This window comes from Populus nigra, chromosome 17 (genome assembly GCF_951802175.1).
Source record: "Populus nigra chromosome 17, ddPopNigr1.1, whole genome shotgun sequence".
In the NCBI taxonomy this organism is placed as follows: domain Eukaryota; kingdom Viridiplantae; phylum Streptophyta; class Magnoliopsida; order Malpighiales; family Salicaceae; genus Populus; species Populus nigra.
The window spans coordinates 11,724,591-11,777,560 of NC_084868.1; the positions used below are offsets into that span (position 1 = coordinate 11,724,591).

General features: G+C 33.2%; 6 protein-coding genes, 1 long non-coding RNA gene and 1 other non-coding gene across 9 annotated transcripts; 3 read left to right on the forward strand and 5 right to left on the reverse strand.

Annotated features, from left to right (window-relative positions):
• The first annotated feature begins 6,601 nt into the window (after positions 1-6,601).
• LOC133676837 (BTB/POZ domain and ankyrin repeat-containing protein NOOT1-like) lies at positions 6,602-9,328 on the forward strand. Its single transcript, XM_062098609.1, has 2 exons — positions 6,602-7,360; positions 8,286-9,328. Exons 1-2 carry the CDS (start codon positions 6,896-6,898, stop codon positions 9,150-9,152), a joined length of 1,332 nt encoding a protein of 443 aa, XP_061954593.1. The 5' UTR covers positions 6,602-6,895; the 3' UTR covers positions 9,153-9,328.
• Positions 9,329-18,281: 8,953 nt separating this feature from the next.
• LOC133677470 (uncharacterized) lies at positions 18,282-22,384 on the forward strand. Its single transcript, XR_009835789.1, has 3 exons — positions 18,282-18,470; positions 18,545-18,626; positions 22,225-22,384. It is a non-coding gene; the product is annotated as an uncharacterized LOC133677470 (long non-coding RNA).
• Positions 22,385-23,059: 675 nt separating this feature from the next.
• Positions 23,060-27,129, reverse strand: LOC133677469 (L-galactono-1,4-lactone dehydrogenase, mitochondrial). The gene is made up of 6 exons (XM_062099550.1): positions 26,397-27,129; positions 25,745-25,995; positions 25,018-25,203; positions 24,379-24,793; positions 23,825-23,965; positions 23,060-23,589 (listed from the first exon to the last, which is right to left on the reverse strand). The coding sequence occupies exons 1-6, from the start codon at positions 27,054-27,056 to the stop codon at positions 23,431-23,433; spliced, it is 1,812 nt and encodes a 603-aa protein (XP_061955534.1). The 5' UTR covers positions 27,057-27,129; the 3' UTR covers positions 23,060-23,430.
• Positions 27,130-29,501: 2,372 nt separating this feature from the next.
• On the forward strand, positions 29,502-31,620 carry LOC133677480 (lycopene beta cyclase, chloroplastic/chromoplastic-like). 2 transcript variants are annotated; one of them, XM_062099569.1, is made up of 2 exons: positions 29,502-29,660; positions 29,842-31,620. In XM_062099569.1, the coding sequence occupies exon 2, from the start codon at positions 29,960-29,962 to the stop codon at positions 31,472-31,474; it is 1,515 nt and encodes a 504-aa protein (XP_061955553.1). In that variant the 5' UTR covers positions 29,502-29,660; positions 29,842-29,959; the 3' UTR covers positions 31,475-31,620. The 2 variants fall into 2 exon arrangements, with proteins under 2 accessions (XP_061955553.1, XP_061955554.1); XM_062099570.1 differs by having other exon boundaries at positions 29,508-29,660; positions 29,825-31,620.
• A 1,601-nt stretch (positions 31,621-33,221) lies between these two features.
• LOC133676966 (UPF0481 protein At3g47200-like) lies at positions 33,222-34,595 on the reverse strand. Its single transcript, XM_062098792.1, has one exon. It carries the CDS (start codon positions 34,593-34,595, stop codon positions 33,222-33,224), a length of 1,374 nt encoding a protein of 457 aa, XP_061954776.1.
• Positions 34,596-41,371: 6,776 nt separating this feature from the next.
• On the reverse strand, positions 41,372-42,919 carry LOC133676967 (UPF0481 protein At3g47200-like). The gene has a single exon (XM_062098793.1). The coding sequence runs from the start codon at positions 42,917-42,919 to the stop codon at positions 41,372-41,374; it is 1,548 nt and encodes a 515-aa protein (XP_061954777.1).
• Positions 42,920-46,527: 3,608 nt separating this feature from the next.
• Positions 46,528-47,877, reverse strand: LOC133676968 (UPF0481 protein At3g47200-like). Its single transcript, XM_062098794.1, has one exon. The coding sequence runs from the start codon at positions 47,875-47,877 to the stop codon at positions 46,528-46,530; it is 1,350 nt and encodes a 449-aa protein (XP_061954778.1).
• A 1,728-nt stretch (positions 47,878-49,605) lies between these two features.
• On the reverse strand, positions 49,606-49,740 carry LOC133677738 (small nucleolar RNA snoR74). Its single transcript, XR_009835826.1, has one exon. It is a non-coding gene; the product is annotated as a small nucleolar RNA snoR74 (small nucleolar RNA).
• Positions 49,741-52,970: the final 3,230 nt, after the last annotated feature.

Consider the following 52,970-nt stretch of genomic DNA (forward strand, 5'->3'; position numbering starts at 1 on the left):
ACACGGATCTAGGTCTATGTAAGGTATGGCTGGGAAATTTTATTGGGCATAAGGAGTAATTAGTGGCATTCTATTAATTAAAGGTGTTCATGGATATAGTTGGGTTGAGTTTGGATCCATAATTGTATCTAACTCAACTTTTAATATTTTATAAAATTATAAACCCGACCCATTCAGTTAATCTTGAACTTAAGCATGTTGGGATAAATTTCTTATGAATATTATAGATATTTATGAGTTGGGTTTATAATTTTAATTTTCATGTGTTTGACTTAATTAGAACTAAGATTTGAGCTCAATAAATTAGCATAAAACTTGTTATAATTTGTAACAAATAATTTAGATTTAATATACCAATCGATTAAAATGAAATAATCAAGTGCAAAAAAAGAAGTACATAATATATAACAACAAATCAAGTTGGTTGTTAAGGGGTATATAGGTTGGGTTAAGTTGATCGAGTTTCAAAAATCTTTATCTGTCACCTAACCTATGATATTCATTTCTTAGATTTTTTTACCCAATATTATCTATAATATCTACATTATCAAACTTTGATGGGTCGGGTTAGATTAGATAAATATTACTGATGGACTAGTTTTTTTTTACTATCCCTACTGATAGTTACTCACTGAGATCTACTCTAAAAAAGATATAAAAACAAGGAGAAATTAAAGAGAAATCTTAGATGAATATATTCTTATTACTTTTTGATGCGTCATGAATTTTATTATCTCTTATACATGTATGTGTATCTTTCTTCAAAGTAGATTCCTACGAGTAACTATTAGAATACCACTAGTAATTACTCGTTATACACCATTATTTTTTTTCAGGTATGGCCATGGGAGAAGGTAATTTAAGCTTGATATATAATTATCTAAAATTAGATTTGATGTTTTTTTTATATTTTAATTTAAACCTTTTTTAAAAAAAATATTCAAACACAACGGAAGTCCAATAATAAACACATCATAAAACTAAAACTAAGACTAGCATTTTTTTTCGTTGGGTATTTCGCTACACAATAAGAAATTGTCATTCAATTATTTTATCATCGTTCCATCATTTGTAAGATTAGAACCTGAATTAATACAAGTTTAATTCGATAGGACGTCCACTTGAAAACAAAACAAGCAATTTCATTAGCCATACCGCTACTTAAATCGGTGTGTTTTTGTCAATTGTTGGGGTTACATCAATACACGAGAGCGCATGAATTTAAAATGAAAACCCAAAGAAAAAGACTCGATCGGCCTTGTTTTCTTGATTTATTTAATGCTAGGGAAATGGGAAAAGGTGAGGGAATAAATAAAGAAGAAAAAGAGTAAAAGAGGGGTTGAAAGGACTCCTCAACAAACAAAAAGGACCGAATTGAAATCTCCTTTATGAATGGGCAGGGACAGTTTTGCAGCAACTTGAAAGTGCCTACAGAAAACGTGAATCAACGCACCCTGTGTGTAATTAATAATGCATTTCTGGGTCACGAACGTCTAGATCTAAATAAAGAATTAAAAAAATAATGAAAGTGATGAACAAAGAACTTCATTTTCAATCGATTAAGCCAACACCTTTATACATATAAAAATAAATTCTCAAGGCCAAAAGAAGCAGAAGGGGACCATACACTTGAGAGAGATTTCACACTATATGGCACCAACTTGGTTATATAATATTAATGAAACTATTGTTTTGCGCCTTAGAGATAAGAGTGAATTAAAGCATTAATTTGATCTTAATATTCTTTCCTAATGCGGCATCCTAGAATATTGTTCTTTCACTTAAGAATGCCGCTATCCCTTTAAGGCAATATTTCGATGGAATATTCATGATTATTACCTCTAATATTTTAATGAAAGGGGAACCAATGTTCTCTAATTCGGTCCGACCACATAATTTGGGCAAGCCATGCAAGCTATTGGCCAGATAGCTATGCAATCCAATTTATAAAGAAAAACCATTAATATATATATATATATAAGTGAAAGCAAACAACAAGGCAGGATTTAATAACGTGTGTTGCGCTCGTCACCACAGCCATTAACTTAGGTTTGAACACCGATTGGGAGGTGGGTTGGTTAGGCTCACCTTCCAGTCTGATAAAAAAGATCCGATCTAGAGGCCGATTCGGCTTTAAACTAGGTAGGCGTTAACGTCGGTTAGTGGACCAACTTCAATTTTATTTTTTACTGACTTAGCTCTCGTCAAGCTAGTCTCTTAACACTGTTGAAAACCTTTTGAATCCCCCGTTGAGAAAATAATAATTTTAAATTTGATTAAAACCAATTGTAAAGATGTTTGAGTGAGAGTTTTCTTCCGTGATAAATTAAAAGTATGGTGAGTTAAGATAGGAGCCGCTTTATTAAGGTAAATAAAGGTCTTGATAAAATTATAAACTCAACCTTTTAAAATATTTAAGAAATATTTTTATTATTATTTATATATAATTGATAAGTAAGATCTTAAAATAATCTTCATTTTATATTTAGGGTTCTTTGTTAAGTAAAGGTAATTTTTATTTCATAAAAAATAATTAATAAAATAATTTCGCTGCATTAACTAGAGATGTTTAATTGGAAATATTTTTTCCACGTTAATGTTAATATAAAATTTTTCAAGAACTGCTAAATCCACACCAATATCATATTGCTGGATTAATGTTAGCAATGCAACTTGCATTAAAAAAAATATACTTCAAATATTATGCTAATATAGATTTAATGATGCCAATAAATGCGACAACCAATGGACAAGAAATACATCACTGAAGTTATAATCTTCTGCTATGATGAAAATAGTTAAAAAAACAGAGAAAAGAAATTAAATGAGAAGGACACATCCATCCATTGGGCTCGAGATGGAGTGAAAAAAAATAAAATTCTTGAAAGTATTTATAAACACAAAAACAAATATAATTTTAATAACAGAACCTGTAGGAATAAGATGGTTTTCATTTTTAGATGATTTTAAGAGTATATTTGTATAAAAATATACTAAATTAATGTGCTTTTTAATGTTTTTCATTCATTTTATATATTAAAAAAATATAAAAAATTTAGTGTAGACTACCAGCACGCACTTGATCAGCTGTGCCTGGGGCATGATGGGCAGCTAATGGCTACCTAACTACGAGTACTGAGCTACAGAAAGTGTGGAGATGGTCTTTGGACAGAGGTTGTGTAATGTAAATAAACTCTTGTCATGGAAGGTAGAGAGAGAGAGAGAGAATAAAAGGAAAAGGTGAGGAGTGAAAAGACAAGTCAAACGTCAAATCGAGGGTCTTGAAATCATAAGACAGTCAGTGGATGTGTTGTCAATCAATATGATTTTGTTGCTCAATAATAATAATAATTTTTATATTTATTTTCCTTTTCGAATTTTTATTAATAATAATAATATCAAAGCAAAACAAAAGGGGCAAAACAACAGCTACTTTTCTCCCCTTTGCTTTCCTTTGCCTACCGCACAACACCGAGTCATTAATCATATTATTAAAGAGTTTCTTTTACACTGCGTTTCCAACTGTATTTTTACGTGTTTTAATAATACATCAATTTGATATTAAAAAAATATTAGATTAATGATTTTTCCCCTTAATTTCCTTCATGATTTTGAATTGATAATGTAAAAAATAAAAAAATAATAAAAAACATACACCATGAAAAAGTTTAAAATTCTTTTATTTTTTTCTTTGTTTTATAGTAATTTTTGGTATTTTCAAATCATTATAACACACTAATTTTAAACAAATAAAAATAATATCTTTTCCATATATTTTAAATAAAAAACATTTAAAAAAAATATGTATCAAACAACACGAACAAATAGCATCCAAAACAAACACTCTTTGTGCCTGTGCACGTGCCGGGTCTTGTCTCACGTGCAGGAGGTCGGGCCCCCGCCCCTTCAAAATATTATTAATTAAAATTGATTATGTTGGGCACTAGTCCCAATATTTATGAACATGAACCCTCAAGTCCCGGCCGACACGGTTTCCAAAGAGCCCAATTTCCAGCCCCCCACACCCTCTTAATTCCATGTTTTTGAAGTCCACATTTTACATCTATCTAGCTACAAGGAAGGAGCACATGCCACTTCTTCAATTATTTTCTATCGTTTTCATTTCTTGTCCATCTTTCTTATTTACGAGTCCTTGTCACCCATACGTTCTTGTGTTGAATTTTCTTCTTCTTTTTTATTTTATTTTATTTTTATTTTTATTTTACTCTCTCAGTCGCCTCCATATAGTAGTGGTGGTGACAATGTAATGATGGTGTTTAGAGCATGTGGTTGGTAAATAAATAAAAATTGAGGACAAACTTTTCCCTACTAACTTTGAGGTTACCTTTCTTAGGTATCATTATTAATATTCACTTTCTAGCTTGGTTTGTTTAGTGTTCATTCACCCTTGTCTTCTATAAAATACATTAGAGCTAGTACCTTGTTGGGGCTAGCTTTTGTAAAACTCCTCCTAGTCATTTGTAACAAAAATATTATAATTTAATTACGTATATGTAACAAAAAATCTCACCTCGTAGACAAGATCGATTTGCTATGTATTGAAATCTTAAGTAGTTAATTAAAGAGAAATTATGATACTAAATGTTGTATTAACCATCCTACCTGGCTAAATTGGGTCCTCGATTTGATTAATTAACCGAGTCAAGAGATTCGGGGAAATTAATGGGTTTTGCCTGCCAAAGACCGCCATATCTTCATGCTTAAATGAAGATTAATGACAACAATAATTCATTGGCATACTTCTTAAAATAGGCGAAGAGTGGGTATTTGGAACAGGTAATTGGTTATTATGTAATCTAATTGGGATTGATTTTGGATAATAGATTATTAATGTGGATTCTTGTCATGTCTCTGCTAACATCAACAGACTGCAGGGATCTGTGGTTAATTTCCCGAAGAGTTTTGACAAGAAAAAATTAAAAAAAAATAATAATTAAGTGTTAGTTGGCCCTTAAGAAAATACAGGAACAGATTCTTTTTGAAGTTATAACTTTTGTCTTTTGTGGATAAAAAAAATAAGATATCAAATAATCCAAAAAAATTAAAAATAAATAATAATTAACAATTGAAAATCAACAAATGATTTCTATCTACGTGTTTGTCTATATATTGAGAAATTTAAACTATTTAAATGCATTATGTGCAGAGAACATTTTGTAGCCCTTGATCTGCATTTTCAGTCCAAGATCATACTGCGAAAGTGCACATATTAAGGCCTCGTGTAGTGAAGAATATAGCACAAGCTAGTATTTTTGACGAGCATATATACTCTTTTCTTTCTTTCTTTCTTTTTTCCCTCTTGATAAATATTTTTATTTTACAAGTTGAGTTTATATAATCTAGAAATTGGTCACAAAGGGCAAAAAATACGAAGTCATATATATATATACTGAATGAAGTACGGTTTAAGGCAAATTATACTGTTAAAGAAGAAAATAAAAAGGAATAGGAATAGAAAAGGCCTTGATTCCAGTCAAAATAAAGGGGGGAAACCTCATCGCATCTTGACCACAAAAGTAAGAGTTCAATTTTTCTAATGATACCTTGTCACTCTCTATGTATTATATTAATTAATTCCTAAGTATGTTTAGAGCTTTTACATCTATTTTTTTATATTATAAGGGTAATTTATTTTTGAGGGATATCATATCAATTGAACTTCAAAGTTTTTTTTATCAATAGATTTTATTTATCGTATCAAAGTTATATTATAAGGGTTTATGGTTCGTTCAATAAAAAAAGAAATATTAAATAAAAAATCACTTAAACAAAATAAATATGAAGGTAAGCTATGCTACTATGTCATTCACTCCTATATGTCATTCACTCCTATATATATATATATATATATATATATATATATATATATATATATATTTTTTAATTTTCAATGATAAATGATATTTCTAAATTAATTTATGTGTTAACCAAGACTATATTTTTTTCTGAATAATTTCAAAAATTAATACTTCATTAGCATCTATTCAAAGAAATTTAATAATTTTTTATGATACTTATTAGTTTATTAATTACATTTATAAGAGAATCTAAAATCCTCTAAATGTAATTAAACTAATTTTAAAAAGTGAACAATTCCTCGACGATACAGTACCAGTCTCACGGTTTGAATCCAGAAAATCAAGAAAGAATGCATAGCTACTTTATTAGCAAGGCAATTCCTCGAAGTTACTCTTACATATTTATTTTTTTATGACTTAAGCATGCTTAAAAGAGATTTTAAAAGTCTCTAATTACAATTAAACTAATTGCTGCTCCTTCCTGATCAACCAGATACAAACAAAGTGATATGTTAAAAATAGATGAATGAACATGGTCCCATCACAACAATAGTCAACACCCTTATTTAAGTCATAAGAATAAATATATATCATTTTGCATTTGCGTGTAGTTTTTGCTCAGAAAACTACATGTACTCGTACGTCCACATAATTATTTTAAGTATATATCATAAGCAGTAAATCTCTCTCAATAATTAAATATTAATAATCCTAATAAATCTCATCATTATTATTTATTTTTCACCCCTTTTTTTTTAAAACCTCGGCCGCCCAGAATAGCCATTCATATTGCCCCCCCCCCCCCTCCATCTATCGAGAGAGAAAAGAATCTCTTTCTTTCTCTTTCACAAATATACAGTAACACACTAACCCCATCATCATCCTTAGCAAGAACACAGGAAAAAAAATGAAGTCTTCTTATCTTCTCTTCCTCTTGTTAACTGTCCTTCAGCCTTCACTCTCTTTTCTTTCCTTCCTGCTCTTTATTATATAATTATATATATATATATATAGATAGATAGGACGAGGCAACCCTAGCTAGTAAACAAAACCATATATTTGTTCATTTTGAAGACATGACTCTTGAAGACTCTCTAAGAACTCTGTCTTTAGACTACCTTAATCTTCTAATCAATGGCCAAGCTTTCTCTGATGTAACTTTCAGCGTAGAGGGCCGGTTAGTTCATGCTCACAGGTGTATTTTAGCAGCGAGAAGTTTGTTTTTCAGGAAGTGTTTTTGTGGACCTGACCCACCATCTGGGTTAGACCCATCTGGATCAAGGATAAACCTGGTTGGATCACCAGGTTCAAGGTCTAATGTGATATCAGTTAACTCTGTGGGGTATGAAGTGTTCTTGTTGCTGTTACAGTTCTTGTATAGTGGACAAGTCTCTATTGTGCCACAAAAACATGAGCCAAGGCCTAATTGTGGCGTGAGAGGCTGTTGGCATACACATTGCACCTCAGCCGTTGATCTTGCTCTTGACACTCTTGCTGCCGCTAGATACTTTGGTGTTGAACAGCTTGCAATGCTCACTCAGGTCTTTCTTCCTTGTATAGTCCAGTCATATATAGCAGCTCGTTATGATCATTTCAAGATTTTCTTTCTCTCTTCACTTCTTCTCCCTTTGTCTCCTCTCTTTTCTCTCAAAATCTTGATGAGTGTGTAGAGTAGTACTCTTATGTTTTTTTTTTTTTTTTTTGGTTTTTGGGAAGTGGGAAGGCGTTTTTGTGTTGGGTTTTTTATTTTCTCTTTTATTTTTGTTGTGAGGGAAATTTTACTATCCCATGATCAAGTGGCTGAGGGGTTGTGTCTTGTGTGATATTTCAATTGGTTTCTACCTAGCTTTCATGTTCATCTCAAGCAGTTGCAGTTGAGTTTGATCCCACACTCATTTATAGTGCTTTATATTCAAGCACTAAGTCGCTTGGCATTTTCTTTTGTAGTTGGAGATGGTAATTCAATAATTGTTTCAATTTTCTCTTAACAGTTTTGTGGGCTTTTCTTCTACTTTTCTTCTCATTAACTTCTGTTCTTTCTGCTGTTGATATATAGTTATCAAACACTATAGCACTATTTTCATTTAAGTCAAATGTTCATTTTGTCCATGTTAGATAAGTGTTTTTTCTTGATTTCATGTATCATTTTTGGTTGCTGGAGTTGAGATTTTCAATCTTTGTGCTGTACATATAGCCTAGACTTTCTAAATTTAGTTCTTCATCTCCAGTCTTGTCTTCCACAGTATGCTCACCAAATCTATGCCAAACAAGCACTTTCCCCATTTGGGTATATAAGATTGTGAAAAAGAGATGGACAGGATAAACAAAATTTTTACATGAAACATCCCATCATACACCAAAACAGGATGGACTAAATGCAATTGATCGTAAAGAAATTTTTTCCATTTGCAGCTAAATTCATGTACCAATGCTCTAATTATTATTCCCTTGTTTTCTGTTCCTCAGAAGCAATTGGCTAGCATGGTAGACAACGCCTCAATTGACGATGTGATGAAGGTTCTTATAGCTTCAAGAAAGCAAGATATGCACCAACTTTGGACTACTTGCTCCCATCTTGTGGCCAAATCAGGCCTACCACCAGAAGTCCTAGCTAAACACCTTCCAATTGATGTTGTGGCCAAAATTGAAGAACTACGACTCAAATCATCCATTGCTCGTAGATCATTAATGCCTCACCATCACCACCATCTCCACGATCTTACTGCAGCTGCTGATCTTGAGGACCAAAAAATTCGAAGAATGAAAAGGGCATTAGACTCATCTGATGTTGAACTAGTTAAGCTTATGGTAATGGGAGAAGGCCTCAATCTCAATGAAGCATTGGCTTTGCATTATGCTGTTGAGAACTGTAGCCGAGAAGTGGTCAAAGCCTTGCTTGAACTTGGTGCAGCTGATGTTAACTATCCGGCAGGGCCCGCAGGGAAAACCCCACTTCACATTGCAGCAGAAATGGTGTCACCGGATATGGTCTCAGTACTTCTTGATCACCATGCTGACCCTAATGTTAGAACCGTCGATGGAATCACCCCTCTTGACATTCTTAGAACACTTACCTCAGATTTCTTGTTCAAGGGGGCAGTCCCGGGTCTAGTTCACATTGAGCCCAACAAGCTTAGGCTGTGTCTTGAGCTTGTCCAATCCGCAGCTTCGGTTCTTTCACGTGAAGAAGGGAGTGTGAATGCAACTACTTCAAATCCTATTTATCCACCAATGAGTGATGAACATAATAGTAGCCATAGCAGCCAGAGAGACCATCATGCAATGAGTCGACATGATCCAACAATGTACCGCCATCACTCTCATGACTTCTAGTTCAAGCCTACCTAAGCTCTCTCTTTATAATTATATAGCAATGATGGAGGATCAGGAGAGTAAAATGCTTCATGAAAGTTCATGAAGATTATTATTGGATTATATTTATATAACCCCCCCCCCCCCCCCCCCCCCCTGTCATCAATCTTCAATCACTTCTTTCACTTGTTGCCTTTTGTTTCTTGTTCTCTTTTTCTCTCTGTTCTGTTTGGGGTGTTTCTTTTGGTTTTTGTAGGCTTTCAATGATTCATCATATGAGAATGCAGTTTCATTGGAGATGGGATACATCTTTTCTGATCTCTCATGGGGATGAGAGACAAGGAGAATCTGAGTTTTTGCTCTCTTGAGGAGAAAGAGACGCAGGTCAATCTTTTCAAACCTGGCCTGTCAACTCCTTTGTATTTATTGATAGTATCTAATATCATGGCCTATTTATTGTGCCCTTTTATTTTCTTGTTTCCTCCACCCCCCCATCCCATCACCTAAACATTATATATATATATATATATATATTAAAAGAAAAAATATTAACTGACCCATGCTTAACATTTAATTACACAATAAGAGTCATTTAAAATATAGCTAGGAAACGTAAATTACAAGGGAGATTTTGGTGTCTAATATTGATGGTGGGGTTTCTTTAGTTCATCATAGGCTTTGTTTGGACTTGGATGATATATATTATAATGGGGGAAATGAGCTGTCTCTTTTCTCCTTCACGTTTCTTTTCTAAGCATTCATGGGCTTTTGAGAAAGCTTGATTGGATGCAGTTTTGTCTTAATTAATATTTAGAAGAAAATCATGTGGTCATGTACAATTTGATTGGTTGTCCTCCATGAATGCAGCATCGAGTGTGACTACACAGGACAGCTTAATATATTCGTATTATCTAATTGAGGATTCCCTTCAGGTAATCCTCTTTTTTGTCCCCCTTGCCTTATTTGGTCTCTTGTAGTAACTCCTAGAGACTTACAGCTAAAACCCTAGATGGTTTTAATATACTAGTTTCTAAACTAATGGGTATGTTGTTCCCTTGCTGATCATCCTTGACGTCTACTCTATTTTCTTGCAGTCTTGGGATTCCTTCAGCCCCTCCTTTTTTTTAAGCCAGTTGCATGCTATAAACCTTGTGCTTACTTCATTGCCAGACCTCCCTCTTTTGAATGCTGTCCATTACTTATTTCAAAGTTATTTCTTATATTCAAGTGTTCTTTGATGTGGAATTTGTCATAAAAGTTAAATCAGCACTTGTTAGCCACTCATTATTCTTTGTTAGAATAGTCAAAAATCAAAATGCATGTTTCCCAGCCAATGGAGCTTCATGCCTGTTCTAGCACTTAAGAGTTTTACCCCCCAATTAGGGATTTTCGTACATGAATCGACCATGTGATGGAACATAGTAGAAAAGGAGAGTTTTCTGCAATCTTCTTTCACCTACTTTAAATTTGCCTTTCATAATGTCGATCGTGGCAACATGTGCATGGTATATTCTATCATCTCAGTGGTCTCAAAGGTCAGCTTGATTTTGCTAGTAGATATTGATATTCTGAGGCAACGTCATGAACATTATCTGCTTTCAACTTGCTCATGATGATAAGTTTTTGAGTGGCTCCTCTTTTATTTGTAAAAGACCTGATAACATTATTTTCTTAGTTTAATTGGAGATGACCTAGCTACTACGTGAGTGACTTAATATAATTTTCAGCACTATATCTATACTCCTTAATGACGTTTATATTTAGATAGATAGATAGCCCTAATGAAATTATGTGGAATTGTGAAGAAAATATTTGAGCATCAGGAATGGGGCATGCATGGTGAAACATTTAATGTGAATTTATTCAAAAAGGAAAATAGGCAAAGCAATCTCCTGCCAAAGTTCTTCTGTTTTGCGTGTTTGCTGAAAGTGTCATAACAATTTGTTGACCATATGCAAGTCCCAGTCCCTAGGTTTTTTTTTTTTTTTTAGCATTTGTCAAGAGAAATGTAATTGGATTCAAATGGATAGAAATGTGAGATTTCATGGGTATATAATATTCCTATGTTTGGCATGGAAGGGGTCGTCAGATTTTTATTGAAATCTGAGTCTCAACAAAAGGCATCTTGGGGCAATAGAGATTATCTTCGCCTTCTTGCCTTTCACTCTCACAGCAGAAAATTCGAATGTATAGCCTTTAGCTATTCTATCGCAAGTACACTATCAATTCTCACATTTGTTTATACAGAATTCTAGAATGATTTTTTTGAGCATAGCAATTTGCTATTAGCATCAAAGGGTTGACAATTGAATCTTTCTTCTTATTAGCCGAAAATTAGAGTGTCTTGGTTGCTTCTTGTTTCATTTGAAATCCATCATAGTTAATTTACACTAAGACAACGTATACATCTCTTCCAAGTTCAATCTAGTTTCCCATTATTTTTATGAGGCTGGCTCTAGCTCGGACTTGGATTCATATGATATCGATTATCAAGGCTTATGAAATTAGGTTTTCCTTTTTCTGTAAAAAAAAAGAAAACGAAGAAGAAAGACCCGTAGTCAACATGGCAGATCAAAATCTTGTTGTTCAAATATTTATCTTTACAGACCTGAAGTGTTGCATATATGTTACTACATATATGTTCATGGGAATAAGGAATGATTCACCTTTATATGTCAACTTATTATCTTCATGGATTTAATTAAAATCATCATTGTATTTGTTATTAGGTCGAGCCTGTCTTGAATTCTTGTCTAATTTTATGTAATATTAAGAAGAATATCATGTCTGGTCTTTTGATTGAAGTCTCAGTTAGAAATTTTGGCTAGATAAGCTCGAATTTTTATAGAAATTCGGAATGTAACATGAACTGACTAATTAGATCCCTCATTGCTTTGTTTTTTCTCTTTTCAGGTTGCCCTTGTATTCTTTCTTGTTTTTTAGTTTCATTTACTTAGTGTGAAAAAAAATTAAGAAGAATATCATGCCAAATAGTCTTAGAGAATCTTCATGAGGTTTGAATGCATTGATGATGGCTTACACAAAACATTATTGATATTCTGTCGGGTTTAGCAGGACCCGATTGTAAGGATTGTCGTATGAAACATTGGAGTGGAGTGAGGATCGATGTTTTTCATATTCAAATGTTGATGAACATACGAATGGCAGTAAGGGTCTGCTCTCTCCTTGGTTACTGGGAACTCAAGGCAGAGTTAATTTTCATGAATGGTTCATATATCGATGTAAAAAGTCTGGTTTTGATTGGACTAAAGAGATCCTCACCAAGAAAAGTTGGCCCAGAAAAACTATTTGTTTGTTTAAAAACAAAAACATAAGTCTTATTAAATTGGGAGTAAATGACCGATTAATGGCTACATAACCAAAGCATGAATATTAGAGAGATGAGTTTATAATCATCTAGTGGTTATGGCAGTCGTAGCACTGTGATGTTACTCATCGATAGTAGTTTACTTTTAGCATTTTTTTTTTTATGCAAATGCTATTTATAAACCACGATTTCAAGTTAATTAATCTTTAATTCCACATCTTCAACCATGATTATTCTTAAGAAACAAAAATCCCTATGCGATGGCATGTTAATTAATCTAAATATTCTCTCAGTGGAAGATAAAATAAGAATAAAAAAAAGAAAAAGTTACAATTTACTATTTATCCACCTTCAATACAGACGTGATACACGATTTTAAAAGCGTATTTGAAAGTGTGGTTATTATTACTTTTCAAAGTGTTTTTTACTTAGAAATATATCAAAATAATATATTTTTATTTTTTAAAATTTTTTTGATATCAGCGTATCAAAATGATCCAAGAACACAAAAAAAAATAAATTAATTTGAAGCAAAAAAAAATTAAATTTTTTCAAAAACATTTTTAAAACGCAAAAACACAAATCACATATTTCTTTCTACCAATCTTAACTTTATTTTTAATAGGCTATTACTTCTTATTAACTCTTTGCAGCCGGTTATGTAATTTACTTCACACTCTTTACTCCAATCCAAATAAAAATAAAAATAAAAATAAACTGTTAATTTTCCTCCTCAAAAAAAGAAAACAAAAGGTAAAAATAATTTATTTCGTATGTTTCAAGTCATTGTAGGAATCGAAGCTCAGAGATAGAGAGATATGGAAAGCAGGAGGGTAAAACAATTCAATTCATAGTGGTTTAATTTGATTGATTGATGTTAATAGAAGTCTTTACTTGTACGAGTGAAATTCATTAATTTTGAGAATCAGTGCTCACCAGGACTCTTTCCTTTTCAACTGAAAATGAAATGAATTTTCTGGCTTTGGTTAGTGAAATGAAATTACGTGTTCTTAATTTAGGTACTGTCTGTACTTCTTACTTTGTGAAGACGCACTATTTTTTTTTTTTCTTCATCACGAGAATACATACTATTAATTTTGACTATATTTTCTTAAAGTAAGGAACCCATCATGGATGGATAGGCACTACTTCTATAAGAATGCTATTAAATTACGGTTGGTAGATCATGAGCCAAATTCAATTACAAGTTGTCTCGTGGCGGTGTTTGAAATTATGTTTGGATCATGTTTTTATTTTTTAAAAAATTAAATAAAATATTATTTTATATATTTTTAAATAAAAAATATTTTCAACAACAACCTCTGCAACACTCATTAAATATAAAATTAAAATTGTGTTCCATGATACTTGAATTTAATGGCGCGTGCATTTATTGTATAATATAAACAGTTTTTTTTTGTTTTTTTCAAGGAGAATTCTCTGTTTTCACTTTATTTAACTTTAAAAGTGAATATTTAGCTTGAGAAAATGCAATATTTGGGCGAGAAATTATTACATGAACCTAATTCATTGTCTAAGCTTATGGAACTATCAATAAAATTATTTTATTTTATCGATATCATTGTGCCATTAAATGTGAAAAGATTTGCTTCTACATACAATTCAATAAATTAAATTTAATGATTTATAGAAATTTTATAGATCATAGTAGGTGAACTAGTTTCGCTTAATAATTTCTCAACAAGAAAGATTATTTTCTATGCAAATATTTGAACAAATAATCTTCTTCTCTCCCCTTTTTTTTTTAATAGGTTCCCAGAACCACTCCATTTCAACATGTATATATGTTTTTGTGGTTCAACATGATCACCTCCAACGTAGACATTAACATGAAGCAATAATTGAAAACTGACAAATGTTTGCTCATTATACATGTTAAGTATCGTATATGGATTTGGCATAAGCCATGGTTACTCTCATTGTCAATGAAAACACCTCTCCTTTATGTCAATTCTAATTCTAGCTAGCTAGCTAGCTAGCTAAAATCTTCCTGAATTATTCTCGAATTGATAGAAAAACAAAAAATAATGCTTTACAGGATATCAAGGATTAGAAAGAAAACAATTGGCATAAAACGCAGAGGAATTTATTTAAGGTTTTTAAAAAATAAATAAAAAGAAGAAGAAGAAAAGAATTCCATTTTGTTGAAAAGCAAATGGAGACTTTTCTGTTTCTGTTACCATTCATCTAAATTCTCCTCTCCTTCCTTCTTCCACTCCTCTCTCTGAAGCTCTGTGAGCGAACCACTTGATTTTAAAACCAGCTTTATTGATTGTTTTATGCGCTTAAGTAGATGGATCCAAAGAAAACAATATGATCTAATTAGATGCATGATAAACATCTGATATCAACAGATTTTAAGCACCATCTTGTGCCTACCATGCATCTTAATTAGAGTTCATTAAGGGAAAACAATATAATAGGATCATAAGCAAGTTGGTAAGAAATTATGGGTACGGGTTTATGTACTCAAAGAAAGCAATAATGGTGCATAAAAGTTCAAGAATAAGAAGAACATATACAGTGATTAAACTGTGTATTAAGTTTCCTAAGGTCCCATTTGCTAGCTCAACAATCATGCCAAACAATATTCTGATTCAAGTTATGTGGCAGTATTTTGAGTTCTTTTAAGGGAAATCTCTGCCAAATTATGTCATTCTCTATGTTAAATTGATGAAAAGAATTTAATTGAAAGCAAATGTTGGAGGATTAATGATGACTGAACAAAAGTTTGTCAGTATAGACCAATAAAACAATAGTCAAGCATGTAACATATTGCACTTATTTATAGTGGCCATGAAAAACTTTTAATAGTCGAATTATTTTTTCTTTAGATATCAGTAACTTTCCACACATCAAATCATGGGCAAATACTTTTAAATTTGATTTTAGATATGAATGCGGGTGATCTTAATCACTTAGTCGTGGATCTGATACAGCTAGTTATATAAATAATTTTACAAAAATATTTATAGATAGATGCATGATTAAGTTTAAGAAGAGATTTGGATTTTACATAATGATAGATTTAATGAAATAACTTGTAATTTTTTATATAATTACTAGATCATATTTAAATTTTATCAGGTCCAATTATATAATAATTCAACTAACAGTTGGCGAACATGGATGATTTTCAAATTAGAGAAGATGTTGCTATAATTTTTTTAAAAAAACTTAATTTGTTTTTAAAATCATTATTGTTTTTCTTTTATTCTAGAGATAATTCCAAGTGTGTAAATTGGTTTTTAGATTATTCCAAGGAGTTGCAAACTACTCATATCTAGACCGGTGTATTCATTAAAAAAAATTAAAAAAATTCTTCACATGATTCCTTAAATTCCAACTCAAGATGATAACAAGGAGAAAATAATTTACAACCTACCTAAGTTGTCAACTAAATAATACAATACCCTAATTTATTTCTTAAGAATTTTTTCGAAAGGTTAATGATAGCATGCTGCTTTCTAGCGATTCAGACCCTAACGCTGATGGAACAGCGGACAAGAAAAATAAAGATAACTAAAAAGGCATATCCATTGAAAGAAAGCCAAGATGAGGGGACAATATTTCAGTGAGTACTCCAATCATGTTGAAGAGCACATATTATTTTCCAAAAGCCCCATAAATATTGATTGGGACACATGAACGAACGTTTTCCTGATGGATGTGGAAGTGCAAATCCCTCATTGCTAGCCCAGTCATCATCACAATAATGCAGAACTACTTTGTTTTAGAGCAATATGGAGAGAAAACTATCATGCAGTCCCATTGGAATACAGTGATTAGATTAGATTTTCTTTCATGGAAGATATCCACCATTTCTCAGTTAAATTTCACTTCAATTTCTTATGTAGCCGAAGCCCATGATGCAGTTTGAAGCACGCAAAAATATGCACCAAGCTAGGGTCTTGCATCCCATGTTTACCAGGAACAATAACACTTTGGATCAGTCCATAATTTCAAGTCAAGACCATCGGCATAAGAGTCCAGTTGCCTGTCTCAGTTGCATCCAACCCAACATTTTCAAGGGCTAGGGCCTTGGAATGATGGACCAGGAGACTGATGATGCAAACTCTCATGTGCACAGGAATTGAGAACACTGCGTGTTTCACGATTTATTAATTTGAATAATCAAGGAGATGCTAGCATATATACACGGCGTGTTTCACGATCTATTAATTTGAATAATCAAGGAGATGCTAGCATATATATATGCGATGGAAAGACAACCAATGATTTAGCCATGGCTCTAGTACCCATGCTTGTTTACATTCAAGTGCTATGTTGCGAGTGAGATTCTTTTTTTTATGTCTTTCGAAATGTAACAAAAAAAATATTCAAGCTGGTGAGAGAATTATTTGATATTATTATTATATCTTGTATAGTAAATTAATTTTAAAATTTATTAATTTATCATTTTATCTAATTTAAGTTTAAAATTAAATTGTGAAGGAGTTACTTTAACATAACATAGTCTACTTTGTTGATCCAAAGACAATCTGATTTAGCGGTAAAATATTATGAGGACAAAGTTGAGGAAAAAATAACGAAATTAATATAAAAACACGTTTCAATTCAAATTATTGCCCAATCTAAGTCTAAAATTAAACAATATTAAAGTTGTTTTAACGTGAATCAATCAACTTGTTCACTCTAAAAACAACCTGGTAAATTATTATAAAAAGTTTTAAGAAAAAATAAAAAAAAAACCTCCCAACTTGATTTCTTATTTGGTTTAGGTTTAAAATTAAACAGGGTAAAAATTAATCTAATATAATTAAGTCAACTTGACAATCCAGATTACTATAAAAAAAATATAAGAAAATTAAGGGGAAAAAAAGAAATTTAAAGGAAAAAAAAAGTAAAAAAATGAAAACATACTTTACTGTTTATATATATTATAAACAACAAAGCACGTGTGTTACACTCCCTTTGATTTAGTACAGAGTAGAGTTGCTCCAAGAATGAGTTGGGTTGCGGTTAAAAAAAAAAAAAACACAACCAATCCTATTGGGTAAAGTAAAAGTTGGTCATGGAATCCTTCTCTAAAAAACTCAGTCAATTTTTCATTAGAAGCACATTAGTATTTTAATTTTTTTCAATAAAAAAATATTATATATAAATAGAAAGTTCCAATTTTTCTTTTTGAAACTTTAGTTTTTGAAATATTAGAATATTACTCTGTTTTGTAACAAAAAAAAGAATATTACTCTGTTTCTAACCATTTCTAAGATTTTCAAGTTTTTTTTATAAAAAATTCTTCCCGCACTATCCATATTTTTATATTTTGGTTCTAACCACAACGGTAGCCATAAAAACTACAGCTAACGTCACGGGCTCACAGCCAAAACCCCAGCAAACTTTCTAAGCTAAATGTAAAATCTTTACCTTTTGAATGTCAAAAGAGATGAGCTACGATGAATTAGCACGGTGAAAGAAGCAAGGACAATAGTGATTTACAGCTTTTGATAAGGGTTTCTGCACTGACCTAAGTAGAAATGATCTACTCCTGGTGTAAACAAGCACTTGCTCCTTCGCAAGATTGTCAACACCGTCTTCTTCTGGTGTTGAGTATGAAGAATAGAAAGGACGAATATTTTCTTTGAAGAAAGAATCACAGAATAGAGGTCCTGGTCCTCATTCTCTTAGGATTAGGAGCCAAGTAAAGAGCCCATTATCCATGGCTTTTTGTTGTTCGTATTCTCATGAGCTGGAAAAACGGTGTTCGTCATCAATTTAGATGCTTCGTCTTTTCATTCCAGCATACTTTTCAGGAGAGTAGAAAGTGGGAGCTTACTTGAATACCCTGTTTTATTGCATAAGGCAATGCATGGGCCTATAAATATAACCAGCTGATAAATCTCCATAGAGGATCTTTGCGTGCTCGAGACATCAGTTGCTCAAGGAGACAGAAACAGACTCGAGCTTCCTTTGTTTTTGTTCCAAAATGCCTCTCACGGAGAGTCAAGATAGAAGATCTCCATCAGGTTTTGCCATCTCTATTTCTAGATTTCTTTTCACTAGAAACTCTTGAAAACTAAATTCTCTCTCTTGTTCAAAGGATACCCAGCTGAAACTCCCACCACCGGGAGGAAATGCTGCCCTCGCAAAAAAAAGCAGAAACAAAGCTTCATCAAGAGACTGTAAGTAAAGCAAGCTGATTTGGGAAGTCAAGTATTCATCAATTTGCTTTTGTATAAGCAACATTGCAAAAAATATAGATGCTTAATCGATTCTGACAATGCCTTAAACGAGAGTCAATTATTCTTTACTCCCTAAATTTTCAGCGTAGTTCTTCGTGTTTTAAAAACTTGCAACTCAGTTTCTTGACTCGTGTTGAGCTCTATCTTGTTAAAACATCTTTTGGTTTGTTCTTAATCCCAAATGCACCGTTTGACGATTTAAATTCTTAGATAAAAATCTGCACCAGAAGTTTTTATAGAAAAAACAACTTACTTTTCAGAAAGATAGCGTCAACGAAAGTCAAAGGACTGACTAAGTTATAGATTTTCAAATATCTTTGAAATATAAAGGACTAAGTTACAACCGTGTTCATAACTTGTGGATTAAAGAATAATGTATTTTTTAACTATTAACAAATACTAAAAAATGTGGGTTTTCACTATAGCCCCACACTTTGTAAACCAAGATACAAAACATTGTGAATGGTGATTGTGTTTATATATATATTGTGTTTATATATATATATATATATATATATATATTCAATTTAAGCTTTATAGAACAAAATTAATGGCCAATTGTCTACCATTTGTTGTTCCATGGTACAATTTTTTTATATAAGAAAGAGAATCAAAATGTCAAACGCGATAAAACAACATGGTTGAACTAGAGTTTCCATGAAGAAAATTATTTTTTGTCTCCTCCTTTTCTCATTCTTTTATAATAATCCTTTTAATTTTTGAAAGTTTTGTTTGGGTCAGAAACTTTGTTTGGGTCAGAAACTTTTAATTTTTCAAAGTTTTGTTTGGGTCAACCCTATATTGTAATTTTTTTTTCTAGTCAGTTTTAATCAAATGCTCTCTTCCACATATATATTTTTATTATCATTTAATTAAATAAAAAATTAGTTAATAAAATAATTTTTTTTAAACTATAACAGGATGCATAACTTGTGTTATGAGATCATATATCTTGATTTATATATATCTCTTATCTTTACAATTTGAGTTTTAATTAGCGTTAACAACTCTTTTTTGTATTTATTGATGCATCTGATATTTTATTTATTTAACTATGTATGAATAGGTTTTTCGATTTCCAATTCATTTTTTTTTTAATGTCATAAAATGCATTATAAACACTTGCATATTAATTTATTTATATTTTTGCGTTAACAAGAGATCTAAGCATAAGACAACTAACTAGTATATTAATAAAAACTAAAAGGTAAATTCATTCATTATAACAATGCTTTGTTTTTTTTTTCTATTTAATTTTCATTTTTATTCTTTAATATTGGATTTATCAAGAGTTATGCTTTATAATTTATTTTGATATATTTTCTATAGAATTATCTTGTTCTAAGATCCAGCTTGTGAGTTTGGTAGGTTAACCCGAGTTGACGCGGTCATTTTTTATCATTGATTTTTAAATATTTTAAAAATTTATAACTTAGTGCTTTATAAGGTCTTACTTATAACTTAGTTTTCTGGGTTGATTAGTTTATCCTTCCAAGTTTTTTACAAGGTGATGAATAGTAAAATCACCATCTAAGAAGACAAAGACAGTCTTCCTAACTTGGGACCAAGTCTTCAAAGTGTTTTCAGAAAGTCAGCATCAGCGAAAGTCAAGGGACCAAGTTATTGACTTTCAAATATAAAGGATTAAGTTACAACTGAGTCCAAACCTCAAGGATTAAAAAATAATGTACTTCTTAAATTATATATCACTTGACCGTAGAAAAAACCTCTAACAAGACAAAGACAATCTTCCTAACTTGAAGTCTATTTATTAAGTTCTTTATTTTCTATATATATAAAGACATATATTACTATTTATTTTAATAGTATAATTACTAATTTACCATTAAAAAAGAAAAGACAATGAAATTAGCTTTGGGTGTAACATTATCTTTTCATCATGATATAATTATTTTTGAGATATTATATGAGATTATATTTGTCATTTTTCTTTTCTATACCTACTAAAATTACTACTTTGACCTATGAATGAAAAACTCTTATGCTTTTGCCTCAAGGATGTTTTTATCCTTTCTTTTTTTTTGGGAATAGTTAAATTATTTTCATGCTCTTTCAAACATCTCTCAAAAGGATATTTTAGTTATTTTAAATTGATTTTATTATAAATTTTAAGGTTGCTTCAGAGTATTATTGTAATTGACATATATTAAATATTATTTAAAAAAACATGTTGGCACATGAGGGGCCATCCAGTAGCCAAATACAACTTTTTAGGGCGGTGTTTGTAAGGTCTCAATACTCTCTACATACTGGTGACACGTGTATTAGATACATCTCTAGTTTGGGGTTGAAGAACATTTCTTTTTTTTTCCCCTTCTTCTCTTTCTCCACCTCGAAATTTGCACAACCTATGCAAAATTTTAGATGAGCCCTTTCAATTGTTTTTCCTTCACATATGGTCGTTACAAAAAAAATTTCACCCCCAATCATTTTTAAATATATAAATAATTTATTAAATTACAAATATTTTTCAATTTCACCATTTACTATTTTTTAATCTATAAATAATCTATTAAATTACAAATGTTTTTCAATTTCATCTTCCTATAATTCTTTTATCTTTTAAATTTAGTCTTCATTTTTTTAATTGCTTAATTTTATTTTGTTTGGGATCATTTTTTTAATTTTTTTTTTTACAAATTTTATCCTCCTTGGGTTTTTTTTTTCTATCAAATTTTATCTCCATTGTTTTTGTTGCTTTTTTATTAATATTTTTTTTTTCATGATTTTATCATTCAAAATTAAATTTATTAAGAGTTAAGTTTCTTGATTAAGCATCAATTTAGAATTTCACAAGTTGTAAGTTTTAGATATTAAACCAGGATCCGGAGGTTTACTTGAGTATGTTTGGGTTTTTTTTTTTTAAGCTAATGTTTTGTTATTTTTTATCTTTTTTTTTGGTTCTTTAGTAGTTTGATTCTATTGGATTAGCCCTTTATAGTTTTTTTTTTAATTTCACCCCCTGCTATTTTTTAATATATAAATAATTTATCAAATTAAAAATATTTTTTAATTTCACCCTCTATGATTTTTTAATCTTTTAAATTTTGTTCTTATTCTTTTAATTACTATTTATTTTATTTTGAATCATTCTTAAAATTGCTTCTTTTTCTTTAATTTCATCCTCAATTTTTTTGTTCTATTAAATTTTATCCTCATTTTATTTTGTTATTTTTTTGTGCTTTTACAAGTTTTTTAATTAATATTTTTTAAAGATTTCATCGTTCAAAATTAAATTGATTGAGTTAAACTTCTTGATTAAAACAAGGTCTAGAATTTAACAAATTATAAGTTTTAGAAATTAGACTAAGTTTAAGATATTCACTTGAATTTGCTTGTTTGCTAATATATATATATTTTTTAGATTACCACTTAACCAATAACTCATAGCTTAAAATATTTTTTTACCCTACTATTTTTTTACATAAAAAATTTTGCTCTACCCTCGACGAAGCACAGGTAACAAGTCTAATTTTCTACCAATGCTAATCCATTTTTTTTATTTTTATTTGTGCAGCCTCTGTTGCTGCTGGCGTTATGGAACTTGCTGCTGGCCTTGTGGAACTTGCTGCTAAACTGTGATCCAAATAGCAAAACTTGTGTACCGGATGTGCGGCCTTTGATTTTCCTGCTTTTCTGTGATCATATATTGTAATAAAAGTGACTGGTTTTATTAACATGTCTGCAAACAGCCTCTAAGATTTTTATTTTTTTTGTTTCCTCATACAGTAATATTCTCCTTTTGATCCCCTTCTCTACCAATTTCCATTTATTTCTATGTGCCTTTTTCACCATTTCCAGCTACCCTATGTTTCGAAAACAGTGCCTTTTTCACTTCTTTTTTGAGCATCAAGAGTGAGAAGAGCACCCAAGAAAAGAAGAGTGAGAACTGACTAGTCATGAAGTCCAAAGCCTCCACATGCCAGTCTTTTTTCTTTTCTTTTTTTTTCTTAGGGATCGGTCTCAGAATATAATCTGTAGAGACAAGCGAAAGCTACGAGATTAATACTTAAAACCAGTTTCTGAGAACAGTCCTAGAATTTACTTTTATAATTCTATTTCTCAGCATGTTACAGGGTACTTTCGTCCCAAACATAAGCATAATTGGCTTTTTTTCAGTATGGGGTTGTATGGTAATGTTCAAATATTGTGGTTGAACAGCCTATTCCTTGAAAAACAAGACACTGGAATTCAGTAAGAGTTTGGACCCACATGGTTTTAAGGAAGCAGGAGACCATCTAAATGGCCACCAGGGACGGTAAATAAACCCAAATGGTTGTTTTCATTTGTAATCATCAGAGGTTTGGAAAAACTCAACTTCAATAAATAATCAAGCATCATGAACATGAACATGAAGTAAAAACGAGATACCCTCAATCATGCAATAGAAAACAACAGTTCAAAGTTCAAATTAACAGCTCTTGCTAAGATCGACACAGGATCTTTATTCCAATTCATGAAAGAGAAAATGCATCTTCAATCAGAGGTCATGGTGAACATAATAATACAACGCGGTATTCTATATTTCTGGTTTTCTGAAGTTGATGTACAGCCAGGCATTTATGCTGAAGCTCCAAGCAGATTGACAAAAGGACAACACAAACGATGTATCCAGAATAATGATACGAAGGAATAAAATGACTAACCAACCAATTAAGGATGATGCATCCAGAATAATGATATGAAAGAATAAAATGACTAACCAGCCAACAAACGAAGCCTTTCAATTTGTTTCCGATAATGGGAACAGCTTTTCCAGCATATTGTTAGAAAGGATCTTGTTGGGGTCCAATTCTTTCCTTGCCTTGTTATATGCATCCACAGGAAAACGCCTTCTCAACCTTTCTTTAAGAGCTGCAAGCTCATCCTTGTCCTTTGGAACCTGCACATATTTTTGGGAGTTGTTAAATAAAGAAGCACCAAATTTCAATGGAACATCATTTTGCCCATTTTAAAAATCAGTTTTTTATGGAATCAGAGTGATGGTAGAGAAGAAAATCAATAGGTGAAGAAAGTTTTCATTTCCTTTTGATGCCAACAGTCGAACAAAGCACAAGTTCTGTGCTGGATAATCTAAAACTTGAACAGAAGATGAGATGCAAGATATTTATCAATACCTCGATTTTAGCCCAATGTTCATAAGCAGAATACTTATCCCACAACTCCACCTGAGTCAGATGCCTGTAATGGAAGAACTCTTCTGTGATTTCCTTTCTTTGGCGGGCATCCATTGTAGGAAGATACATGATAATACCAACCTGAGAAACAAGCAAAAAGTGTTTGAGCACAACTACAGTAGCAAACCACCAATTAAGGCTGTACAATACAGCAAACAAAGAAAACACAACATGGAAACTGAGAAAAGATTCATGCATCCCGCCCTTTATCTCAAAAACAAAAGTTGACAATTCTTTAAACTGAGAAAAATTTCAAGTACTCATGGGACAACAGAAATGTTGTCTTATAGAATATATATACCTAAGAGCGATAAGTATCTCAAATCAGATCTAAATGAAATCTCCATATCCCTAGAATTACTTAAACTTACAAGTCTGGAGCATGAGAGGCACACCTGGACTTCCTGATTGAAGATGAGATGGACACAACAAAGTTTTCCCAATACATACTGTATCCAAGGAATTCAATAAAGTGAAAGATTCACTGAGATTACCCATGAGAATATATCATCCTCTGCTGAGCTTGAGGCTGGGCTCATGGGGCTCTGGCTGCGAGCTGTCCATCGCTGCTCTATGGGAGCAGGTGCAGGTATCTCTTCTTTCTCTATGAGCTGCTTCAGCTTCTCTATGAATTCAAGGTCTTTCAAGCTTGGCTTGGCAAGGGTACCAGCAGGGAAACAATTTTCTGAGACCCACTGTTGACCACCGCAATCAAAGCCCAAAATTTCATCACTCCATCCCACCCTATATCCCTCTGACTTCCTCCAGAACTCAGCCTCAGCACGATTGATCTTTACAACATGGTCTTTGTTGAGAGGATCAAGAGCAAGCAGTTTATCTCTTAGCTCTGTGAATGAAAGCTCATTTATGTCTGGTTCATTATCATCTGATGATTTAGCAGCAGCAATTCTGCAAGTGACAGTGTACAATTAACTGACATATATATATGGACAACGCAACATAAATTCTTAATTAGTGGATGGATTGAAAAAATGATGACAGGAAAAAGCATGATTTTAAAGCCTACATATTTCACACCATAAAATTACCTAAGCAAATAAGAGATTATAAACAAACTAGGAAAACATGATGGATATATAATGGTTACAGCAGATTCAGAAAGGGCAGTATACCTGTACTTTTCAAGGGACTCCTTGTAGAGGTCACGGACATGTAGTAGGGCTTCATCTGTAGTATACTTGGGTTTGTATTTGGGTAGACCTTTCCATTTTGAGACAGGGTTGCACGTCACAACCACAACAGCGTCTGTATATGGAATATGCAGGTATTTGACATGCTTATTCTCAGATAGCAATTTCCTAAAAAAAGAAATTTAGACAACCTTTAGCTAATAAGAAACAAATAAAATCTCAATTACTGCTAATTTCATTTCATGATTCAACACAAGAGAGAGACATCTGCATTCCAAACAAGCAACATACAAGCATATTGCATCACAGTCTAACCCCTGTGATATGGGTCATGCAGCTTTAAAACTAAATGACTAATCATTGTATTGCACAATCTAACACCAGATGATCTGTAGAAGAATGTTTGTAAGATTTGAAAGTTCCCTAGTTCTCAAAAAAGCTTTACCAACTAACATGATCATGCTAAAACCTGAGACTCCAAAATCATTAAAGAAGGCCGCTGCCCAGTTATAGTCCCTCCTAAATGGCGTGGAGATTTGAACTTGAATCCCATAAGTTACAAATCATTCACAACATAAATATCATTGGGAACATAAAAGCTGATTACAAATCTCAGCAATCTATCATTTTTTTTCAAATTCTCAACCATCCAGTTTGCGTGCATAAGATAACTAGTTGTAATATCTGATAAAAAAGCTAAAGAAATTACTTGTGGTTTTTCTTGATATCTTTCATGTTTGAAATAAACGTGTGTTCCACGAGCTCTTGTCTCTCCACACATTGTAAAGTAACTTCAGAAACCACTCCAAGTCCTCCAAGACCAACACGAGCAAGATAAAATAGTTCCGGATCTTTCTCTTTTGAAATCTCTATTGTTCCTTTGGCAGGGGTAACCAATTTCATGCTAATCACCTGCTCATCAATCGGTGGCAACCTGGCCCCAGTACCATGTGCACCAACCTATTAAACAAGCAAGCCAAACCCACAAATCAGTGAAGTCAATAAGATTTTACCATGTGCACCAATTCAATCTTACACTAACTTTTCTACAATCTAATTAGTGTACTTTCATTCATTGGACATCACCAAGACTCCCATTCGGCACATCAAGAACACACATACTACTCAAAAGTTTTCAAATTTTAAAAGAAACCCTTCAAAGTTTCCAAATTTTAACTAAAATTTGACAGAAATCCATCAGCTTATCAGAAAAATTCAGTAACACCTATAATATCCTAACCTCACGGGAATCCATGCCATCTGTAGAAAATGGTCGCATAGACCAAACCAATCGATTCAGTGGAACCAAGTGTAACAATTATTTATTACTTTTATTTTAAATGAACAAAAAAGAAAAAAACCTGAACAATGCCACCAATCTGCTGTTCTCTAATGGAAGCAAAATTCTGCAAAGTAAGACCATATTCTTTAATCCCATCAACCAATTCTTGAACCCTTATACCAGCTTCAACTCTAACTCTCCTTTTCTCCTTATCCACCTCCAAAACCTTATCCATAAGAGCCAAATTCACCATCCCAGACCGAGCCAACCCGATCCCATTTGGAGACAACCCGGACCCAACAGGTCGGATCCGAGCCTTCTTTTCATTATTCTCTTTCACCAACTTCTCTAACTGTTCAATATTTTCTGGTTGGTAAAAGTTCCTGGTTTGGACCTCATGGGTTCCACTCCAGTTAGAAACTGTGTGAAGGTCTTCAGGTAATGGAGCATACCTGAAAAGCTGAGCCTTTTTGTGTTTTGCGTTGTCAGGAAACGGGAAGGAGTAGTAAGTGGCAGCACCACAGAAAATAACAAGGGCTGTGTAGCCTATGTATTTGCGGACTTCAGAGTTTGTTGATGGAGTTGGAGTAGGGGATGTGCAGAATTTGCGAGCTGGGTTTAGTGGGGAAAAGGGGTTTTGTATGGGTTTTGGGGGTGGTGGGGTTGTGGGGGAGAGGGGTTTTGGGCGGTGGTGGTGGAGGTGGAGAAGGGAGCGTCTAAGAGAGAGGGCTCTTGACATTTTGGGTTAGGGAGAGGGAGAGAGTGAGAGTGGGGGAAGGAGGGAGGGGTTTTGTTGGGTTTTTGGTTTTTGATCACTCTCTTTGGAGGAAGTTTCATTTTTTAGAAGTGTGGGATCTGAGAAATATGTTTTATTATTATTATTATTATTATTATTTGGACAGAGGTATTCTTAGAAGGGATTTTCATTTTTAATCCGAATTTAATAAATTTTCAAAATTAACTCCAATGTGTGAAATCTTTTTAACAGTTGTCTTGATAAGATTTATGATCTTGAATATTGTCAACTCAAATCACAATCAAATTTATGTTTAATGACCCAATTTTTTTTTAAAAAAAAAATTGACATGAATATACTCCCACAATAAATGATCATGAAGTTATATATTATTTATAAATGAATCATATTTTTCATTTTCATTTTAATAGAATTTGTGTTTTTTAGCTTTATTTTAATTATTTATTATGATTTCATGAATTCAGTTAAATCCAATTTAAACTTGGCCAAGTTAAAACAATTTTTTTAAAATAAATAAATTAATATGACTTTATTTTAAAGAAAAATAATAGATTTATGATTTAATCCAAACTTTTTTTCAATCGAATCTACAACTATACATTAAACTCAAAAGAAAAAAAATTGGCCTTAACACAAATTAAAAAAAAAACCCTTAATTCTCCTTAAGAAATTATAATACGTTGTCTCAGTGTGGATTATAACCCAACTCCAAAGTGTTTTCTTTTTTTTTTTTATCCTTCAGTATTTTACATTTTGATTTTTTTTTTTTTAATTTGACCTTTTGAAATTGTAAGAACGTCGTGGGTTTGCGCTTTTCAGGTTGTTCTGTATATATGTTTACGAATGGGGACCTCGAGATGTTGAGGAAACATTTCATTGCACGGTTGAGATCAAGATCAGAGAAATCCTCATCATGAACAAAATACTGAGAGCAATCATGCCAGAAATACTGAGAGCAATCATGCCAGTTTTCAGGTTCTGGGATATCTTGGTTTTGTCCTCTTTCTTTGTTTGCTAGAAGGGTGTTGCATCTATGCTTAAATCTGACGCTTATACAAGTGCTGAGAAATTAATCGTCGCTTGACGAGGTTGCCATGTCTAATGATGATCTGCTGTCTTGAAGGGTAAAGAACTGCAAGAGATCAAGATCAGAGAAATCCTTATCAGAAACGAAATACTGAGACCAATGATCATGCCAGTTTTCAGGTTCTGGGATTTCTTGGTTTTGTCCTCTTTCTTTGTTTGCTAGAAAGGGTGTTGCATCTATGCCTAAATCTGACGCTTATACAAGGACTGAGAAATCGTCGATTGACGAGGGTGCCATGTCTAATGATGATCTACTGTCTTGCTGGTTTTAGGTTTTGAGTTCTAACTTCTGCTCGTTATTTACTGAAAGGCTAAGCCAGCAATTTCCTGAAACTGTATTTAGACCCTCCAAACCTATAAAAAGTGTCAATTAAACCATTTAGTAATTATGGAAATAATAAATACATGCTGTTGGGAAGTTGGAAGTAAGGATTGCTGTAGAACACTTGGTGAACGTGATAGATATAAAATAAGAATGAAAAAAAAAATTATAGAGGAGAAAATACAAAAATCTTATGGGGTTTAAATTAATGCCTACATTCATGAGCAAAGATCTTTCAAAGAGTTCCTTTTTTTTTCAAATAAAAAAAATGAATTACAAAAATAAAGATAATATTTCTCAAAGCTTTGGAAACCAAATCCACCCAAATAACCTAATAGAGCAAATTTCGCAAAATTATGATGAAATCTTTATACTTTTTATACTATTTCTTACATGCTTATATTTGTTATCAGAATGATTTTTAATGATAATCAAAGTATACAATAAAATTAATATCCATGCTATTGTTTATTTTCGTTATTTATAGCAAGATTCGAGTCAAAACTCAAAATACATCACTAATTAAACTTACTACTACCATTTCAATAAAATTGTACAGACTTGGAGTGTATAGAATGGCATACCATCAAAACCAATTTAAAACAAATGATTGGAGTTAAAATTATTCTTTGAAAAAAAAAAAAGAAAAAAAAATCAGAGTTAAAAGTTGTTATTGGTTGCAATATAAACAACAAGTGACAACCATAAGGGTATGTTTGGAAGTTTTTTTTAAAAATATTTTTGTTTAAAAATACACATCAAAACAATTCAAATTTTTTTAGAATTTTTGACACCAACAATTCAAGAATAAAAAAATTAATTTGAAAAAGAATTCAAAATTGCACTCTCAACATACCTAAAATCAGCAATGAATGGTTGAGGACTTAATTAAAAGCTAATAATAGTTTGATGGCCATAGCGTAGTTTTGCATCCACAGAGGATGCATATTTCCTATTTAGGATTCCAATTTTAGCGTTTCATGTTCTGACACGTTGTGTGGTCATTGTCTGAATGGCGGGCCATTCCATTCCATGGCAACTGTGGCTTCCTTTAGATAAGCCATAGTATCCATGGCATATTTTGTTCTATTTTCTCCAAATTTATTCACTTCAGAAAAGAAATGTACTTCAAAAGTTTTAGCCACACTCCTTTGGGCTCCTAACGATGCCCTTTCTTGGTAAGTCATGATTTTTGCACGTTTTCTTGTTGATATCTTGATAATCCCTGATATTTAAAGGATATATGATTTGTTTTTCTTTATATATTGCTCTAGCTTTTGTTACAAGTTGGTGATAATTTGAGTGCATGTAACAGCCCAGTTACGTTTAATTTTTATGATAGTGTATTGGTTTTGCCAGGGATTGGCATCTCAGTTGAGAACTGAGAGATTCTTGAATTCCACCTTGGGTTTTTAGAGATTTGTTGAGATCTAGTTGGGATTTTGGAGGGATATTTGATAAGCATAAAGGAGGAACTATGGATACTCTGTTGAAAACACATAACAAACTTGAATTTTTGCCTCAATCTCATGGGTTTTCAGAGAAATTAAGTAATTTGAGCTCCATAAAGATTCAAAGCCAACAACTTAGGTTTGGTCACAAGAAGTTTCGTTCAAAAAGGGGGAGAAATGGTTGTGTTAAGGCTAGTAGTAATGCACTTTTGGAGCTTGTACCAGAAACCAAGAAGGAAAATCTTGAGTTTGATCTTCCTATGTATGACCTCTCGAAGGGTCTTGTAGTTGACCTTGCAGTTGTGGGGGGTGGTCCTGCTGGGCTTGCAGTTGCGCAGCAAGTTTCGGAGGCAGGGCTCTCAGTTTGTTCTATTGATCCATCTCCCAAATTGATTTGGCCTAATAATTATGGTGTTTGGGTGGATGAGTTTGAAGCCATGGATCTGCTTGATTGCCTTGATACAACTTGGTCTGGTGCTGTTGTATATGTTGATGACAAGACAAAGAAAGATCTTGATAGGCCTTATGGGAGGGTTAATAGGAGGCAGCTCAAGTCCAAAATGTTACAGAAATGCATATCTAATGGTGTAAAGTTTCACCAAACTAAAGTCATCAAGGTTATTCACGAGGAGTCCAAATCTCTATTGATTTGCAATGATGGTGTCACAATCCAAGCTTCTGTGGTTCTTGATGCAACTGGCTTTTCTAGATGCCTTGTTCAATATGATAAGCCATATGATCCAGGTTACCAAGTGGCTTATGGAATTTTGGCAGAGGTAGAAGAGCACCCATTTGATGTTGATAAGATGGTTTTTATGGATTGGAGAGATTCACATCTGAACAACAATCTAGAACTAAAAGAGAGTAATAGCAAGATCCCTACTTTTCTCTATGCAATGCCCTTTTCGTCGAACAGGATATTTCTTGAAGAAACTTCCCTCGTAGCTAGGCCTGGAGTACCCATGAAAGATATCCAGGAAAGGATGGTGGCCAGGTTAAGGCACTTAGGTATAAAAGTGAAAAGCATTGAGGAAGACGAGCGTTGTGTCATTCCAATGGGGGGCCCCCTCCCCGTGCTCCCTCAAAGAGTTGTTGGAATTGGTGGTACAGCTGGTATGGTGCACCCTTCGACTGGTTATATGGTAGCAAGAACTCTAGCGGCTGCTCCAATTGTTGCTAACTCTATCGTTCAGTATCTTGGTTCTGATAGAAGCTTTTCTGGAAGTGAATTATCAGCTAAAGTTTGGAAAGATTTATGGCCAATAGAGAGGAGGAGACAGAGAGAGTTCTTCTGTTTTGGTATGGATGTTTTGCTTAAGCTTGATTTACCTGCCACAAGAAGATTTTTTGATGCATTTTTTAATCTGGAACCTCGTTATTGGCATGGATTCTTGTCATCTCGACTGTTTCTACCTGAGCTTGTACTCTTTGGGCTCTCACTGTTCTCCCATGCTTCTAATCCTTCTAGGTTAGAGATTATGGCGAAGGGAACCCTTCCTTTGGTTAACATGATCAACAATTTAATACAGGACAGAAAATAGGTTACTCAGATTCCATCTGTCTTCTAATTCTGTTGCATCTACATATTGAAGTTTCTGTGCTGCTGCCTTTAATTGTGAATAGAGCGCTATATGAATCATCTGTTATTTTCTTGTATCTTAATTACATATCCAATCCATGGTTCACATACACTCATTTCTTGTCGGTATGGAGTGCAGCAGATTCAGTGATGTGCTCTTGTTTGTCCCAAAGCACATGTTTAAATCATATTGTTGATTGATGCCCTCCCATGTATAGAAATAATTCAGATCTTTACTTGATAACCATCCATTCACTTAGAACTCGCTTGAATTTCGGTTAATAATGCCTGAAACACAGGTCATTTCTTCAAGACAATTCTGCTAATGCATGGAAGGGATGCATCAATGCAATTTTAAACTATGAAAAGCGGGGATAATATGTTAAATGAACTCAAGCGATTATCTCTATTAATAAGTTATGATGCAGGGAATCCATGCCTCCTTGAGCTTGAACCATCTCTTTACTGGGAGGTAGTGTTGCTATCTAAAACTTGCCTGTTACATCTTTACTGTGGAAAGGATGATTGTGAAGTAGAAATTATGACTGTTCTTTGTTCAGTTCACCACGTTATTGTTAGGCATATTTTGGATGTAAAATAAATTTGGTTGCAATAGAGATGATGATTTGGAGATTATGGAAGTTTAATGGATTGAAATTATAAACCCAGTTACATATAATTGCATAAAATTGTTATTGATAAATAACAGGAAAGAACATCATCACTTTGAGAAATCGATCGTCTTCAGATATACACGATTGGTTCACAGAGCTAGACAGGTACCACGAATGAAACACCCACTGACTACAAACATTTGCTAATACAACGATGAAAATGTAATCAAATGCTTGCTGGGCCCCAGTAAGGACCTATGCCAAAATTATGGCTTCTCTGTAGGGTTACAAGACTTCACAGCATAGGAAGTCTGAATGGAACCCAAGAAAAATCCCAGCGTTGCACCAACTACAGCAAGGAAAGTTGATGGGTGTTTGCAAGAGTTCTCTAGGCCCTGAATCACTCAGGACATAGTTTCACTACTGACAGACCTCGGATTGCCTATTCGTTTATCTCTTGACACCCCGTACAAGTCCGGGTTCAGGTGTGTCTATGCTTGTTAACGAGGTGCGCTGCTCGTTAACAAACGCATTCCGCCTATCGTGTTCAAGAGTTGAGCCACTTCTTCATCGCTGCCAAAGAAGTTGATGTTCCTGCAAACCCTTTTCTTTTACAACATGGTCTCTATGTTAGTTGGATGTTCAGAACATTTTGTCAGTGCTTCAACCTAATGTTTGAAACAAAGTTCCAAAGTATACCTTTTCAAACTTCCATTTCTTATATTTTGATCCTTAAATTCTAAATTTCTTTTGAACTTTGATCCCAATTTCTTTTAAAATTATAATTTAACTTTTGATTTCATTTTTTCTTGTACCTTGAATTCAACATAAGCAACAACATCATGAGAATGAGCGTTGAAAAGAAAGTCTTGATTTTATTAAGATAGATCATAAATGGAATACAAGCCAAATTTATCAAGTGAAAAACATTCTAATATAATCTCATAACCAAATGAGACAATAGCTCAATTCAAGTTTGATGGAAAATTAAGTAATTCACACTCTTAACTGCAGGAAATCTAACAAGAACACACAAATTATTCCGGAAACTGATACCTTTAGCACATGGAAACTCAGGGTTTGCACTTGGAGCTATCACCGATCCTTGAGAGGGAATAGTGCTATATAGGTCTGAATGGCAGTTAGTATGATGGTAAAAGTTGCAGCAACAAATGCAATAAAGGTCCATGGACTATTAAAATAAACTCGCAGCCACATGGCTACCCATTTCCTTATGACTTTCCTATGCTCCTTTTCAATGCTGGATTTAACCTGAATGTAAGCATAAGGATCGGGTATCAAGTGGCTGGCTATCTGGTTGAAGAGTTCTGCAGCTTGTTCATCACTTCCTAGAGTGTTGAGGAGTATGCCCTTCGATCGCAGCACCTGCACGTCTCTAGGGGTATCAATCAATGAATCCATGAAGCATACGTAAGAAGTGACCCGAGATTTATTAAGGCATGCTTCATAGGCCACCAAGTTTAAAAGCAAGGACTTGGTAGAGCTATCTATTCTTAATGGAGGAATATAGAGACTTCGAGTGATCAGCCATCTCCGTTTGAACTGGACATCGGTGAAAAGATCAGTCTTGCTTGGCTTGAAATGGATGCCAATGTTCCTAAGCTCCTCAGCAGGATAATAACGGTACCAGTTCATTTGAGAATTGTTCTTGCTCGAACTCTTCTCAGCGTTTTCTGATACAATCGTTCCAGAGCAAAACTGCTTATGTAAAAGTTCAAGAAGATGGGCTGCATCTGCAGGCCGATCACGTGCTGCGATACCTTGGGGATTCCGTATCGTTAATGATTTTTGCAATCCACGAAAAATTTTTGTTATCTTTTCCTTAAGCTCTGTTCCAGCGGGAGATGCACGAACTTGATCGCAGAAATCTGTAAGAATTTTCATCCAAGCTTTGCGATCCAGCTTTCTGAAACTCATCAATTTGGTGAGAACTTCAAAAGGGAGTTGGTTCTCGAGTAAGAACAAGTCCTTTGTTACCAAAGCAGCATCGTGTCTACTCATCTCCAGATTTTCAGGCTGCTGATAGAGGCAGAAGAGGAATTGGACAACGAAGCAACCATCAAGAAACATCATCCTGGCAAATTGCTGGTTGTCGAGATTTTTTGTTGAGTCTTCTATATAGCAATCTTTTACATTCTTTGCCACTGCTTCCACCGCGTTGTATATTTCTTGAATGGGTATTTTGGTATCTTCGGCGAACTGGCGGGCGTATGTATCCTTGAGCTTCTCCATTTCCATTAATTTTTCCTCCCCATGGTGATAGGGGCCAATGGAGACCACTGATGGATCGTAACAATCCTTGTTTGATTGAATTTTACGAAACATTGATGGAACCCTTGGAATAGTTGAAATCTTTGGCTCTTTCCTCTCAGGACTCATTATCGATACTAGCCAATCATCACATCTAGGGGAAGCAGAATGGATCTCATTGTTAACAATTTCGGACATTGCCAACAGTACTTTTCTACTTCCTTAATTAACGCACATGAACAATAGGATACGATTATATAATATTACAACAAAGACTCTAGAAAAGCTATATATAGCTTGATATTGAAGTAGCTGCAATTTTGGAACAAGTATTTTAGCTTTACTTGGAGGTGGAGCAAATTTTGTCGTCTGAAGCTGATCAATGGTCGTTTTGAAAGATAAACGCATATATTGTCGACCTCTAACATACAAAAACATAATTACAAAGCTGCCGTTGGTTTTACCTTTGGCAAACGTCTCTCCTCTTCTCTGCCGACTTCCTTCTATCAACTCTAACTCGCATGAAAAACTCACTTACAGTCATTTGAAGAATTTAATGGCTCATTTCTTTTTGCCATATAATAAGTTTCACGAATAAGAAATTATATATTATTCTTTAAGTAATTATCAATACTTTCTTCATTAAAAATGTTTTTTTTTTTCACTTTCAATCTTCCTTGAATGTATCTTACTAGTCATGACATAGGCATTTATAGTTACTTTCCGAATTCTATAAAAAATTCTCACCAGTAAAGCCTACATAGCAGTATAGCACGGAAGCCACATACGGTGTTGGGAAATAATCAAGCCACCCAATTATACCCATAAATATCTTAAGAGCTTCAGCAGTGACTTTTTTTTATTAATTCTTTTTCCAACACACTTTTATGAATAAACGTTTTTTAAACTTAAAATTTGCATATGAGAACCACCTTATGCTATTCTTTTTAATTCACTTATATATTTATTTAGAAGAATGGAGGAGATATAAAATACAAACTCATGACCATGTCAAAGAAATATTTTAATTCTAGAATTTAAATAATTAATTGAGGATTCAATAATTATTTTATATAAATTTTATATCATGTTTGTCCCTTAATAACTACATTGACTATGTGCACTGTTGCTTTAGGTTCCGGTTAAGAACTTTTTAGACAAAAATTTCGTTGGACCATTAATTTCTGATTTCTTCCTTGCTCATTTGCAGTTATGTAAAAATATAAACAAAAATGCCAATGTTTCGTTACTCATTTGTTGCCACGGAAAAATTAAAAAGCAAAAAATCAATTCCAAGGGTGTGTTTGGAGTATTAAAATTGCATGTAAAATGATTTTTTTGATATAATATATATTATATTTTTAATAACGAAGCAAATAATAGTTTAAATTTAATAATTTAAATTTTTAAATTGAAATATTTTTTTTAATGATGTGTACATAATGATTATCTTATTTACTTAATTATTTTACTAATTAATGCTATTTGCATTGAATAGGGAATCAAAGAAACTTGTTTGCATTTTGTTTTTCTTATATTTTATAAAAGAGCACGCACGTCTACGTGGGCTTTCTCTTTATTGCACTCTTTAATTATATAACAAGGCATGCTTGCCTATTTTTATCTCTCACATGCATCTCTCTCGTTCTAGCATATGGAAAACTAAAATCAGGATAAGCTAGCTCTTGTTACTTAATTTTTCCTCACACTTTATCTAGACAATTGCTAAATTCTTATCCTACACCCTTTCTATATATTAGGTGAAGTTTTAGAAATAATACCATGTGAAATGCGTGTAGGGGAGATAAAGATTGGATTGTTCCATGCTCAAAGTGCAAGAAAATTAAAGAGCATATATAATATATATTTAGAACAAACTTTTGTTTCTCCAGTCTTTAGTGTGAGAGAAGAATAGAAGTCGATCGAGCCCTACCAGGCAGGCTGCAACATATGTTTTATCGATCTGATGAACAGGTCGTGATCTATAATATTTGATCACTTTGTCAAAATACTGCATGCAGCTTGCAAAATTGAAACTTAACTTCTTATAATATTATCTCATTTACGTACGATGGCTGATCACCATTTTCCAATGCACAAATAATTATAGAATAATAATTATTAAGAAATCCCAACGCAGTTCAAAAAGTAGGTTATTTTTTTAAACCCCCCCCCCCCCCACCCAAAACACACACACACACACACACACACACACACACACACACAAATGTCTTTTTACATAAGAGAAAAAAAGTAATAATTTAACAGTTTTACCGACGCAATTTTTCCGTCGGCTAAGACACATATTCCGTCGGTAATTAATTTACCGACGACATCATCGACGAAAATTCTCCGTCGGTGAATCCTTCATCGGTAATTTTTTATCCGTCAGTAAATCTGTCGGAAATAAAAAAATAAAATTACCCGATTCATTTCATCGGTATATCCCTTGGTAATAATATTTTTTTTATTACCAACGGATTTATCGATGGAAATTCCATCGGTAATTCCGTCGGTAATTATTTAAAAAAAAAATAATTCATTTTATAAAATTATAAAATAATTAAATTAACATAAATCAACACTGTATAATATATACTCAAAATGCTTGAAAAAAAAAATAAGAAAATCAACTCAAACAAATTTGCAACAAATAAATAAAATGAAAAAATAAATTCAACTAAAAAAATTCATATGAAAAAAATGAAGTTGCAATTGCTAAAAATTTAAAAATCCTATAAATAAATCAACTAAAAATTAATCTCATATGAAAAAACAAATCTCACAACAACATTTATACAATTATTAAGAACAAAAACAATTAAAAATAAAATAAAAAACAAATATAAAGGGTTAAAAAATCATGAAAAAAGAAGAAAAATCTTACTTTAATGTAGTTGCAAGTGAAGCTAAGGAGAGAAATTTTTTTTCGTAAAGCATATTAATTAAAAAAAACTAAGAGGATAAAAGAAGAAAGAAGAAGAAGACATACCCGAGCATGGAGAAAAAGAGAAGGAGATGAGGAGAGAAAAGAAGATAAAGAAATAGATATTGATGTTTTTTACATATAGTGAAGAAGAAGAAGTAGAAGTAGAAGTAGAAGAATAAGAAGAAGAAGTAGAAGAAGAAGAAGAAGAAGAAATAAGCCTGTCTCTTGTGAAATAAGGGATTCGAGCTTTTTATTGGGACGCGTTAGCGATGGATTTAGCGACGGATAATTGAATATTAATATTTTTTAATATTCCGTCGGTAATATTTAATTTAAATTTTTAATTTCGTAAAAAGTTTTCAGAAACCGCCAACAATTACCGATGATTTTTCAGTCCGTCGGTGATTTTGTCTGTAATATTTAAATGAAAATTTTAAATCAATTGAATTTTTTCAGAAAACTGCCAAATAACACCGATGACTTTTCAATCCGTCGGTGATTTTGTCGGTAAAGAACAACAATTAACAGTACAATTGAAAAGTGAACAGTTCTGGAGCTCTCTAGAAAATACCGACGGATTTTGTCCGTCGGAGATTCCCTTTGTAATTGACATGATGAACAGTGTAAACAAGTTTACCGACGGATTTACCGACGGATTTTACCGATGGAATTTATTCCGTCGGTAAATCCTGACACGTCATCATTTTTTTTTGCTTTGTTTTAATTTTTTTGTCCCTCCGTAATTTCCTCGGTATATACCGAGGGAATATGTCCGTCGGTAAAATCCCTCGGAAATTTACCGACGGAAATATTTCCTCGGTATTTCCGTTTGTATTTATCGGTTTTCTGGTAGTGCATAACACAAAATATTAAGTAGCGCATTTGGAAAAGAGGTTGAAACCGCATTCTTTTAAAATTTAAAATTTTTTTTGTTTTTGCTAAATTTTTTTATATATTTTTAGATCGTTTTAATGTGCTGATTTCAAAAATAATTTTAAAAAAATAAAAACAATATTATTTTGATGCAATTATAAGTGAAAAACATTTTGAACCGTAACCGCTACCACAATTCCAAACAGACTTGAAAGATATTGAAAACATTTCAAATCCAAATAAGAATACCATCTAACCCTCTGAATAAATCCATTAATGTGTACTTACATTTTGGATTTTATGGTTGAAGTTCAAAATGTAGATAAGTGTTAAGAATGTATATATGTTTCCAAATTTGCAGACAGCAATTATACTAATAGCGTGTGAAATGCCTTTAGGAGAGATAAAGATTTGGTTTGTTCCATGCTCAAAGTGCAAGAAAATTAATATAAGAACATGTATATAGAACAAACTTTCGTTTCTCCAGTCTTTAGTGTGAGAAAAGCACAGATATCGAGCCCTACCAGGCTGCAACAGATGTTTTCAATCGTTTTCTTTTTGTGCTAAATAAGCTTGGACAGAATTATTTTTTTTTTAAAAAAAAGCCTGGAAAGAAATTCCTTTGTCGAGAGACTAGGATTGGATTTTTAAAGATACGTTCGACCTTTTAATTTCCTGTTCACATCTCTCTTCTGTTAAAGGGTTTAAAATCTGGCCGCTTAGAAGATTGGCTTCGCTACATATTATAGATCATTAGAAAATATATAATATAAAATCATAAATAAATATTCTTTGTGTTCTCAATGAATGTCAGTACTCAATAAGGTCCCAGCTAGCATAACAACCATTAAGAAATCAAGAGTTATTCTTAATTCATACTTCAGCATTTGATGAAATCACAATTTCTAGTTTTTCACCCTCCATTGTTAGTAAATAATACTCGCAGAGAAGGGTGTATTCTTTTATACTGTTTCGCTGTTCCGCTATAGCAGAAGCATACCGATATATATTATTTAGGACAATCATTTAATTTGTTTTTTTGATAACCATCAATTTTATTAAAAACATGGTTATTTAGACAGTAACCATAAATTTTTTTTTAAAAAAAACGAAGTCAAAACATTAATAAATCTTATATTAATTTTACTGCAAGTGTTCTATTAACTTGGAAGTTGGGCTTACTTTGTCCTCCAAAGCAAGGTGATCATGTTTTTAACAAGTGAACAAAGTTAAAACTATCATAACCAATATAAAGTTAGCATTTTGGACGGACGGACGTTATATTATTATTGTTTTCCTGCCATAATGGAATTATGGATTCTAAGCCTAAGAAAAGTTTTTGCAACTATTTAATTACGAAAGAGAAGAAATTTATCGAGCGTTTCTATTATTCAATGAAGTTGCATTATGTAGAAACTAGTATATGCTAGTTTCAGGTAAAACACACATGTTATATATATCCTCCAAGTTCTTGAATCTTAATTAATTTGTCCTTCTACTGAAATTTGATCCAGTTTTTTTTGGATGAACTAAAATTTGATTTAGGGAAATGACTTGCTTGGTCCCTCAATTTTCTTTTTATAGAAAATCCAGGAAAGCCAAGGAGAACTGGCAAAACAAGATCTTTTCATCCTAATTGACTAAAACTTAATTGAAGATCAAACAGACTTAATATTAGCGTTCGGATTGTTCTTAAGACAGAAATATGAAATCATCATTTGAGTTTTGCAGACTAGCATGTGAAATGCGTGGGAGGGACAAAGATTGGCAGGAATACTTCATTATATGTCTTTAATCTTTAGATAAAGTGAGCAACAGAGAGCAAGCTAGCTATATTTCTTCCCATAAAAGTGTGTCTTCTCTTTTTTGTACCAAGTAAGTTACTCAAATTTTGCTTCTTTTGGAATCAACATACTAAAGTAAATGCTTATTCTATTATCTAAATAACTGTTTTTTTAATAAATCAATTGATTATTATTAAAAAAAAGAGAGAGTAAAAGCTTATTGGTTTTTGTTTTTGTAATTTGTTATCTAGAATAAAATCCCAGTTTTTGACCAACATGCAATCTGTTCCCAATTCTTCAAGAGAATGTTTTGGCATAACCTATAACACATTGTAAGAAACTTATTACTTTTTTGATATATTGTAATGTATGATGTTTTTCAAAAAAGTTTTTCACTTTTATATATATATATATATATATATATTAAAATTATTTAAAAACACTAAAAATTATATCAATTTAATATATATTTTTTACCCACACCCTACTTGGTTTCTTATATTACATAGAAGGTTTAGGGTTCCATCCACGATTTGAACATGGGGAGTCGAATTGTTTAGCCCCAAAAATTTGAGAGCACAATAGTTAATGGACTCTGCTTATGGTGGTAACCGACTCCTTATTTGGATTGTGGCGTTAACTAAGTCAGAACATCCCTGTTTATGTCCAGTTAACTAATAGCCACTAACCCTCTTATTGCTAACTATCCCAAGAAAATAAAATAAAATTACATTCTATAAAATGAATAATGATGATCGATTAAACAAGAAACTAATTTTCCTAATTCCTACAAGGAAAGGAAAGTGCTTAACATAATGGTAGCACTTCTTAGAGAATAGTATTCGAAGAATTCATCGACATGATGATTGATGCATAAGAGACTGAATACGGATTTGATAGCTATGGACTATATTGACAGGATAGATCAACGCTAGTAAGAAACAGCAGATCGTGTCCCATTTGGATATATTTTGCCCACAAGTCGTAGGAAAAGAGCTAGGCAAATCTGCTACATAGGACTTAACATGGCACTTGTTATAATGCCAGAAATAAATGAATTAAAGTGAAACTTTTTCTTGCTTGCAGTGGATGTTTAAGTAAATCTAATATATTTAATAATTTGGAGACTGATGTTTAATAACTAACAATAATTATATGTAAGTACTTAACCAAACAAAAACGCAAACAGGTCAAACAACAATAAAGAGCATCGAAGACAGAAATGTATGAACTCTAAATAATTCATAGCACACTGAAACATTTTGCTTAAAACCTTATATACTCAATGATAGGATAATACATGAGAGGTGCAACACATAGCAACTGGCCAAATAATCCTCTCTGTTGATGAAAAAAAGAAAGAAAACACTCATTCACGAATATGGTATTTAGGGGTTAAGGGTAACATTTGTGGCCGGGATTTTGCAGATACCGAGATCTGGGCTTGCGGGAACTATTACTACGTAGGCCTTTATGGCACTTACTATGAGGCCATACATAAATGAATACTTTAAAACGAAGGAATAAATAGGACCCTTATAATGAAGGATCCATCGCTTGAACCCGTTTCTATAATGCGATTCGATGGCACTTTTAACCTCGACGTAAGCATAGGGATTGGGCACTAAATAATCTGATATCTGATTGAACAGTTCTGCTACCTGCTTGTCGTTTCCAAGAGTACTGAAGAGTATGCCTTTTGTTCGCAGCTCATTCACATCTTCGGGGTTATCAATCAATGAATCCATGAAGCATACGTAAGAAGTGACCCAATCATGGGTTGCACCTAGAAATGCTTCATAGGCTACCAGGTTTAAGAGCAGGGGCTTGGTTGAGTCATCTATGCTTAGTGGAGGAATGTAGAGTCTTCCGGCGAGTACTGTTGTCCTGAACTCGACATCGGTGAAAAGACTAGTCTTGCTTGGTTTGAAATGGATCCCAACATTCCTAAGTTCCTTGGCAGGAATGTACCGGCCAGACCAGGTCTTTCGAGAATCATCCCTGTACCAGCTTTTTCGTGTACTAGCATCGGGGACATCTTTGCTTCCAACAAATGTGAGATGAAAAAGTTCGAGAAGATGGGCTGCAGGCTTACGAGGGGCAGTCATCTCACTTTCCTGGCCTTTCGGATTTGTACTTGGCAATATTCTGCGAAAAAAATTTGAAATGGTTAGTAAATTTTTTTTTGTCTTTTCCCTGCATGACTCTCTTTGAGTGGGCTTTGAACGAATATGCTTGAAGAAAGCTTCAAACAATTCCATGTTCTCTCCTCCGAACCTCAACCTCGTTAATTCATTAAGAACCTCAAAAGGGAGTTGGTTCTCTAGTAAGAACAAATCCCTTGCAACCAAAACGACATCGTGACTAGACATTTTTAGTTTCTCAGGTTGCTTTAAGAGGCAGAAGAGGAATTGAAGAATGAAACAACCATCAAAAAACATCATCTGGGCAAATTCCTCGTTCTTGAGCTGGCTTGATTCATTCTCTATATAGTATTTTCTTACTCTGCTGGCCACTTGCTCAACCCTACGGTACATTTCTTGGTACTTTTCTTTGTACCGTTCTTGATTGACGTCATTTACACAATCCTTGACAAACTGGCGGGCGAATGAAACCTTGAGCTTCTGCATTTCCTTGAGTTCATCTTTCCCATGGTGATAGGGACCGATGGAGACAAGAGATGGATCATAGCATTCCTCGTTCTGTTTAATTTGACGAATTGTCGACGGAACCTTTGGAAACTTTGGCACCGTTTGTCGGTTGGAAACCTTGATCTCTTCACTTGTGGCAGCCATCATGCTGTCAAGCGATCCAGAGTGGATCTCTTCACTTGTGTCAGCCATCGTGCTGTCGTGCCACCCACAGTGGCTTTGCCCGGTGGAAGACATCGCTATGTCATGGCGTGAGATCACGATTTCCTGCAGATTTGCACTCATTATTGGTGCATGCAGACTATTAAAGGAGGAGATTTTAACTATTTTGTTTCAAGCACATCAATAAAAGGATACGAGTCCATTATATATAGGACTTCAAAATATTGAAGTAGCTTTTGGTTTGGAATATTTTAGCTTGCTTGGAAGTAGAGCTTAATATTGTTGGCTAAAGCTAAAGGAATAATTGGAATTATTTACTGGTGTCGTTGCTCTAACTTTTGCTCTACAGAGAATATATGAAGCAATTGGAGATCCCTTTGGACCATCACATCTATTCGTCCACTGCTTATTTTGAGTTCCACGTGTACTTTATCCATGGATAAAATGTGGCATATAGATCAGCGATATGTGCTCTTTCCTTTTTGTACTGGGCAACTATGACTGTCATATGTTTCAGTTTTAATAATGAAGTCATTACAGTTTATTTCCAAGTTTTCAAGAAATTGAATGTAACTGATCACTTGTCTTTTTTTAAAAAAGAAAATTCATAAATAAGGCATATATAGTCTACTCTCTTTCTTTTAATATAGTCCTTCATTTGTTTATAATATTTTTTAAAAAATATTTGCAACATGATGATCTACCGGTTTATTTGTTTTGGATTTTGTGTTTAATTTCTGTCTTATACTATCTAAATCATTTTTTACCATATGCAAGACATAATGGATGAAAAAAAAAAGTGTAGCTTAATTAGATCAGAATTACATTACTTAATTGGCCAAGGACCCGCCTATTGGGATTTAAATTGATGCGGAACATTTGATTTATTGCATCTTAATTGGTATTGATATACAATTGTTCAAAATTATACTGAACTATGGATCAAACTAAATTTTATTTCTGAACTTTTTTTATTTATTTGAGTACCACGAGCTAGTTTTTAGTAAAAAAGAGGCCCATCTGTACAGGTTTTCGTTCCTCTGTAACATATTTTTTGTTAAATCATGTATTTTCACTACAAGTGTTGTGTTTCTAGAAATTAAAAAATAAATTTGTTTTTTATATAATAAAAAAAAGTTTGAGATACTCAAATAAAAAATGAGCTAAGTTGAATTTGACTCAAGTTCATGATAATGTAATTTAGCCAAAGTTTATTCTTAAACAGTTCAAATCTTACAAATGACCTGAAGCAACAGTAATTATAGCCAATGCAATTATATATTGAGAGACAATCACAAAAATATTTAGGGGTATTGGTGACATTTGTATCTGGCAATCTGCAGACACCATGTATGGGTTGCGTTGGTAATACTGCTACATCGGCCATAATGGCACTAATTATAATGCCAAAAAGAAACGAGTACTTGAAAATTACACCATAAACAGGACCCTTAATTATAGCGAAGGATCCATCGTTTCAACTTGTTTCTGCAATGCGATTCAACTCCTCTTTCAACCTGAATATCAGTATAGAGATTAATTAGGCACTGAATAATTGGCATGTCAAGTGGAACCCTTGGAATAATTCTGGGCCCTTGCTGCTGGCTCATGGTCTCTGTCCGCTCAACGCTCATTATGGATCCCAACCAATTATTATTTTCTGGGACTGAAATGTGTGTTTCTCCCATTAATTAGAAGTAACAGATATTTACTGAACATAGGATATTGTGAACAGAAGAATTTATCTGCACTTCCAATGCATATCACGAACAGGTCACTACGGATCTATTAAATACCAAGTTAGGAACTAGAATATTCTTACCTTACTTAGAAGTTGAGCTTTGATGCTTTAACTGTTTTTGCTCTTGTCCAAAACGTGTTCCTCAACTGTAGACAGCTTCATAAATAAAATTTGCAGTGTAAAATCAAACTTAACGGTTAAGTTTCTTGACATCAAATTAAAGTGGTAGGTTGCATGATAGCACTGTGAATAAACCAGAAGAAAATTGTCATTAGATAGTGATTACTTTGTCAAAATACTACATACTGCTTGCAAAATCGAAATATATCTGCTTAATTTCTTACTTTGTTATCTCATTTATGATGGCTGGTTACCATTTTCCAGTGCACAAATTATTAAAAAAATCCCAAGTAATTGTACGCAGTCCAAAACCCAGATAAGTGTTAAAGAATATATGTTTCAAGATTTGCAGGTAGTAATATATACTAATAACATGAGAAATGCGTGTAGGGGAGATAAAGATTGGATTGTTCCATGCTCAAAGGGATCGTGAGCTTGGTATTTTTCATTTCTTTCATCTCTGCCTTTCCATGGCGAAAATGACCGATGGAGACCATCAAGAGATCGTAGCAATCCTTTTTCGCCTCAATCACACTAATCATCCGCGGAACCTTTTGAATGTCCGGTCCTGGATTTGGCTGTTTCTAGTCTCTTTCCCCTCATCCTTCCTTATGGATTTGAAGATCTCCTCATTGCTACGTGGGAAAATTGAACCAGCAATCTCATCAGTTGGAATTTCTAGTTATTTGGTCATTACAAGTACAGACTAGTATGCTAATTGTATGATTTGGTCTGTATTCCTGTTGCAAATCGACAAATCAATACGGATCTATTTATACAAGTACCATTCAAGTAGCTTGTAGCAAGAAACAAGGATCTTAGCTTACTTGAACAGTGAGCTTTGGTGCTTTAATTTAACTATTTTAATTTCCCTTGTGGATAAAATATGTGATCTTTAGACCTTCAGACAAGGCAATACTAAATTTGTGTTCTAAAATATTTAAAGTTTAAGGTTATGTCTTGGTATCAACGTTCTTGCATGAGTGAACATTGGATTAAGAAATTGTCATAGTTCAACACCGATGTGTTAGACAGGGATGAGCATGTGAAATGCATGGCAAAGTTAACGAAAGGTAAGTTCTATACCCAAAGTGCAAGCAAAGTTTAAATAGCATAGAATAATCTTTAATGTTCCGATCTACAGCCTTAGAATGGTGTGCCAGCCAGAATTTTCTTTCCTTTTTTTTTTGTTTTCCTTTTAAATTAATGAATAAGCTTGGGATGGTTCTACAAAATGATGTCGTTTTACATATATAAAAAATAATGTGGATAGAAATGTAGATGAAATGTCTTAAAATGAATGGAGGTCCTTAATTGAAAATCTGTGAAAGTTTGAAGGTAAAATTGATATCAAAATTGTTTGATGGTAAAATTGTGTTTGTCTATATAGTTGGAGGGCATTTTTGAAGTTTGTTCAAAATTTTAAATGTTTGACGATTGCTGGTAGTACTTGGTGGGTTTACTGAATAATCCGAGATGAATTCTACCCGTATCAGGAATGATAGACATTAAGGAGGAATACTGATTAAGAAAATATTGAAAAGAACCTAAAAGCTCAAATATTTTTGAATCGAAACTAAATTAAGGGTAAATTAGAAGAGAGATGGTGAATTCTCCAATTTCTTTGACAATGTTTTGTGAATTCAGATTGTATTTATTTAGAAAACAAAATAGAAATTACATGGCAGACGTTAAAAAAAAAAAAAAACACAAGCAGAAATAGCAGCAGCTACAGATAGCCAGGTAGAAAACTATGAAGATTTCTTCCAGGCCTCTCTCACATCTTTTATTCCTAGCCTCACTTTCCCAAGACAATTATAGTGCTGAAATTCGAAAGGTATAGAAGTACTACATATCAAGCACGCTGCAGTTAAGGGTATAGGGTACTGTTATTGCCTGGCAATCTGCAGACACCATATAGGGGTTCCGCTGGAAACACTTTCACGTACTTCAGGGCACTTACTATGAGCCCAAAAATAAAAGAATACTTAAAAATCACAGTATAAATCGGACCCTTGTAATGAAGGATCCATCGCTTGAAGGTGTTCCTACAATGTGATTCGATGTCCTTTTTAACTTTGTTGAAAGCAAGAGGATTGGGCACTAAATAATTGGCTACCTCATTGAAGAGCCTCGCGACTTCTTCTTCACTTCCGAGGGTAACGATGAGTACACCCTGTGAGCGCAACTCTCTCACATCTTCAGGCTGATCAATTAGTGAATCCATGAAGCATATGTAAGAAGTGACCCAAAGTTTGTCATTGTCACCGAGGCATGCTTCGTAGGCCACCAAGTTTAAGAGTAAGGGCTTGGTTGAGTCGTCTATTGTTAGTGCAGGAATTTGGAGTCTCCCAGCTAGCCATGTTGGTTTGAACTTGACATCAGTGAACTGGCTGGTTTTGCTAGGCTTGAAATGGATTCCCACCCTTCTAAGGTCCATCGCAGGATGATAACGATACAAGCTTGTCCGTGAACTATCAACAGTGTCGTTCTTATCAACAGAAGTTACAAAATGCATATGAAAGAGTTCAAGGAGATGGCTGGCACCATAGTACTCTCCCATTTCTGGGTCTTTTGCGGAATAGTTTGATATTGCTCTTCGCAGAATAGTTTTGCTGAAGAACTTTGATATCTTTTTCCTGCATGACACTCGTTGACGGGGCATTGCTCGTATGTGCTTAATGAAATCCTTGATCAATTTTATCCCTTCTTCATCTGATCCGAATCTCAACTTCATCAATGACCTGAGGACTACAAAAGGGAGTTGGTTCTCTAGTAAGAACATGTCTCGTGCAACTAAAGCTGCAAAGTGACTAGACATCTTCAGATTTTGATGGTCACGAAGTAGACAGTGCATGAATTGGATAACAAAGCAACCATCAAGAAACATCATCTTGGTGAATTCCGTCATGTTATTGAGTATAACTGATCCATCCTCATCATAGCATCTTCTCGCCACTACAGCCACATCCTCCACGGTTTTGTACAACTCTTCAATATTGTGTTTCCCACTCTGTTGCACAAATCTGCGCACCATATTGCATTTAGACTTCTCCATCTCCAGGAACCCATCAAGCTTCCCGTGGTAGTAAGGACCTATGGAGACCACCATGGGTTCGTAACATTTCTTGTTCGATTCAATCCCACTAAATATCTGTGGAACCCTTGGAATTCTAGGCCCTTGCTGCTGGCTCATGGTCTCTGTGCGCTCAACGCTCATTATGGATCCCAACCAATTATTATTTTCTGGGACTGAAATGTGTGTTTCTCCCATTAGAAGTACAGATATTTACTGAACAAAGGATATTGTGAACAAAAGAATTTATCTGTACTTCCAATGCATATCACGAACAGGTCACCACGGATCTATTAAATACCAAGTTAGGAACTAGAATCTTACCTTACTTGGAAGTTGAGCTTTGATGCTTTAACTCTTTTTTCTCTTGTCCAAAACGTGTTCCTCAACTGTAGACAGCTTCAGCAATAAAATTTGCAGTGTAAAATCAAACTTAACGGTTAAGTTTCTTGACATCAAATTAAAGTGGTAGGTTGCATGATAGCACTGTGAATAAACCAGAAGAAAATTGCATTAGATGTGATTAATTTGTCCAAATACTACATACTGCAGGTTGCAAAATCGAAATATATCTGCTTAATTTCTTACTTTGTTATCTCATTTATGATGGCTGGTTACCATTTTCCAGTGCACAAATTATTAAAAAAATCCCAAGTAATTGTACGCAGATAAGTGTTAAAGAATATATGTTCCAATATTTGCAGGTAGTAATATATACTAATAACATGAGAAATGCGTGTAGGGCCGGGAGATAAAGATTGGATTGTTCCATGCTCAAAGTACAGTTAAAGAACAAACTTTTGTTTCTCCAGTCTTTAGTGATGATAAAAGAATAGAAGTCGAGCCCCACCAGGCTGCAAGTACTTGTGTTTTCATTTGTTTTCTTTTTGTGCTTAATAAGCTTGGACAGAATTTCTTTTTTAGGTAAAGCTAATAATATATAAATTTACATAAATTACTTATAGATCTGTTACAGAGAACATCTTGACGATCATGATTATATGAAAAGAAGTAAAAATAAAAAAAATAAGTTCTTATCTAATTTTATGATTATTAAAAATTCTAACGGATATTTTAGAGATTTTTAGATAAAAAGCTAATTATATTAAAAAAATAAAATAAAAATCATTATAAAAAAACCCTACTTGAAATAAATTGTATTATTATTTAAGTCCAAATTACCGTGCTTTAGAAGTGGGGATTGAGCTTCAAGGCTAGCCCTTAGACCCAATCACTCTTTAAACTCATGTTTGGTTTAGCAAACAATTAGAAAGCCCAATAGGTACACCATCACAAATTCAAAACTTAGAAATAATTTATTTTAGTTAGGATGTTTTAGGTATTAAATTTTTTCTTTCATATAACCAGCTCTTTATTCAAGAATCCAATTAGTATTTTTAATCACTGTAAACTAGATGGTAATTTTTTTTTTATTTTACCATGATGTCGAGGACGACAACTAAATAGCACAACTCTTCTGTGCTACTTGCATTTTTGTACAAATATACCATATAAAGCTGGAAAAAAACAAAAATTAAGTTGTTCTTTTCACTAGTACGAAGTTTTCTGGAACCTTCGGAATCTTTGGCCCAGTATTCAAAATTCTCATACTCACTATCCTTTCTCTCCACTCATCACCCCATCACTCGCTCTTGACATAGATTTAAGCCCAAGCCATGTTATTATTTAAGCTTGTCTTCTTGAAGGAGTGAGAACAAAAACATGTAATTCACTGACTTCTACATCAATAACTCTTCAACAGAAGCAAAAATGGGTCAAAAATCAATTAACACCAGCATAAGCCAGACGCATATATTAATTAATTAATTAAATCTATCTAAACCTATTCATGTCAACAAAATTGTAATAAGAAATTGTGTCATCGTTTACTGAACCTTCAGCCACAAAGAAATAAAACAGAGGTTCGCCCAATAACAACGAAATTGATTTGCCTGAAGTTTACGAGATAAGAAGTAAAGGCCATAGAAAACAAAACCCATCTAAATCATAAACACAATGCCTTAAAGTGAACTCTGCGGTCAGAGTTCCTTGCCTTGCAAGCTGCAAAATAAACATAGACACAATAACATCAAATTAAGATCTCATTCAGTGATAAGCAAGCACAAAAAACATAAATGGAAGAATATTAGTAGACTTGCACTCGGTGAGATTACCAGGCTCTCTAAAGCACTTCTCACCTGAAAAACAAAAACAAATGGACATAGTGTGATTTAGTGATGTGGAGATTCAATGCAAGAAAAGGAAAGGGAAGCGGAGATATACCACGGTGGCCATTGTCACTCCCACACCAACACAGAACCACCACAACAGCAGTCGAATCGCAGCCTTGAACCAGCCTCCGAGCAGCCCTCCACACTTTCGTTTTCCCGCAAACAATGCTGTTTCAATCCCTTCCTTTTCCTGCTACTGTCACCTCCGCATCACTTAAAGAGGGCTACAATAATCACTTAAGTATTATTTATATTGCTAGAATAGTTACTAGTTGAGGATCACCAATGCTCTTATCATTCTTGCTTGCTATTATAACTAAGAATTTGGTTTGCTAGTATTTATACGTCTAAGAATAAAAAAATTTGAGTTTTTTTTAATGCTAGCTTCGTTGGGTCTTACACTATAGTTTTTGTTATTATATAACAATCAAATAACTCTTACCTATTAGAATACAAACTTATTTTGCTAAAAAATGCTACTGAAACTCAACCTCTAAATTATACCAATCTGTGTAATTTTTTTGCTATTTTATTCTCCTTATTTTCATACTCGATCTTTTACACTTTGTCCACTCGTTTTTTTCTTGGCGGTACCCATTGCAATGACATCGAAGTTATTAAACTCGGTTTAGGAATTGATCCGGTTAAGGGATCGGATCTCGGGTTTTATGGGTCAACCCGAGTCAACTCGGGTCAATCGAGAAAAATTTTAAAAAAATTAATTTTTTAATATTTTATATAAAAAAATTAAGAAAAAAATCCTTATAAATATACACTATATATATTGTAAATAATAAAGTTTAAAAAAATATTTTTTAAAAAAAATTATCTCATATTAAAAAGATATTATATTAAACTTTGAAGTTAGAGTATTTAAATAAAAAAAATTCTTATCTCACATTGAAAAAACATAGCTTTTTTCTTGTGAACATAGAATTTATATACTAATGGGTTTCCAATCCCACATTGAAAAAAGATAATTTTTTTTTTGGAAACATAGAGTATATATACTAATGGATTTCAAATCCCACATTGAAAAACATAGTGTATATATACTAATATGGTTCAAATTCCACATTGAAAAAAAAATAACTTTTTTCTTGGGAACATAGAGTATATATACTAATGAGTTTCAAATCCCACATTAAAAAGATACTATGTTATCATTTTAAGTTGAAGTATTTAAATCAAAAAATTTTTTATCCCATATTGAAAAAACATAATTTTTTTCTTGAGAACATAGAGTATATATACTAATAGATTTCAAATCTCATATTTGAAATTAAAAAAAAAAACCAGATCTTGGTCGGGTCTCGCCCGAGTTGACCCACCAGGTTGACCGAGTTTGATCGGGTCGTTGCACTGACCGGTCTATTGATAAACCCGGACCAGTCCAGCCCTCGAGTCGGTGTGGGTTTAATAACTATAAATGAAACCCCATTAATTCACTGCAGTCTAAAACAAAAATCAAATGTGACTCGATCATCAAGTGGTTAATGGAACTTCCATTTTATTATAACCTTTTTTCTTCTACTTACAATTACATGTGATGTTACTATTCTACAAAAATCTTATGAACTTATTGTTGATTATAACTAGACTTATTTGACAGTGTTTTAATTTTTTAAAAGCAAGCGGTCCTTTTTATTTAATTTTTTTAGTTCAATTGGCCAATAGAATTCACATGTCATTATCCTTTTGCAGTTACTGAACTTGTGGAAGGGAGCTCATCTAGGAGGATAGTAGAATTAATCTGCAGAATTAACAAGGTAGTAATAATCTGAGAACAACGGTACTGTTACTATAGAGAGGGTTTTGAAGTTCCACAACATGCAAATGACCCTCGTTCAATTTGAACAAGATAGAGAAAAACATCCCTTTTCCATCTCCTATCTCCTATAAACAGAGGTAGATTACAGGCATTGAGCAAAAAGAAATTAAGGTGCAAATTTGGTAAACAAATCCCCCCCCCCCCTTCTATTCTGCCATTGCCGCCTCTCTCCCCTCTCCCCTCTCCCCCATGTTTATAGCCACCACCACCTCATCCACACCCAACACCCTTGCAACCTCATCTTCTCACCAGTAACAGTAACAGCCACCACCACCAAATTTCTTATTCTTCCTCTCCAACACAAATTTTTTCTCCTCCAGCAACTAACGCCAGCTGCCAACTCCTCCACCAGTGTTGCCACTAGCCTCACGTCATCCTCCCCAGCACGACCAACCAGCCACTCCCTCTTGCATCAGGTAACCATCTTCTTCCTCTCATCTCCCCTTTATAGTCGTTGCATGCAAAATTCATTCTAAATGCAACGACAAATATAATTAACATGGTCATTGGGCTGGGAAGATTTGGATTTTATTTGGGAATTAAATTTGCTTAATTTCAAGGATTTGTAACTGATGCTCCAGTTTAATTGCTTAGTTTTTGGATAAATTTCGCTGGAATTATGTTGAAGAGGGGAAGATAAATACTCCAAAGTCAAAACTATGTCAATTTTAAAAAATTCAATTGAGTCATGAAATGTTGCTACCTTTTTCCTTACACCCTCTATTTTTTAGACTTTCAATTTTTATTCAATAATGATTAATTTAATTTTGAAATTTTTTTATTTAATCCAAAAATTGAATTAATTAAACCTTTTAATTTCATCACTTTTTATAATTTAGTCATTGGTCCTTCGTTTAAACCCTTTTTCTTAATTACTTTTGAATTGAGTCCCTAATTGCAACCCAAATGTTTCATGGATTTTCTTAAACTCCTCCAGCTAAATCATGTGTCTAATTTTTTTTCCACCAATAATTTTTTTGTTTTTTATCTTTTAATTTTTTTGTATTTATTATTTATTTTCTAACTTGACTTGATACAAAAAATTTAATAAAAGTAAAATATAACAGAAAGAACACAATTATATATATATAGACAGACACACACACACACATAGAACCTTTACATAGCGAACACATTCACAGTATGTGGCCTGACAGCTAGGCCATGTTTTGTGC

What these genes read in the sequence shown, in the direction of transcription:
- LOC133676837 (XM_062098609.1), top strand. Translation starts at nt 6,896, where the DNA reads ATGACTCTTGAAGACTCTCTAAGAACTCTGTCTTTAGACTACCTTAAT. An exon ending in AGCTTGCAATGCTCACTCAG is followed by an intron (nt 7,361 to 8,285) that starts GTCTTTCTTCCT and finishes TCTGTTCCTCAG; the next exon opens with AAGCAATTGGCTAGCATGGT.
- LOC133677469 (XM_062099550.1), bottom strand. Translation starts at nt 27,056, where the DNA reads ATGTCAAGAGCCCTCTCTCTTAGACGCTCCCTTCTCCACCTCCACCAC. An exon ending in AGATTGGTGGCATTGTTCAG is followed by an intron (nt 25,996 to 26,396) that starts GTTTTTTTCTTT and finishes CTTGTTTAATAG; the next exon opens with GTTGGTGCACATGGTACTGG. An exon ending in GAGTCCCTTGAAAAGTACAG is followed by an intron (nt 24,794 to 25,017) that starts GTATACTGCCCT and finishes TGTCACTTGCAG; the next exon opens with AATTGCTGCTGCTAAATCAT.
- LOC133677480 (XM_062099569.1), top strand. Translation starts at nt 29,960, where the DNA reads ATGGATACTCTGTTGAAAACACATAACAAACTTGAATTTTTGCCTCAA.
- LOC133676966 (XM_062098792.1), bottom strand. Translation starts at nt 34,595, where the DNA reads ATGTCCGAAATTGTTAACAATGAGATCCATTCTGCTTCCCCTAGATGT.
- LOC133676967 (XM_062098793.1), bottom strand. Translation starts at nt 42,919, where the DNA reads ATGAGTGCAAATCTGCAGGAAATCGTGATCTCACGCCATGACATAGCG.
- LOC133676968 (XM_062098794.1), bottom strand. Translation starts at nt 47,877, where the DNA reads ATGAGCGTTGAGCGCACAGAGACCATGAGCCAGCAGCAAGGGCCTAGA.